We start from the raw sequence: 72,089 nt of genomic DNA, 5'->3' as shown, positions 1-72,089 counted from the left end.
TACAGGGCGGCAGACGAATTTTTTAGCCTTACCGACGAACAACCGATGTTGTTGCTGGGCCCACCGGTGGCATCCAGGACTGAGACCGACACGCAGACAGGTGCTGAGACTGAGACCGGCGCTGAGACTCAGACCGGCATCGAGACCGGCGCTGAGACTGAGACCGGTGCTGCCTCGGGGAGCGGAGCCGGTGTAGAACCGAAAGCAAAGAGGCAACGGATTCCTAACAAACTCAGGACTACTAGACTGGTGGTCACGGAGGTGGACGATGGCAATTTTGAGCCAAAGGCGCCCGAGGAAGCACGCGCGTGCTACGGCAATCAAATAGGCTGCATCGTACGGACAACCACCACCATCAATGATGAGAAACTACAGAAGATAGAAAATATGAGGAGCTCCCTCCTAAAGAAGTTTCACCAGATATTCTTGTTCCCGGGCCGGAATGAGAAGGACTATGAAGATCCGGACGAGGACCCGGTAATGAAGAAGATAAACAAACACGCCATGACCAAGTTTAGCGACGCGTTGGCCGCCTGGAAAACTCGAGTGAAAGCAAGGATCATCGACAAGAAGGAACCCTACTCCGAGATTGTAAAGGATAATCCGACAATCACGAAAGAGCAGTTTCAAATATTCAAGGAGGCTTGCGAGGCCTAAGCTGCCAAAAAAAAGTCTAAGTACATGAAGGGGCTTCAAGAGAGGAACATTGGGAGCCACCACCTCGGAAGCCGTGGTTACGGCGGAAAGAGGTCGAAATGGGCCAAGGAGGACGCGGAAGCCGCGAGTCTGGGCATCCCAGACCCCTTGGCGGATTTCACCGTCCCACAGGAGTGTGACGTCCTGAGGGCCCGGCACCGTTGGGACCCAGTGAAGAAGGTTTACGAGACAACACCAGTCATTACGGAGTTCATGAGACTGCTGGTAATTTTAGTTTCTGATCAATTCGACTGCACACGTTAGTCATATTTGTAAACGATCCTTGTGCCTTTTGCAGAGAGAGCAGCACCGGATTGCGGTCGAAAGCGACTCACCGTCTGAGGCATTGGTCAGGCCCAAGTGGGACACTCCATTCAACTGGGCGTTGAACATATTGAAACGACAATTGGTGGATACTCGACCGTCGTATGGACGCGTGCACGGTGTCGGAGACGGCGCCACGTGGAAGAAGTACTACCGTGAGACAAGAAGGTTGAGATTGCGGTTGAGAAGAAATCATCTCAGACAGTCGCAACAGCGGTAGCTGCCGCAAAACAGGTGGTCGCATATTTGTCTACTTCCTTGGTGAGGGGCGTTTTCACTTAGACAAGGCAAAATCCAGAAAAAAATGCAGAGGACTTTCCCCTTGCTGACTTCTTGGGAGCACCTGCTCCCGCACCGGCTCCCGCACCTGCTCCTGCACCGGCTCCCGCACCTGCTCCCGCACCGACTCCCGTACCGGACGTGCTCGGTGGTGCCTGTCTTTGGCTGAGCTCGACGCCCTCACGGTATCTGTCACACCGGGCCCCTTCAATATAAATGTATAATCTCCCGTTTTCGTTGCCTTTCGGATGTCTCACGTCGCAGACTTTTCTTTGTAGGCCGACGAAACCCCGTGCACCATATTGTACACCATCGGCGACCAGAAGGTGGACATGGGGAAGGCGACGATAATGGAGCCGAAGGAACCATTGTTCCACAGCCGGCCGATCCCCCCGAACGTCTTCAAGGTTTCCATGGCCAGTGTCAAACCGGGCCACGAGAATTTTCCTCCTCTAATACTAGTGGGGGATGACGACGAGACCCCGCGGCGGCTTGGTGATTGTTTCAATGGGTGGGTCCTATTGTGTCCAAAGAGTCTGCTTCGTCTGGAGGCAGCCGGGAGCACACCCACGAGCACGCAGCCTCAGGAAGGTATGAACATCAACACCCCACCTACCCAATTAGCGTCGGGTGTCGGGTTGGCTGATAGTGGACGGGGTAAGGAGGAGGCTCCATTAGTCGCTGATGACGTCGCCATGGATGAGGATGAGGATGACGATGGCGCTGAACAGTATGTCTATACTGGCGCCTCCTCAGGGTTTGAGCGTCATGAGTCGGTGCCTGAATTACCGTCTCAACGTATTATGGACGACCTTCCGGTAGTAGAGAAGTCTAGGAAGAGAGCGAGGAAAGGCAAAAAAGCTGATTCTATGATCCAGCCGCCTCAGCAGCCTCGGCTTCAGGACCGTATAAATATCCCCGATGCGGATAAATGGCATATCCCCAGTCAACCAATCCTACCTGCAATAGCGCTACGGGCCAGATTCGGCGATCTAAGGAGACTTCATGACGATGTGCTGCGGGTAGAGAAAGGCCTCATTGCCTCGAAAGATCTAGGATACCCACTCTACGTGGTTAACGTTCCACGGGAAATGTCGTACGTCGACAACTTCCCCACGGATAAGTTCTTCCTCCGATTCGATTACATATTCGGCATGTTTCACGTGAAGAAGCTGGATTTTACATTTGTCTGCCTTTATGCCTTGCACATGAACTACATCATCGGGGTTGAGCAGATATCTCATATCTGTGTCGCTGACCCGTACTACATACACGAGGGCTTCTTGGGAGTCTGCGCAAAGCACGGTGAATACGCGGGGGATTACATCGTCAGTTTCATGCTCTCCAATAAGGACAAGGAGGCGATTCTCGTTCCTTATCATCCCGTGTAAGTCATCCGCGCTGCTATCCTTCCTTCAGTTTCAATAATTCATTTGCACGGTGGAGGCTAATTAATTTGAGGTGTACTTATTTTGCGCAGCGGCGGGCGCGCCGTCCTCATCATCCTCTACCCCCAATTCTCCCACGCTCTTTACTTGGACTCGTCGAAGAACATTCACAAAAAGGATTACACCCACATCAAAGATGTTCTCGACAGTGCTATGTTTTACTACCAAGCAAGGGGTGGAGAGGTTAGGGACAAGAAGAGAAGGGGCGGCAGGGTCGCCTTCAGCCATAAGACCGACTTCTGCTGCATCCAGCAACCGAACGATTCTCTTAATGATGGATTCTATGTCCTACACCACATGCTGGAGTACAGACGGGATCACCAGAACCTTCGCATGTCACCTAGATCTGGCGATGCCCATATTCTGCAATGGGCAAAGGACATAGGAGATATCGAGGATCATCGACTTCGAGCTGAGTTCTATAACATCCAGCGCGAACTTGCCCAAATCATCATGAAGGAGGTCGTCGGAAAAACAGGGATGTTCTACGGAGAAGGACAAATGTCGCGGGAAGATGTCCGAACATGGATAGCCTCTCAGCGTCTCGACATGAAGCCTTTCACTAAGCTCGAGGACTATCTCCCTGACATGGATGGATGGCACGACATGGTGGAGTGATTGTCGATATATGACAATGTGTCCGTTTAGTCCATACTTTCTGTATGACAAAATTTTGAGTTATGCACGGTGAAACTTTATTTGTGATGTAATTAAACCGTCCTCCTCCTCGACTAGCGAAAATCACTCTAGTTAGGGCATTTTGGGTGCGATGAACTTTCTTATTTATGCTTATGATATGTTGTTTCTATTTTTGCCAAGTCTGTCTCTTTCTGTTGCTCAACTATATATGTTGCATATCATCGACTCATGTGACGATGCAGGTGCATAGATCATAGATGGCGAAGAAGTGCTATGCCAGGAGTATATATACGACAAGTGGCCAGAGTGTCAGGCCCAGGTGTACCGGTTTCCGGTTTCCGAGCGATAGGCAGTAGTTAGTTTAGGTTCACGCTAATGCGAAAGAGGGATACGAACTCATGTACTCAAAGTGATAGCTCTTCTCGCGTATATCATTGTTTAGATGGATGACAATGTATTTGCAAGTAATCGAGACTTGTATCGCTATTTTCGAGATGATGACGAGAGACCACTTTGTGTTGGATGATGATTATGATGATGACATGATTTGATGAGACTAATTGTATGTATATGCTATGATTACATTTGTATGTGTATGATATGCTAAATATTATTGTATAAAGCCTATTCAAATACAAAACAAATATGCAGGGAAAAAAACTAATAAAACTAGTAGTAGCGAGGGGGGAAATTTAGCAGTAGCGCCGCCTTACCAGTAGCGCTTCCCTGTAAACAACGCTGCAGATAATATCAGCAGCGCCCTTTTCTAAAGAGCGCTACAGCTATTCATGTATAGCAGTAGCGTGGGACAACAGGCACTACTGATATACGTTAGCTGTAGCGCCTTATTAGTAGCGCCGGTCCCCGCGCTACTGAGAGGCCCAAAACCCGCGCTGCTGCTAGGCATTTCCCTAGTAGTGATATATAGTCATATGTTGTTCTAAGTATTGAGTTGTAATCTTGAGTTGTAAGTAAATAAAAGTGTGATGATCTTCATTATTACAACATTGTCCCAGTGAGGAAAGGATGATGGAGACTATGATTCCCCCACAAGTCGGGATGAGACTTCGGACTTTAAAAAAAAGAAGAGGAAGGCCAAATAAAAAAATAAAGGCCAAAAAATGAGAGAAAAATAGAGAAGGGACAAAGCTACAATCCTTTTACCACACTTGTGCTTCAAAGTAGCACCATGATCTTCATGATAGAGAGTCTCCTATGTTGTCACTTTCATTTACTAGTGGGAATTTTCATTATAGAACTTAGCTTGTATATTCCAATGATGGGCTTCCTCAAAATGCCCTAGGTCTTCGTGAGCAAGCGAGTTGGATGCACACCCACTTAGTTTCTTTTGTTGAGCTTTCATATAGCTCTAGTGCATCCGTTGCATGGAAATCCCTACTCACTCACATTGATATCTATTAATGGGCATCTCCATAGCCCGTTGATACGCCTAGTTGATGTGAGACTATCTTCCTCCTTTTTTGTCTTCTCCACAACCACCATTCTATTCCACATAAAGTGCTATGTCCATGGCTCACGCTCATGTATTGCGTGAAAGTTGAAATTTTTTGAGATTACTAAAGTATGAAACAATTGCTTGGCTTGTCATCGGGGTTGTGCTTGATTAAATAATTTGTGTGATGAAGATAGAGCAACAGCCAGACAATATGATTTTGTAGGGATAACTTTCTTTAGCCATGTTATTTTGAGAAGACATGATTGCTTTGATTAGTATGCTTGAAGTATTACTATTTCTTATGTCAATATGAACTTTTATTTTGAATCATTTGGATCTGAACATTCATGCCACAATAAAGAAAATTACATTGAGAATTATGCTAGGTAGCATTCCACATCAAAAATTCTGTTTTTATCATTTACCTACTCGAGGACGAGCAGGAATTAAGCTTGGGGGTGCTTGATACGTCTCCAACGTATCTATAATTTCTGATTGTTCCATGCTATTATATTACCCGTTTTGGATGTTTATGGGCTTTACTTTACACTTTTATATCATTTTTGGGACTAACCTACTAACCGGAGGCCCAACCCGTATTGTTGTTTTTTTACCTATTTCAGTGTTTCGAAGAAAAGGAATATCAAACGGAGTCCAAACGGAATGAAACCTTCGGGAGCATGATTTTTGGAACGAACGTGATCCAGAGGATTTGGAGTGGAAGTCAAGCAACAGCCGAGACGACCACGAGGGTGGAGGGCGCCCCCCGCCCCTACTGGGCGTGCCCCCTATCTTGTGGGCCCCTCGGGCATCCACCGACCTACTTCTTCCTCCTATATATACCCACGTACCCCGAGAACATCAGAACAAACCACGTAAACCTAATTCTACCGCCACAACCTTCTGTATCTGCGAGATCCCATCTTGGAGCCTTCGCCGGCGCTCCGTCGGAGGGGGAATCGATCACGGAGGGTCTCTACATCATCTCCAAGGCCTCTCCGATGAGTTGTGAGTAGTTTACCACAGACCTTCGGGTCCATAGTTATTAGCTAGATGGCTTCTTCTCTCTCTTTGAGTCTCAATACCATGTTCTCCTCGATCTTCTTGGAGATCTATTCGAAGTAACTCTTTTTGCGGTGTGTTTGTCGAGATCCAATGAATTGTGGGTTTACGATCAAGTTTATCTATGAGAAATATTTCAATCTTCTCTGAATTCTTTTATGTGTGATTAAGTTATCTTTGCAAGTCTCTTTGAATTATCAGTTTGGTTTGGCCTACTAGATTGATCTTTCTTGCAATGGGAGAAGTGCTTAGCTTTGGGTTCAATCTTGCGATGTCCTTTCCTAGTGATAGCAGCGGCAGCAAGGCACGTATTGTATTGTTGCCATCGAGGATAAAAAGATGGGGTTTATATCATATTGCATGAGTTTATCCCTCTACATCATGTTATCTTTCTTAATGCGTTACTCTGTTCTTTATGAACTTAATACTCTAGATGCATGTTGGATAGCGGTCGAAGTGTGGAGTAATAGTAGTAGATGCAGGCAGGAGTCGGTCTACTTGTCACGGACGTGATGCCTATATACATGATCATGCCTAGATAATCTCATAATTATTCGCTTTTCTATCAATTGCTCGACAGTAATTAGTTCACCCACCGTAATACTTATGCTATCTTGAGAGAAGCCACTAGTGAAACCTATGGCCCCCGGGTCTATCTTTTATCATATAAGATTTCAATCTACTTTTATTTGCATCTTTACTTTTCCTATCTATATTATAAAATATCAAAAATATATTTATCTTATCATACTATCTCTATCAGATCTCACTTTCGCAAGTGGCCATGAAGGGATTGACAACCCCTTTATTGTGTTGGTTGGGAGTTCTTGTTTGTTTGTGTAGGTGCATGGGACTTTTGAGGAGCCTCCTACTGTATTGATATCTTGATTCTCAAAAACTGAGGGAAATACTTACGCTACTATTGATGCATCACCCTTTCCTCTTCAAGGAAAACCAACGCAAGCTCAAGACTTAGCAAACACCCATTTACATCCCAATGGTTTACAACCATAAGGACGATGAGTGATCTCTCATGTCCCATTAGCCAAGATGGAATCCATCTCGCTACGGACCGCATCCTTCCGGTAGTCAGCATCCAGAGATGCATAAGCTTCTGAAATGGAACTGGGAGTGTCATTATCCACGCGGTACACGAGGAAATCATCACCAAAAAACTTTGCAGTCCTTTGTCTCTTGCTCCTAACATGAGCTTCCTCGTCATCCTCCGTGGAACTCTCATCACTTTTATGTTCATAATATTCCATCGGAATGGCAGGATCAGGAGTCTCATCAGATTCCAGTCTAGAAGTGCTTTGCATATCTCTCATGGGGAAAATATCCTCAAAGAATGTAGCATCGCTAGACTCCATGATTGTACTGACCTTCACGTCTTGTACATCAGATTTTACCACTAGAAATCTATAGCCAACGCTATGCTTGGCATAGCCAAGAAAGACGCAATCCACAGTCTTTGGTCCCAAATTGCGCTTTTTGTTTATCGGCACATTGACTTTCGCCAAGCAGCCCCAAGTGCGTAAGTAAGAGAGTGTAGTTCTTTTCTTTTCCCATTGCTCATAGGGAGTAGTTTCATTATCCTTTGTGGGAACTTTATTCAGGACATGACATAATGTCAATACAGCCTCCCCCACCATGCCTTGGATAAACCCAATGTATCTAACATGGCGTTAACCAAATCAGTTAGAGTATATTTGTTTTGTTCGGCAACCCCGTTTGACTGGGGTGAGTAGGGAGGCGTCCTCTCATGAATAATACCATGTTTCGCACAGAATAAATCAAACTCATTAGAAAATTACTCTTCACCACGATCAGACCGGACTCGTTTTATTTTCTTCTCAAGTTGGTTCTTAACTTCAGCCTTATAGACTTTAAAGTAGTGTAGAGCCTCATCCTTAGTATTTAACAAATACACATAGCAGAATCTAATGGAATCATCAATCAGAGCCATGAAGTATTTCTTTCCACCTTTAGTCAACACACCATTCATCTCACAGAGATCTGAATGTATGAGCTCTAATGGTGCCAGGTGTCTCTCCTTCGCAAGGTTGTTAGGCTTACAAGGTTGCTTAGCTTGCACACACGCATGGCACTTAGAGCCTTTGGCTAAAGTGAAACTCGGGATTAAGTCCATCTTAGCTAGCCGCGTCATACAACTAAAATTTATGTGACAAAGACGTGAATGCCAAACCTCAAATTCATTCACATTAAAATGAATTTGGTTCACGACTTTATTACAGAAATCCTCCAGGGAAAGGCGGAACAAACCACCACAATCATATCCTTTTCCAACAAATAGTCCATACCGAGATACGACTACTTTGATAGACTCAAATACTAACTTAAACCCTTCTTTACATAGAAGGGAGCCACTAATGAGATTCTTCTTGATGGCGGGGACATGTTGCACGTTCTTCAGTTGCACGATCTTTCCCAAAGTAAACTTTAGATCTACCGTGCCAACACCATAAACAGAAGCATGCGAGCCATTCCCCATCAGCATGGAACAATCTAGTGCGGCCTGGTAAGAAGAAAACAAAGACACATCAGCACACACATGAATATTGGCCCAAGTGTCAACCCGCCAATCTGTGGAATGACAAACTGAAAGTATGGTAAACAGATTACCATACCAAGATGTCGTGTCATTGTTGCTCAGAGTGACATTGACAGACTTGGAGTCCTGTCCTAACTTCTTGTACTTGTTTGGGCACTTGTTTGCCCAGTGTTCCTCTGAACCACAAATAAAGTAGCCATCTCTCTTTTTGTCTTTCTTCTTACCCTTCTTCTTAAAGGTAGTATTCTGCTAGACATAGTTCTTTCCCTTGAACTTGTGGAAGTTCTTCTGCTCAACACTGAGATGAACGATGACATCCTCGATAGAGAATTCGTTTCTCATGTGCTTGAGAGAAGTAGCAAAGTTCATCCAGGAGGGAGTTTTGCAATAATGCAACCCGCGACAAATTTGTCCGGTAACTCACACTTTAGGAGCTCCAGCTCCTTAGCGATGCACTGTACCTCATGAGCCTGGTCCAATACAGAGCGGTTATCAACCATCCTGTAATCATGGAACTGCTCCATGGCATACAGTTCGCTCCCAGCATCGGTAGCGCTGAACTTAGCTTCGAGCGCATCCCACTAGTTTTTGGCAACGCGCGTATGGACATATGCGTCAACCAACTTGTCTCCGATCACAGTAAGAACGGCTCCCACAAAGATGGTGGTTGCCTCCCTAAACGCCTTTTCCTGTTCAGAAACAATCGTTTCTGTGGGAGACACATCACCAACCCAGAACACGCTCATTGCTGTGAGCCACAAGGTGGTCCTTGTCTGCCAACACTTAAAATGCATCCCAGTAAACTTTTCCTGTTTCATTGTCGCAGCAAATCCTTGAATCGGAAAGTGCCTAAAATAAGGTTTTTGGATTGTTAAAAATATTAGCACTTCTCCAATTAGACTAATCCACAAGTAAACAGTAAGCATGACAAACACGGTATGCATCTCATACCGATTATTCAGCATACTAGCACATACAGAGTATAGAAGCAAACCATCTATGAGCAGCACATATATGGCTAGCACAAGCACCAGTAAATGAGGGATGAACAGATCATACCCTCCGGTTGGCCAGGCCAACGCGGCGACGGCAGCAGCAGCCTTGGCTTCATTCGTGGCCTTCTTCTTGGCGGCGGCGTCGTTGGCCATGGTGTTGATGCAGGGGAAGTAGTGGAAGCAGAGGCGGACGAAGCTGGGGACGAATCGGGAGCAGTCGCGTTGAGACGCTCCCCAAAAACCTTATTGCCGTTCTCCCGGGTAGGATCTCGAACGACAGGGTTCCGGTGGCAGCTGCTCTCCTGACCAACCGTGCACGCGATCGCCGGGATGGGCTCGCCGGAAGCAGCACCGAGAGAGGAACAGTAGATGACGACTAGGGTTGTACGAAGGGAGTGAGTGAACTGAGTTAGGGCACTGGCCAGCGCTTTTTTATATAGGCTGTCGGGTAGATGGGCCTAGCCAGGCCCACGACCGAGTCCGCGAACAGCCCACGGTCCAACATCTCGAATAGTGGCGCTTCCGTAAGCGACTCATTAATTAATTAACAATTAATTAACCATTCCTAAGCGACAAAAATAAGCTTCGGCTCGGCTTATTCCCGCAACCCGCGGCGCGCGCACGGGTCGTGACAAGGCGAGGCGGGCGGCCGAGGAGGAGGAGCGCGTGTGTACAGCTCCTATTCCCAAGCTCCCAATAGCAAGTGATGGAGCAGCCCTTATAAAGAGGTATCACTCTTCTTACTATAGCAGTATGGTACTAAACTTCCCACACTTCCCGCCACTTGTCGTATACATGCATGGGCCTTAGGGATTAACCAAGGATTATTATCTTATATGGGTCTAAGCCCATCCATAATCCAACAATCTCCCACCAGATCTCGAGGCACATAAGTTTGTCAACTATTCCAACCAATGTTTGATATACCAGAATTTTCAGTGGAGACTGTTAAGTTGAACTTCCAACTAGAGCAATGAGATTAGACTTCTTCACAACTGAACAATGGACTATGCCTTGAATTATCAGTTTGATGTGTAGAAGTTTCCCCCATCGTCAGCTGATACTTGGCTGCCGAAGGCTAAACCCCACAGGTGAAGCTTATTAGTCATACTCCGTATCTTCTCATGAGCTTCCTAGAGATCACCCAATCTCATAAACTGTGACCAGCAGTCGGGCTCACATAGGTGTGTTCCTCCAAAGAATGCTCTGTAGGTTAGCATCTTGCTTACACAAGCTTTGGAACACATTAAGACAAAAGTCAGCCTGCCTTACAGAATTGAACGAGAACGCTCCCACCCCACCCCTAGGGAGCTTCAATCCCCGTAGAGAGTTAGAAGATTGATGATTATCACGTCAAACTCAAAAATGAAAATTCTCATTAATAGCTACCCCTAATAAATATCCAGTGTATTGTTTATGAATGACCCTTTGCAACAATGAAGAAACAATTTGATAGTTACACCTCACATCAGATATAATCAAAGGAAACCACTGAAGGAAACAAATTATGCCAAAAAATTGACTGTGTGTGCTATCTAGCAGCAGAAAGTTGAAGGATTATTACCGCGTACAATCAGCCAAAATCCATGTTGATTTTCTGATTTTAAGTTTTCTGATCAAGCAAAGTGTTTGACAGTTTACCTGATCGATTGGATATAGCAGCCAGTGGTATCTCATCGTCAGGTCTCTTCTCCGGTTCTCCCAATTAGCCTGGAATCGTGTGTGGCCGTTCTCCTCTTGGATCGGTGACTTGAGTGTTGAGACGACGCACACGAGTAGGCGAGAAAAGGAGATTAAGAATTCGGTCGCATCGCATGGCAGGGAGAGATTTCAGAGGGTGCGCCTATGTGCCGCCTGCTGCGATACCTAGGCACGGCTCGCCTGCAGGAGCCGGAACCGCGTCAGCCCAGTAACCAGGTGCCCCGCTTGGCTGGCGTCATGTGTGCTTTCTCGTTTTCTCTTCACTTTTTTTACTTTTGTATATATATAATTCAAAATATTGTGATATATACATATATATAATGAGATCGTGTGACAGTTTTGCAATCTGCCACAAGGTTGCCACATACATATTTCGTTCATTTAATAATTAAAGTACCTTGGATTAACTGAACTTCAACCATTAGTATTTGTCTATCATCTAATCTTCTAAGATTAGTATTTTCCTATCATCTATAATTCAGGTCACATAAAATTCATGTTTTAATAATCATTAGTATTTGTATGTCAACTATCTTGCAAAAAATGAACTTTAATTAATTAACTGAACTTTTCTACCCTGTTTAACCTACATCCCTATGTCAATGATCAACCATTTGATGAATGTTAGACTGGAGATTCTGGAGATTAGTACATGTCAATATCTGATTATAGTTCATTTTCCAAAGCTCTTTTAATTGGATAAGTCATTTGTGTGTCTAATTATGTAATGTTGGGTTCATACTACCATAACAATGAATTTATTGTAAGCAGTATATGTATGGTAGAATTGATCCTGACATTTCATTATAGAGCATAAAACATAGTCTGGGCTCTAATGCTTCATTTATTGGCCCTACTAGATTCAAACAAAATGTTAGGATTTGGGGCAGCTAACATGGTTTAGTATTCATGAGAAGAACATTGTATAATCATTTAATTTTGAATTTTACATCATCATAAATTTAAGTCATTTCTATTATAGAGCCTATTTGGAAAACAAAATTTTGGAATTGAATTAATAGCAGAACAATTTTAAGGCATATTACCCCCATAGCATGTTTACTATACTGATTCGAACTCGAAGCATGTAGGTGTTCTCAATGATCAAGTAACTATATGCCTCGATTTTGTTGAATAATTCATGGTCCATTAGCATGATTATATGTGATCATATGCATTAATACAAACATTGTGTTTAGAAAATGCAGCTTGGCGGACTATCGCAAAATGCGACAATTGCAATATCGTGTAGATAGAAGCTGATAACCACTCTTTGTGCTAACTACGCTCTGGCTAGGGTGTGTCTCACATATTTGATATTAGATACAATGTACTTTGTCATTAAGAATTTAAGTTATTCGGAAGTACAATGTATCACATATTGATTGCGTTGTGCATTGTTAGAAATTTGTGTGGATACTGTTTTCTTATCAACATAAATATATGTATCACATGTGAGGGGATTGCTTGTTTATTGTCTCTCACATTTTTATTGCATTGCATCATGTTTGCTTGAGAAAAGTAATTTTGCGGGTTGCAATTGATCATCATGAAACTATTTTCTAGTGTAATCCACTTTGAACAAGCTTCATCAGCGCTCGTATTTGAACAGTAAACAAAGCTAATATAGACCAAGATTTTGATTTCTTGGCATGTCGATCCTCTCTGATATCTCGGCGCAGCAAAGCGCGCTTTCACTTCAAGTATGTATTGATTTGATCTATTGCCTTTGTACACTTACGCTATATTGCAATTACTAATTCTTTCTTCCAATTTGATGCAAATTACATCACTTTTAGATGCACTTTAAGCGTTTATCGGTAACATTTCATTCATACGGATACTGGTTTCATGTCTATATATTATGAAGCCCCATGAATCTAGTTTCGCCCTGGGCCCCAAAATATCAGGACCAGCCCTGAAATTGGCACAGGCTCTCACGGTGGTCGTCATTCGGGTGGCCACCTAGGGGGATGTTTACGCCCCCGAAGGCGGGGAAGCGACAACATTGCCATGTGGGACATGCAACACAGGCATGTGGCTCCAACATGATCTATGCTAGCCTCACTTGACTGCTGGTGCTGACCGTAACTTTCACTCTCCATCAAACATGGCAGGTTCTGAAAGCTATTCCATGACCAATAGGTGTCGAGTCTTTTTTTCTCGAAACAGGCTTTCGCCCCACTTTATAGATGAAGCACCAACCAAACAAAGTACACGGCCAAATGATACAAGGTGGAGAGGCAGCCCTCTTACAAAGCAGATCCCGAGATAGTCGTATCACGCAGGACACTAATCTACCGAAGGATAACACAGGGGAGTCTAGATACAACGCCACGCTATGCCCTAGCACACCTAAGCTCCACGGCAACGCCCTCAGGAGGGAAGACGGCGCGAAGCCTCGCTGCTGTCGAGTCCAAAGTGGACATGATCTTTCGCTCGGAACCCTGGCACGGAGAGAAGATCCACAACGACGTCTTCAAGAAGAAAGTGGCGCCCACGAGCGTCATTGCCGTCAGCGCAAAAGCACGGAGCTTTCGCTCGGCAACTCCCGTGCCACACGAGGCCACCAGGGCAACCACGGCGATTCCAGACACCTAGATCTGGATCTGGGCGTCTCCCCAACGAAGGAGTGCGAGCCCAAGCCACCTGACGCTACCCCTCGTCACCCACACGACCAAGAGGAGAGCCACCACTGTCGCCATAGTGCCCGCCGGAGAGCCAACCATGCAGCCCACCATCCGGGGCCGCCACCCCGGCATCCATGTCCCGAGTCGCTGCCAACCGCCGACCTCACCACGCGCAGCCACGGTGGGAGGAACGGGAGGTGTCTCCTTTCGCTCCTAGCCCGGCATCAACCACCCACCCTGGGTGAGCGCCCCCACAGTATGGGGCATCCACACCTGTGTCCCCTGACAATCATCGTCGACTGTGGGGAGCATGGCCTAGTAGTTGCCGACGGCCACCGCCGAGCAAGTCCCTGCCCGGTCCAAGGTTGCACGCCACCACATCCATGGCCAGCACCGTCGGTCCGCCCGCAACATAGCAGCAACATGGGCGCCTACTCGGATCGATGCCACAATGAAGCAACAGGAAGAGGAGCACTAACGCGAGGGAAGACCAACGCGGACCAGGTCGGCTCTCGGACCCTGTAGTCCGATGAACGCCATCCACCACCACCGACCAGATTCAGACCCAAGGCCACCTGGAGGACTGGTTGATCCGTCCAGGACATCCGCGCGCGCCCCCCACACCAGCCCTCCCCCCCAAGAGCCAGCATCCAGGAGGCACACTGCCACCGGAACCACCAGATCCGGCGGGTAGGCCAACCGCGCGCCACCTCCCGGGTCAGGAGCTCTGCAGCCGCCATGCCACGCTCAGGAAGCAGAGCGCCAACGCGCAACCACCAATCGGACATGCCACCGCATCACGCTCCCGCGGCCGTGCCGCTGGGCCCCGCGGCCGCCCAGCGCCACCACCTGAGGTGCCACCCCACGCTGGTCTTCCACGGGCAGAGGAGGAGGAAGGGCCCCACCGCCGGCGCCATCCGGGCTTTGCCCGTCAGCGCTTGCCGGTGACAACAGGGAGGAGGAGAGGGAGGCGGGGCCGAGGGCCTGGCGGCTAGGGTTTCCCCACCAGCGCGGGCGGGTGCGTCGCGGGAGGGGGAGGGGATGATTGCTATCTGTCGATGCAATTACCGTTGAGTCTTTTTTCATGGAGATGTATGCAATGTACTATTTAAAGTGCTGCCATCAATGCAGCACAGAACCAGAACCAATTGCTAGCATAGCCATGGAGCCACCCTTGTCTTCCAAATTTTTTGCCCCTCTGACCATAATAATGATGGCGGCTACCTCCGTCGCACTTGTCTCGGCCGCCCATATGCAGCCATCGCTCAAAAAACAAGCAGGACCACTGCTTGCCTGGAAAGCCACTCTCAGCAACCAAAGCCAGGACTCCCTGCAATCATGGGGAAACTTGTCGTTAGCACCTTGTGGTTGGCGTGGAATCCGATGCGCTGCACCAACAACACGACGACGCGGGACGATGATCACCACTGTCTCTCTAACCAGTTGAAGGTAAGAGGGTCGCTGGAGTCCATGGACTTCTCGGCCTTGAGTACCTTGGCAACCCTCAACCTCTCGGACAACCAGCTCGCTGGGAGCATTCCTTCAAGCATAGAGCATATTAGAGGGCTCCATGCTCTACTTCTGCACGGTAATCAGATAAGAGGCTCAATTCCACCTGCTTTAGCAAACCTCACAAAACTCACAACCTTGCGTCTTTCCAATAATGAGATTGCAGGATCAGTTCCTTGAGAAATTGGGAATTTAGGGATGCTGAAAGGCCTCAATCTTAGTGTAAACAAACTTGAAGATTATATTCCAGCTAGTATAGGAAACTTGACACAGCTAAGAAGTCTTCATCTTCATAGTAACAAGTTCATCGGACCCATCCCTCGGGAAATAAGGAATTTCGTAAACCTGGAGGATTTGCAACTCGGATTGAACAAACTTACAGGATCCATACCAGCATACTTGGGAAATCTGAGTAAACTCACGACCTTGTATCTCTGGGGTAACGACTTGTCTGGCCACATTCCTCAAGAACTAGGTCATTTGATCAAGTTAGAGAACTTTGTGCTTGCTGAGAACAAACACACAGGCCACATCCCTCTACAACTAGGTTGTTTGATAATTTGTGCTTTCTGACAACAAACTAAAAGGCCACATCCCAAACAGCACAGGGAATTTGACCAAACTCACTATATTATACCTTCGTATTAACCAACTTTCTGGCCACATCCCTCAAGAGCTAGGTCATTTGAGAAACTTAGAGAACTTGGCGCTTTATAACAACAAACTAACAGGTCCCCTTCCAAACAATCTATGTAACTTGACCAAGCTCACTACATTATACCTTCATATTAACCAACTTTCTGGCTACATCCCTCAAGAGCTAGGTCGTTTGAGAAACTTAGAGAACTTGGTGCTTTATGACAACAAACTAATAGGTCCCCTTCCAAACAATCTATGTAACTTGACCAAACTCACTACATTATAGATTATACCTTCTTATTAACCAACTTTCTGGCCACATCCCTCAAGAGCTAGATCGTTTGATAAACATAGATATATTGGACCTTAGTTACAACACATTAATAGGTCCCATCCCAAATAGCATAGGGAATTTGACTAAGGCCACTTCCATAGCTTTTAGTTTCAACCAACTTTTTGGACACATTCCTCCAGAAATTGGCAAGTTAACGAGTTTGGCTAGCTTCCAAGGTTCTCATAACAATCTCTCTGGTAAATTGCCATCGGGTATTTGTGGGAGAGGCCAGCTGGAGAAGTTCAGCGTCAATGGCAACGACTTGGTTGGTCCCTTGCCTACAAGCTTGCTAAGCTACAGAAGCCTAGTGAGATTTCGCCTTGAGGGAGATATCTCCGAGATGGGAGTTCACCCGAATCTTGTCTATATTGACATCACTTCAAATAGACTATTTGGCCAACTTTCTGATGGCTGGGGAGAGTGCCGCAACCTTACCATGTTGCGTGCCTCAAACAACAATATCACTGGATTCATACCGCCAGGCATGGGGCAATTATCACTGTTGCGGATACTTGATGTTTCCTCAAATATACTTGAAGGACGAATTCCATCGGAAATTGTTTTTTTAGAAAGGGAGGAGGACCCCCGGCCTCTGCATCTGGATGATGCATGCAGTCATTTTATTAATTATTCACACAAGACCTTACAAAGTGATACAACTGTAAGACTGAAGCCACCGTCTAGGCAACAAACTGTCACTACTCCTATCCAATTGATGAAGGGATGCTGATAGTCTGGGCCTAATACAAAACAGACCTCACAGCCAAACCTAAACATGTAGGACCTGAGGTCCCAACCAGGACGTCTGCCGGGTATGGGCACCCACCAGTCCGGCGTGCTCCTCAACCAGGACGCCTACCGGGTATGAGGTCGTGATAACCCACAAGTATAGGGGATCGCAACAGTTTATGAGGGTAGAGTATTCAACCCAAATTTATTGATTCGACACAAAGGGAGCCAAAGAATATTCTCAAGTATTAGCAGTTGAGTTGTCAATTCAACCACACCTGGATGACTTAATATCTACTACAAAGTATTTAGTAGCAAAGTAGTATGGAAGTAATGGTAACAGTAGCATTTTTGTAGTAATGATAACAATGGCAACGATAAAGTAACTAAACAAAGATCAATATGTGAAAAGCTCGTAGGCATTGGATCAGTGATGGATAATTATTCGGATGCGATTCCTCATGCAATAGTTATAACATAGGGTGTGATACTTCTCCGTCGTATCTACTTTTCCAAACACTTTTGCCCTTGTTTTGGACTCTAACTTGCATGATTTGAATGGAACTAACTCGGACTGACGCTGTTTTCAGCAAAACTTCCATGGTGTTATTTTTGTGCAGAAATAAAAGTTCTTGGAATGACCTGAAAATCCACGGAGCAACTTTTTAGAATTAATAAAAAATACTGGCGAAAGAATTAGCGTCAGGGGGCCCACACCCTGTCCACGAGGGTGGGGGCGCGCCCCCTGCCTCGTGGCACCCATGGACGTCCACCGACCTCAACTCCAAATCAGAGAGAAAGTTTCATCGCGTTTTACGATACAGAGCCGCCGCCAAGCCCTGATCTCTCTCGGGAGGGCTGATCTGGAGTCCGTTCGGGGCTCCGGAGAGGGGGATTCGTCGCCGTCGTCATCATCAACCATCCTCAATCACCAATTTTATGATGCTCACCGTCGTGTGTGAGTAATTCCATCGTTGGCTTGCTGGACGGTGATGGGTTGGATGAGATTTACCATGTAATCAAGTTAGTTTTGTTAGGGTTTGATCCCTAGTATCTACTATGTTCTGAGATTGACGTTGCTATGACTTTGCTATGCTTAATGCTTGTCACTATGGCCCGAGTGCCATGATTTCAGATCTGAACCTATTATGTTTTCATGAATATATGTGAGTTCTTGATCCTATCTTGCAAGTCTATAGTCACCTATTATGTTTTATGATCCGACAACCCCGAAGTGACAATAATCGGGATACTTCTCGGTGATGACCGTAGTTTGAGGAGTTCATGTATTCACTATGTGTTAATGCTTTGGTCCGGTACTCTATTAAAAGGAGGCCTTAATATCCCTTAGTTTCCATTAGGACCCCGCTGCCACGGGAGGGTAGGACAAAAGATGTCATGCAAGTTCTTTTCCATAAGCATGTATGACTATATTTGGAATACATGCCTACATTACATTTATGAATTGGAGCTAGTTCTGTGTCACCCTATGTTATAACTATTACATGAGGAATCGCATCCGACGTAATTATCCATCACTGATCCAATGCCTACCAGCTTTTCATATATTGCTCTTTTCTTAGTTACTTTACCGTTACTTCCATACTGCTTTGCTACTAAATACTTTGTTGCAGATACTAAGTTATCCAGGTGTGGTTGAATTGACAACTCAACTGCTAATACCTGAGAATATTCTTTGGCTCCCCTTATGTCGAATCAATAAATTTGGGTTGAATACTCTACCCTCAAAAACTGTTGTGATCCCCTATACTTGTGGGTTATCAAGACTATTTTCTGGCACCGTTGCCGGGGAGCATAGCTCTATTCTTTGAGTCACTTGGGATTTATATCTGCTGGTCACTATGAGGAACTTGAAGGACCAAAGAACTAAGATTTTTCCCTCAACTACGAGGGAAGTTAAGGAACTGCCATCTAGCTCTGCACTTGATTCACCATCTGTTTTGAGTAAACTTGCGACACCTAAACCTGCTTCTGCTATGAATTCTGATATGTCGCATGTTATTGATGATGCCACTTCTACTATGCATGATACTTATGATGAAACTACTTCTATGCTTGAAACTTGGCATTAGGTGAATTTCTTGATGAACAACTTGTTAGGGTTAGAGAAAATGAAATTATTGAAACTGATATTATTGAAGATAGTGATGATGAAGGTTCTCCCCCCTAAATATGAATTGCCTATTGTTCCAGAGGGTTATGTTATGGACGAAGAAACTACTAGAGATATTCTTGCTTGCAATGATAGATCTGATCTTAAGAAGTTATTAGCTAAACTTAAGCAGAAATCTCTGAATGCTAGAATGAAATATGACCCTGCTTTTGCTACTTCACCTATCTTTGTTACTGATAAGGATTATGAATTCTCTGACGATCCTGAGATAATTACTTTGGTTGAATCTGATCTTTTGTATGGCTATGAATCTGAAACTGTTGTGGCACATCTTACTAAATTGAATGATATAGCCACCCTGTTCACAAATGATGAGAAATCTCGTTACTACTATATCCTTAACATATTTCCATTCTCATTAAAGGGTGATGCTAAAACTTGGTTTAATTCTCTTGATCCTGGTTGTGTGCGTAGTCCCCAGGATATGATTTATTACTTCTCTGCTAAATATTTCCTTGCTCATAAGAAACAAGCTGCCTTGAGGGAAATATACAATTTTGTGCAAATTGAAAAAGAGAGTCTCCCACAAGCTTGGGGGAGGCTTCTCCGATTACTTAATGCTTTGCTTGATCATCCTCTTAAGAAAAATAAAATACTTGATATCTTTTACAATGGACTAACCGATGCTTCCAAGGACCACTTGGATAGTTGTGCTGGTTGTGTTTTTAGGGAAAGAACAGTCAACCAAGCTGAATTGCTATTGAATAATATGTTGACTAATGAAAATAATTAGACACTTCCTGAGCTAACTCCTGAGCCAAATCCTAAACCAACTCCAAAGAAAAGGGGTGTTTTATTTCTCAGTCCCGAAGATATGGAAGAGGCAAAGAAATCTATGAAAGAGAAAGGTATTATAGCTGAAGATGTTAAGAATTTACCTCCTGTTGAAGAAATACATGGTCTTAATATACCACATATTGAAGAAACACATGGTCTTGATAACCCGACACAGGTAGTAAAGGTAAATTCTCTCTATAGATACGATAAAGTTGAAATCCCCTCTACTAAGTTTCCTAGCCAATGTTTAGATGAATTTGATGACTTTATGGTAGACAAGAAAATTTTAATGCTTATGTTGGTAGATAATTAAAGAGTAATTATTACATGATTGGACGCTTGAGTGATTATATGGCTAGAGTTAAAGGTGAACTTAAACTCATTAGTAAATATGCTTCTATGGTTACCACACAAGCAGAACAAGTACTTAAAGCTCAAAGTGAATTGCTCGATGAATTAAATAATAAACATGATTTTGCTGTTAGAGTGGCTACTAGAACTGGTAAAATGACTCAGGAACCTTTGTATCCTGAAGGCCACCCTAAGAGAATTGAGCAAGATTCTCAGAGAAATAATTTAGATGCACCTAGTCCTTCTAAAAAGAAGAAAAAAGAAAAATGATAGGACTTTGCATGCTTCTAGTGAACCTGTTGTAGACACACCTGGGAATCCCAATGATATTTCTATTTCTGATGCTGAAACACAATCAGGTGATGGACATGAACCTAGTGATAATGTTAATGATAATATTCATGTTGATGCTCAACCTAGCAATAATAATGATGTGGAGATTGAACCTGCTGTTGATCTTGATAACCCAGAATCAAAGAATCAACATTATGATAAGAGAGACTTTGTTGCTAGGAATCACGGTAAAGAAACAGAACCATGGGTTCAAAAACCCATGCCTTTTCCTCCTAAGCCATCCAAGAAAAAGGATGATGAGGATTTTGCGCGCTTTGCTGAAATGATCAGACCTGGCTTCTTATGTATGCGCTTAACTGATATGCTTAAAGTGAATCATTATGCTAAATACATGAAGGATATCATTACAAATAAAAAGAACGATACCGGAAGCTGAAATTTCCACCATGCTTGCTAATTACACTTTTAAAGGTGGAATACCTAAGAAACTTGGAGACCCAGGAGTACCAACTATACCATGCTCCATTAAAAGAAACTAAGTTAAAGCTGCTTTATGTGATCTTGGAGCTGGTGTTAGTGTTATGCCTCTTTCTTTATATTGTAGACTTGAATTGAATAAGTTGACACCTACTGAAATATCTTTGCAAATGGCTGACAAATCAACTGCTATACCTGTCGGTATTTGTGAGGATGTGCCTGTTGTGGTTGCAAACGTTACTATCCTAACGGACTTTGTTATTCTTGATATTCCCGAGGACGATAGTATGTCGATTATCCTTGGTAGACCCTTTTTGAATAGTGCAGGGGTTGTTATTGATTACAACAAAGGCAATATCATTTTTCATGTTAATGGTAATGAGCATAAGGTACACTTTCCGAGGAAACAACCTCAAGTTCACAGTATCAATTCTATTGGAAAAAAATCCAACTATTATTATTGGAGGTTTTGAATTTCCTATTCCTACTGTCATGAAGAAATATGATATTCTTATTATTGGGATGTTCATATCCCTGTTGAGGTAACCTAGTGTTATTCGAAATTTCTCCAGTTCCATGTTATTCAGAATGAGTTTGTTAACAAGACTTGATCAACCTTGTTAGTGGATTCCTTTTGATGATCATGAGATGGATGAAGTTAGAAGGCACAACCTTCTATACCCTCTTTTTACTTTCTGTTATTTAAAATAAATAAAGCAAAAATAGTATTTTCTGTCTGTTTTCTGAATTATCCATGCAATAAAAAATACCCCGAAAATAAAAGTTCTCCAAATGCCCTGCCAGTTTAGTATGATTTTTTCTGGAATATTTGAGAATATCTGGCACTGAGAACACAACAGGGGGAGCAAGCACCTGGCCACGAGGGTCCAGGGCGCCCCCCCTGCCTCGTGGGCCCACAATGGCCCCCCTCCACTTATTCCTGCACCCACACACTTCTTCTTCCTCCCAAAAAAATCACTATCCAGCTCAAGCACGAGTTCTAGCTCACTTTGCTGCCATTTTCGATCTCCTTGCTCAAAGCTCCATTCACAAAACTGCTTTGGGGGATTGTTCCTTGGTATGTGACTCCTTCAATGGTCCAATTAGTTTTTGTTCTAGCGCTTTATTCATTGCAAATTATTGCTGCCTAGGTGACCCAGTTCTTGAGCTTGCATGTCAAATTTATATGGTCCCAAGTAATTTTAATGCATGATATAGGCTCTAGGCACTTGTGGGAGTAGTTGCTATCAGTTTTGTTGAGTTTGATTCACTTCTATTTTAAGTTACTAAAAAATTCAAAAAAATTCAGGAAATGATTAAGAGATTTTTGAGGGGCTCTTCTAGCCAAGGCTCTAAGGATAAATAAGCCAAAGAAAATGAAAAGGCCAAGTATAATCTTCCTCGTGTGGCGAAAGTACAGCCGTGCGAATGGCCTTGTGATGATTTCTTGAGAGCAGCCGGGATTCATGATGACTTTTATTCTTTGGCTGATAATGCGGGCCTCACCGACTTCCTCCACGGCCAGGCTGAACAGTATCTCTTACTCACCAATACTTTCGTGCAAAATTTCTACTATTATCCTAAGAAATCACCTCCTTCAGTAGCTTTTCATTTATATGATGTGGCTAGGGAGATGTCATTACATGAATTTTGCACAGTTTGCAAGATACCTTTCGGGGGCAGCTTAGAGGAACCACATCGTAAAGATGTGGATGGATTTATTGATACTATTACCATAGGCGAATCGAGGAAGGTTTCCGATGCAAGAATTACTAGCATACATTTTCCTGTTTTACGCTACTTTGCCATATTTGCTAGTCGATGCTTAATTGGTCGCGGAAACTATGGAAACCTTAGTGTTCCTAATATTATTATTTTGTTCCATGCTTTATTTCGTGATAACTCTGTTAGTATGGTTGCTATTATTGCTAAACGATTTAGCCTGAACCATACAAAAGGCCCCATTTTTGGAGGTATCTATGTTGCACGTCTTGCTAAACATTTCAGGATACCTATTAGGCATTTTGAGAAAGAGGAAAAATTGTTGCCCCCTACCTTTCTAGATTATAAGAGCATGGTAGCGCATGAGTTTATTGTTAAAAATGATGATAAGATGCTTTTGTATAATCTGAGATTTCATAAGAAACACAGTGAGACTATTATCTTGCCTGCGCCCTCTTTGTTTGATTTAACTGCAGGCCCTTACCTCCTCTTGCCGGAGGCCGTCTATGCGCTCCGTGGCCAGACATCATCTCGAGAGCCTGAGCCGGAACCACCACTTGACCCTTATCGCCCATCATCTTATCAGTGGGATCTGGAGGAGATCGCCAGCCAATGGCAGTACGATGACACTCCTCAGTACACCGGGGAGAGTAGTCGCGATCCATGGCCATAGACCAACTTAGGCCAAGAGCCTAAGCCTGGGGGAGTACGTATTTCTCACCGACATTACATTCATGTTCACACACTCATTATAGTTGTCGGTGCTCATACTTTTTCATTGTACTATCCATGCTAGTTTAATTTCATTTTCTAGCTTTCTTCTTTTGTGCTTGATAAACCTTAAGAAAACCAAAAAAAAGTTAGTTTAATTTCCATGTTGTAGTAGTAGTAATTAAAAGAAAACCCAAAAAGATTTCTCGTTCTTCTTTTGCTTGTTGGGAGCTTTCCCGTGTAAATAGTTTTATTTCTTTTCTTTCCTTTGGGGGTCGAGAGGAGAAGACCATAATGAAAATGTTTAGTGGCTCTCATATGCATGATTGTCAATTTAACCAAGAGCCCATATTACCTTGTCTTCTCCCTTGAATTGAATGCTTACAGATTCCAGCTTAGTCCAATGCACGTGCACTATTATTATTATCCACACCGTTCGGTCGTGCGAATGAAAGGCAATAATGACGATATATGATGGACTGATTGATATGAGAGAAGCTGGTATGAACTCGACCTCTCTTGTTTTTGTAAATATGATTAGTTCATCGTTCCTGATTCAGCCTATTATGAATAAACATGTTTGAAATGACAATTACAAAATATAGTTGCTTATGCCATGTTTAATTAGCTAGGAGCTTATAATGGTTTACCTAGCGTGCCAACATGCTATTAAAATGGTTGTGATGTGGTATGATAGGGTGGTATCCTCCCTTGAATGAATTGGGTGACTCGACTTGGCACATGTTCACGCATGTAGTTGAAACAAATCAACATAGCCTTCACGATATTTATGTTCATGGTGGATTATATCCTACTCATGCTTGCACTCGGTGTTGATTAATTTTAATACATGTTCATGACTGTTGTCGCTCTCTCAGTTGATCGCTTCCCAGTCTCTTTCTAGCCTTCACATGTACTAAGCGGGAATACTGCTTGTGCATCCAAACTCCATAAACCCCAAAGTTATTCCATATGAGTCCATCATACCTTCCTATATGCGGTATCTACATGCCGTTCCAAGTAAATTTGTATGTGCCAAACTCCAAACCTTCAAATGAAATTCTGTTTTGTATGCTCGAGCAGCTCATATATCAACTAGGGCTATCTGTATCTTCCATGTTAGGCGGGTTATTCTCATGAGGAGTGGACTCCGCTCCTCATTCACGAGAAAATGGCTGGTCACCGGGATGCCCAGTCCCATGCTCAAATCAAATCAAAATAATTAAACAAAACTCCCCCAGGATTGTTGTTAGTTGGAGGCACCCATTGTTTCGGGCAAGCCATGGATTGATGCTTGTTGGTGATGGGGGAGTATAAACTTTACCATTCTGTTTGGGAACCGCCTATAATGTGTGTAACATGGAAGATATCGAGATCTCATAGTTGTTATGTTGACAGTGAAAGTATACCGCTCAAATTGTTATTTATCTCTATTTCAAAATCGAGCTCTGGCACCTCTACAAATCCCTGCTTCCCTCTGCGAAGGGCCTATGTATTTACTTTTATGTTGAGTCATGACCCTCTTATTAAAAAGCACCCGCTGCAGAGCACCGCTGTCATTTGCATGCATTACTATTAGTTTATATTGGGTATGACTATGACTGGATCTCTTTTACCATGAATTACAATGTTTAGTCAGTCCTTGATCTTTAAAGGTGCTCTGCATTTATGTTTTGTGGTCTCAGAAAGGGCTAGCGAGATACCATCTTGTTATCTCATAATATGATTGTTTTGAGAAAGTGTTGTCATCCGAGTTTTATTATTATTGCTTGCTAGTTGATTATGCCAATGATATGAGTAAACAGGAGACCTAATGTTATTGTGAATATGGTTACTTCATAATCTTTGCTGAAAACTTGAATGCTGGCTTTACATATTTACAACAACAAGAGCAAACAAAGTTTGTAAAAGTTTTTCTTTATCACTTTCAGTTTGTTAACTGAATTGCTTGAGGACAAGCAAAGGTTTAATCTTGGGGGAGTTGATACGTCTCTGTCGTATCTACTTTTCCAAATACTTTTGCCCTTGTTTTGGACTCTAACTTACATGATTTGAATGGAACTAACCCGGACTGACGCTGTTTTCAGCAGAACTGCCATGGTGTTATTTTTGTGAAGAAATATAAGTTCTCGGAATGACCTGAAAATCCACGGAGCAAATTTTCAGAATTAATTAAAACATACTGGTGAAAGAATTAGTGTCAGTGGGCCCACACCCTATCCATGAGGGTGGGGGCGCGCCCCCTCCCCTAAGGCGCGTCCCTTGCCTCGTGGCCCCCCTGGACGTCCACCGACCTCAACTCCAACTCCATATATTTGCTTTCGCGGAGAAAAAAATCAGAGAGAAAGTCTCATCATGTTTTACGATACGAAGCCGCCGCCAAGCCCTAATCTCTCTCGGGAGGGCTGATCTGGAGTCCGTTCGGGGCTCCGGAGAGGAAGATTTGTTGCCGTCATCATCGTCAACCATCCTCCATCACCAATTTCATGATGCTCACCGTCGTGCGTGAGTAATTCCATCGTAGGCTTGCTGGACGGTGATGGGTTGGATGAGATTTACCATGTAATCAAGTTCGTTTTGTTAGGGTTTGATCCCTAGTATCCACTATGTTTTGAGATTGATGTTGCTATGACTTTGCTATGCTTAATGCTTGTCACTAGGGCCCGAGTGCCATGATTTCAGATCTGAACCTATTATGTTTTCATGAATATATGTGAGTTCTTGATCCTATCTTGCAAGTCTATAGTCACCTATTATGTGTTATGATCTGACAACCCCGAAGCGACAATAATCGGGATACTTCTCGGTGATGACCGTAGTTTGAGGAGTTCATATATTCACTATGTGTTAATGCTTTGGTCCAGTACTCTATTAAAAGGAGGCCTTAATATCCCTTAGTTTCCATTAGGACCCCGCTGCCACGGGAGGGTAGGACAAAAGATGTCATGCAAAAGTTCTTTTCCATAACCATGTATGACTATATTCGGAATACATGCCTACATTACATTAATGAATTGGAGCTAGTTCTGTGTCACCCTATGTTATAACTATTGCATGAAGAATCACATCCGACATAATTATCCATCACTGATCCGACATAATTATCCATCACTGATCCAATCGCATCCGACACAGAACTAGCTCCAATTCATCAATGTAATGTAGGCATGTATTCCGAATATAGTCATACGTGCTTATGGAAAAGAACTTGCATGACATCTTTTGTCTTACCCTCCCGTGGCAGCGGGGTCCTATTGGAAACTAAGGGATATCAAGGCCTCCTTTTAATAGAGTACCGGACCATAGCATTAACACTTAGTGAATACATGAACTCCTCAAACTACGGTCATCACCGGGAGTGGTCCCGATTATTGTCACTTCGGGGTTGCCGGATCATAACACATAGTAGGTGACTATTGACTTGCAAGATAGGATCATGAACTCACATATATTCATGAAAACATAATAGGTTCAGATCTGAAATCATGGCACTCGGGCCCAAGTGACAAGCATTAAGCATAGCAAAGTCACAGCAACATCAATCTCAGAACATATAGTGGATACTAGGGATCAAACCCTAACAAAACTAACTCAGTTACATGGTAAATCTCATCCAACCCATCACCGTCTAGCAAGCCTACGATGGTATTACTCACGCACGGTGGTGAGCATCATGAAATTGGTGATGGACGATGGTTGATGATGACGACAGCGACGGATTCCCCTCTTCGGAGCCCGAACGGACTCCAGATCGGCCCTCCCGAGAGAGTTTAGGGCTTGGCGGCGGCTCCATATCGTAAAACGCGATGAATCCTTCTCCCTTATTTTTTTTCTCCCCGAACATGAATATATGGAGTTGGAGTTCAGGTCGGTAGAGCTCCAAGGGGCCCGTGATGCAGGGGGCGCACCCATGGGGTAGGGAACGCCCCCACCCTCGTGGACAGGGTGTGGTCCCCCTGGCCTTGATTCTTTCGCCAATATTTTTTATTAATTCCAAAAATAACTTCCGTGGAGTTTCAGGTCATTCCGAGAACTTTTATTTTTGCACAAAAATAACACATGGCAGTTCTGCTGAAAGCAGCGTCAGTCCAGGTTAGTTCCATCCAAATCATGCAAGTTAGAGTCCAAAACAAGGGCAAAAATGTTTGGAAAAGTAGATACGATGGAGACGTATCAACTCTCCCAAGCTTAAACCTTTGCTTGTCCTCAAGCAATTCAGCTGATAAACTGAAAGTGATAAAGAAAAACTTTTACAAACTCCGTTTGCTCTTGTTGTTGCAAATATGTAAAGCCAACATTCAAGTTTTCAGCAAAGATTGAACTAACCACATTCACAATAACACTTAGGTCTCATGTTTACTCATATCAATGGCATAATCAACTAGTGAGCAATAATTATAAATCTCGGATGACAACACTTTCTCAAAACAATCATAATATGATATAACAAGATGGTATCTTGCTAGCCCTTTCTAAGACCGCAAAACTTAAATGCATAGCACCCCTGAAGATCAAGCACTACTAGGGAAAACCCTAGTAGTAGCGCGGGTTTTGAGGCTATCAGCAGCGCGGGAAGCCGCACTACTACTACGGCGCTACAGCTAACTATTAGTAGTAGTGCGGTCCGCACCTGCGCTACTACTGTTGACTATATCAACAGCGCTTATCTGGAACGCGCTACTGTTAGTTAGTTGTAGCGGTTTCCTAGCCCCTCACTACTGCTATATCTTTCATCACCCCCCTCCCCCCGCTTCCTGCCCCGTTTCGGTTTTAATAAACTGCAATTTCCAGATACTAGGTACTACTAGATATCAATTTCATAAAGCATTATAGGTACTAGGTAGTACTCCCTCCGTTCCAAATTACTCGTCGTGGTTTTAGTTCAAACCACAACGAGTAATTTGGAACGAAGGGAGTACTAGATAATAATTTCATGTATAGTCAACATGCATCCTCAAGTAGTACAAGGTCATATCGACGACGATCATCATATGTAGTTCTAGATGATATCGACGACGATCATCATATGTAGTTCTAGATGATATCAACGACGATCATCATATGTAGTTCTAGATGATATAACCACACACACACACATATGTAGTTCTAGATGATATCAAAGACGATCATCATCCTCAAGCCTGGGCGGTTGGTGTTCCTGATAGTAATTAGGATGGCCTGTCCAACACAAAGATTCTTGCCATCGAGGAATTTCTTCCACCCAACCGAGTTTAAGTGTGTGCGACCGTCCGTGTCCACACGGTAAGTACAGGTTGTGACGGAGCCCCTTGCGGTAAGGCGTAGTTCAGCTGAGCCTTCTTCATCAGGCTTGATACCATAACTCACAGATAGGCTCTTTGCCAATTTCTGAATAAGAAAAACATATCAATTAATAAATAGCCTCGCACATACTCTTGCAAATAAGTATATATGGATTATTTACACTATTAATAGTTACTTAGATTCTACACTAATAAGCATATGATCGAACTCTACACTAAAGCATATCATCGACTAGATTCCACACAACATATAATTGGACTCTACACTAAGCATACAATCGGATAATTTGCATTTGTAAGTATAACATACCATATCATGTCGATCGACCATGGTACTTGTCAGGCGGGTCACGAATGGCACCCCGACAAAGTCAGCACATGGCGGAATTATGTCCCATAGGTTGCACACTTCCTCCTCGCTCAGCCTCATTCTTTGAGCTACAATGGCTTCATGAAGTGGGTCCTCATCATCTTCATCGAGTGGGTCCTCATTATCTTCATCATCTTCGTCATCTTCATCATCTTCTACCAGGTTGATATAAATGACAACCAGCTTGGGTCTTTCTGCTCTGAAGGAGAAGCTGATCAACTCACCACTAGTAAGACGCATGCGGGCGAGGAAACGGGCCCGTCCATCTCCTCCAATCTGCGAAATATTTCGTCCTTTCTCGACCTTCATAGTGTACGGCCCCCCAGGAGCCTCAAATGTCATAGTGTCTCCTTTCAGCATGTTGAATTTCAACCTCACATTGCATGGGACGATCTGTGTAAAAAAAGAAAAATGACACAATGCAGTAATGCCAACACTAAAAATAAAATAGTTGTTACATTTCATATAATCTCTTACCGCCGCATGATGAAAACTCGGCTGGAAGTAGATGCCGAACAGCTTGCCAATTGCAAGGTTGCTAGGGCACCTTGACTTGCACAATCGACATGGTGGTGGTGGTGGTGGCGCCATTTTCCTAAACCAATATGCAGAGTGCCAAATCTTCATAGCTATCTTCAGAGCTATCAACTAGCATACTAAATCAACTAAATCAAAATGTTCTGTAAATCAACTAAATCAACTAGCCTATTAAATCAACTTGCCTACTAAATCAACTAAATCAAAAAGTTCTATAAATCAACTAAATCAACTAGCCTGCTAGATCAACTTGCCTACTAAATCAACAAAATCAAAATGTTCTAAATCAACTAAATCAACTAGCCTACTAAATCAACTAAATCATATGAACTAAATCAAAATGTTGCATATGAACTAGCCTACTAAATCAAAATGTAGTAGGGAGGAGGGGTTGTGGATGGAGGAGGGAGGAGGGAGAAGGAGGGGCGACTGGAGGAGGGAGGAGAGAGTAGGATGGAGGAGGAAGGGCAGAGCGAGGAGGGGCCGACCGGCGGCGAGTCGAGGGAGGACAGAGGAGGAGGGCGGTACCGAGTCCAGCAAGGAGGAGGAGGTGACGGCGGCGTAGAGGGAGGAGGGGTAGGTGACGGCGGCCGCGGGGGAGGACCGGCGCGGGGGAGTTGAGGGGGAGGTCGCGAGTGAGTGTGAGTGTGAGTGTAGATAGGATAGAGGAGAGCGTGGGTGGTGGAGGTAGCTAGTTTTAGCAGTAGCGCGGTATTGGTAAATGCGCTACTGCTAAACTACCTAGCAGTAGCGCCCTTCTAATTAACACGTTGCTGCTATAACTAGCTTTGCGGCGGGGTCGTGGAAATAGTAGTAGTAGCATGGCTCAGTGGAGGCGCGCTACTGCTACTTTTATTTCAACAGCATGTTCTGGTGGAGCGCGCTACTGATAAATTGCAGCAGCGCCTTATTTTAAAACTCGTTGCTGGTAAGATCCTGTGTATAGGCTTTTCCCTAGTAGTGAAGGACTGACTAGACATTGTAATTCATGGTAAAAGAGATCCAGTCATACTCAATATAAATTAATAGTAATGGATGCAAATGACAGCGTTGCTCTCCAACTGGTGTTTTTTTAATAAGAGGATGATGACTCAACATAAAAGTAAATAGATAGGCCCTTCGCAGAGGGAAGCAGGGATTTGTAGAGCTGCCAGAGCTCGATTTTGAAATAGAGATAAATAATATTTTGAGCGGTATATTTTCATTGTCAATATAACAACCAAGAGATCTCAATATCTTCCATGCTACACACTGCCTCCTAATTCTTCAAGATTGAACTGCCCCCCCCCCCTCCCCCCCCCATCGAAAATTGGTGATCTATCAGTATTGTTCAATCTGAGCCTTGGTAATAACTTGCTTCAAGGAAGTATTCCAAAAGTAACTGGAACGATGAAAGAATTGGAGTATCTGGATTTATGATCAAACAACTTGAGTGGGTCGATACACGGGTCAATTGAGCATTGCTCCAAGTTTCGCACTCTAAAGTTAAGCCATAATCACCTCAATGGCAGCATTCCTATTGAACTAGGGATGTTGGTAAACCTACAAGATTTGTTTGATCTAAGTGACAATTCATTCGAAGGAAAGATACTGAGTCATCTAGGTAGCCTGAGCATGGTCGAGAACTTGAATCTTTCACACAATGCATTGAACGGCAGCATTCCGTCATCATTTCAGAGCCTAGTCAGCCTCTTATCCATGGATGTGTCATACAACAAACTGGAAGGGCCGGTTCCACAAAGTGTGTTCTTTGAAGATGCTCCAACTGAATGGTTTTTGCACAATAATCAACTATGTGGTGTAGTTAAAGGTTTGCCCTCTTGTGAAATTACTCAAAGTCGTGGACAACATAAGAATTACAAAGTTATTTTACTAGCTATAATTCCTGCCACTATTGTTGTTGTGCTTATTGTTAGAGTTATATTGATGATGGCCTTTGGCCTTTTGTATTCTTGCCTTTTGGCATCCTCATGTACATCATATATATGGTGGCTTTGGCCTCCTAATAATACAAGTTGCATATTCATGACATGGTATTAGAGCTCTAGATTTTTCTTTCGCACGTCTGCTACTCCTACCGCAGACGCCTCTTCTCCCACCCACCCCGTTTCATCCAATCCTAGCGGTGCCCTCGTCATCCTTGTGTTCGCGGGTGTCTCAATTTGGAGGCATCGCACCGTGCGTCTTCTTATCCAGCAGCAGGTGCACGCCCTGGCCAGGGGTTGTCTGCATCCGCCGCTGCAGGCCAGCAGCCGATCTTTGCCGCCAGCCACTGGATTCCTCCATCTCCAGTGCCTGGACGAAGATGCCCACCCATCTTGTCCGCTTCGCGATCTGCTACCTGCCTTTCCAGATCGAGCAGCTCGGGTCACCGCCCAAAATCGGCCGCGTCGGCCGGCCACCGGTTCCAGGTGCCATCCGCGTACGTGTCCGGCCGGTTACGCCTCAGATCGGCCATGCTAGATCGGCCACCGGCCACTTCTCACACCTGTGTGTGTTAACTACGGGGCTGAATCGATCCACCTGCATGTGTGTTGTGTGTGTGTGCATACGGGCTACTCCCTGCACGGCCCGTGAATTGCTTTGGGCTGCTGGTGAGCAGACGGCTACTCTGCGAGTTGGTCTGCTTCTGTTTGCCTGACTTGAAGTCTGTGGTGACAAAAAAAAGAGAAAAAAAAGCAAAAAAAGTGGTACAATGTGTTCGTCGGGTACCCCTCTCCCGCGCTGCCCATGTTTTTCTTCAGTATTCCATACATTGATCCCGTCTCGCACATGCGCCTTTCCTCGGGGCTTGGTACTCGCCCGTTTGGAGGTGGTGGTTGTCGCTCTACTCCGACACCTTTTGCGACTTCCACCGGTGCTGCTGGTCGCTCTACATTGACTCCTTCGACAGCTATAGCACCTCTTGTAGCTGCTTCTCTGCATGGTGTTGGTCATTCTTCAGCGACTCTTCCCACGATTTCTGCAACTGATGATTCTCGCCCTATGTCGACTGCTCCCGCAGCTTCTGCACGCGGTGGTGAGCGCTCTATGTTGACTCCCCCAATGGCTTTCACATGCGGCTCTACGTCGACTTTCTACTCACAGCCGACTCTCCACGCGGCTTCCACGGGAGGTGGCGACTGCTCATCGTCGACATGTGTTTCTACCTCAACCTCTCTCGCGCGTGTCCCTATCTGCCCGTGAGGTTGTGCAGCTGCGATGCCTACTTGATGCTTGGGATTCTTCGCCGACAGGTTCTGCAGTTTCCGTGGTTGACTCTTCTGGCACTGAGAAACCACCACCTACTCTTCTAGGTACATCCTCATGGATTCTTGATACTGGAGCTTCCTTTCATATGACTTATGATTCTTCCACTTGACCTCTGTTCGACCTGTCGAGTCTCCTGTTCGTGTTCTTACATCTGATGGCACTCCCCTCCCTGTAGCCAGTCGAGGCACTCTTAGCACTTCTTCATTTTATGTTCCCTCTGTCGCTCATGTTCCTCGACTTACCATACAGCTCATATCTGGTGGTCAAATTGTTGACTCTAGTTGTAGGGTCATTCTCGACTTTGATTCATGTTCTGTTCAGGATCGTCGCACGGGCGCTCTACTTGGTGCTGGCCCTCGATGTTCTGATGGTCTTTGTGAGCTTGAATGGCTTCGTATTCCCTCTGCTGCCACATGTGCTAGTCTCGCAACCAGGGCCGATCCATACATATGCGGGGCCCTGGGGCGAGACGACAAAATGGGGCCCTCGTGGGTAGATAAAAATTCAGAATATATTGTATTTCAAAAGCATTTGCATAATTCAATATCATTCAATAATTCAAGTCTTTGAGCTAAGTAAGAAGCCAAATATACTTCTGAACACTTTTAAGTTCTTCGAAGAACTACTATTTGTATAAAAATGTCAATTGAACCTTTATGGGATTCTACCAGGTCATCTCTCAGTTTTTTTCTATTCCTTTTCTCACTTATAAACATTTTTTAGAAGACATGTAACCAAATAATGAAATAATTGTAGAAAAACAGTCAATACAGGGAACAAAAACACCTGAATATGGGCATATGGCTTGATGTCGAATTGTCAATGCAGCTTCCTAGATCTGCAAGGCTGCAACACTGATTCCCCATCCCCCCTTCTCATCCCTGGATCCAATGAAGCTTTGAAGAACAGGCCAGCAGAAGAGCAGGAACTAGGAAGAGAAGAATTGGAGATGTCAGATGGAGCAATCAGAGGCGTAGAGGCGGGCTATTTAACAATGAATGAAAAAAGTACTTGATTAGGCGAAGGAGGGAGACTTACCATCTCAGATGCGGTGATGCCTCAAACGTCTACTTGATGGGGAACATTGAGGATGCAAACATAGATGATTGGGGGAAGGGAATAGCACCATCGATCTCCATTAATGTATACACGGGTGAGGCACATCGAATTTGGAAGTGCATGGGAGCGGCGGCGCCGTTCTCTGAGATTGGAGAATTCGGGGAAGGAGCCGAGGCGGCGAGGAGACTGGAGGAGATCGATGGAGTGCTCCAGTTCGGTCCGTGAGTGCTAGCTACGTGGTGGGCTTGGGCTTTCTTTTATTTCCTCTTAATTTTTTCTAGACCTAAAGAAGATACTACCTGGGCCGGGGCCCCTACATCCCAGGGGCCCAGGGCGGTCGCCCCGTTGCCCCGGCCTATGGGCCGACCCTGCTCGCAACCCCTGTTGTTGCATCTACCAGCTCTTTTCAGCAGTGGCATCTGCTCCGTTTGTTTGGTTGTGTCTGCTATGTTTTGCTTGCCCCTCATGAGCGCACCAAATTGACCGCTCAGTCTGTTGAGTGTGTCTTTCTTGGATACAGTGATGAGCATAAGGGCTATCAGTGTTGGGATCTTGTCGGTCGCCGGATGCGTTTTTCCCGGGATGTGACCTTTGATGAATCTCGTCCCTTCTACCCGCGTCCATCCTCCTCGGCTTTTTCTATGGAGGACATCTCTTTTCTTACTTTCCCAGATACACCTCCCTCTGTGCCCAGTATTCCTACTCCTCATCCTGCTGTTGCAGATCGGACGCCGTCCTCTCCTATGATTTCTTCTACTCACTCGTCGCATGATTCTCCACCTTCATCGCCGATAGCTTCCCCTTTTCCACCTTCATCATCGATACATTCCCCGTCTCCACCTCAAGTGATTCCACCTCTTCCGTCCTTTCCTTTTCATTATACTCGTCGTTCACGTGTTGTGAATGAGTCTGCCGATGTGCCCTCTACTTCTGTTGTGTCGTCTTCCTCCTCTCACCCGAATTATGGTCTTTGTTCTCGGCCTTGTCCGCCCCCTGACCGATATTCTCCTTCTCGTTATGGTCTTTCGGCCGTTCTTGAGCCGACTTCTTATCGAGATGCTATTGTTCATCTTGAATGGCAGTTCGCGATGGCAGAGGAGATTGCTGCCCTTGAGCGCAATGGCACGTGGGACCTGGTTTCTCTTCCCCCCGTGTTCGTCCCATCACTTGTAAGTGGGTCTATAAGATTAAGACTCGCTCTGATGGTTCTCTTGAGCGTTATAAAGCTCGTCTTATGGCTCGTGGCTTTCAGCAGGAGCATGGTCGTGATTACGATGAGACTTTTGCTCCTATGGCCCATATGACCACTGTCCGCATACTTATCACTGTGGCCTCTGTTTGCCATTGGTCCGTGTCTCAGCTTGATGTTAAGAATGCCTTCTTTAATGGTGAGTTGTGTGAGGAAGCTTATATGCAGCCACCACCTGGGTATTCAGTTCCTGATGGCATGGTTTGTCGTCTTCGTCGCTCTCTATATGGCCTTAAGCAAGCCCCCTGCACTTGGTTTGAGCGTTTTGCCTCTGTGGTCACTACAGCTGGTTTTTCGCCCAGTGCTCATGATCTAGCGTTGTTTGTCCACCTTTCTGTTCGTGGTCACACTCTTCTTCTTCTATATGTTGATGACATGATCATGACTGGCGATAATTCTGAGTACATTGCCTTCGTCAAGGCCCATCTCAGTGAGCAGTTTCTTATGTCTGATCTTGGTCCCCTTTGTTACTTTCTTGGGATTGAGGTTTCCTCCTCCTCTAATGGCTTTTCTATTTCCCAAGAAAAGTATATCCAGGGTCTTCTTGCTCGTGCGACTCTTAGTGACGAGCGCACTGCTGAGACTCATATGGAGCTCAATGTTAACCTTCGTGCTTATGATGGTGAGCTCTTGTCTGATCCGACGTGTTATCGTCATCTTGTTGGGAGTCTTGTCTCTCTTGCTGTCACTCATCCGGATATCTCCTATCCGGTCCATATTCTGATCCAGTTTGTTTCCGCTCCCACTTCAGTTCACTATAGTCACCTTCTTCGTGTTCTACGATATCTTCGTGGCACGATCTCTCATCGTCTCTTTTTTCCTCGTACCAACTCGTTATAGCTCCAGGGCTATTCAGATGCTACGTGGACCAGTGATCCTTCGGATCGCCGTTCACTTTCTGCTTATTGTGTTTTTCTTGGTAGTTCTCTCATTGCCTAGAAGACGAAGGAACAAACTGTAGTTTCTCGTTCGAGTGCAGAGGCCGAGTTGAGAGCTATGGCTCTTATGACGACAGAGGTGACTTGGTTACGATGACTACTGGAGGATTTTGGTGTTTCTGTTACTACACCTACCACCCTCTTGTCCAATAGTACAGGTGCTATCAGTATTGTGCGGGACCTTGTGAAGCATGAGCTTACCAAGCATATTTAGTGTTGATGCTTATTATGTGCGCGCTGCTGTGCAGGATCATGTTATTGCTCTTCAGTATGTGCCTTCCGAGTTACAGCTAGCGGACTTCTTCACGAAGGCACAGACTAGAGCACACAACATAGATTTCACCTCTCCAAACTCAGTGTTGTCGAGCCACCATGAGTTTGAAGGGGGGGGTGTTAGAGTTATATTGATGATGGCCTTTGGCCTTTTGTATTCTTGCCTTTTGGCATCCTCATGTACATCATATATATGGTGGCTTTGACCTCCTAGTAATACAAGTTGCATATTCATGACACTTATCACCACAGTAGTAACAATATTGAGATATAAAAGGAAGAAATATAGCACATGAAGTGGTAATGGCTTGCAGCAAACAAAGTTGTTCGTCATCTGGAACATTGATGGACAAGATCTGTACAAGAAAATTGTTGACGCCACAAAGAATTTCGGTGATAGTCACTGCATTGGAACTGGAGATAGTGGGTCGATGTATAGAGCTCAGTTACCTAGTGGTGAAATATTTGTGGTGAAGAAGATCCATCTGATGGAAGATGATGAGTCATTTGATCATGAAATAGATGCATTGATCCATATTTAGCATCGAAACATTGTGAAGTTATTTGGCTACTGTTCTGCAACTCAGGGAAGATTTCTGGTGTATGAATACATGGACAGAAGAAGCTTAGCATAATCTTTAAAGAATAGGGAAACTATAGCTGATTTGGATTGGATAAGAAGGTTAAATATTATCAATGATGTTTCTCATGCTTTATCTTAAATGCATCATGATTGCTTTGCACCGATAGTCCATAGAGACATATCAAGCAACAACATTTTGCTTGATCTGGAATTCAGAGCATGCATCTCTGATTTTGGTATAGCCAAAGTACTATATGCGGATGATTCAAACTGCACAAGGCTTGCCAGGACAAAAGGGTATCTTGCCCTAGGTAAATTATATCCTTTTCTGTTAGATCTGTGTGTTGTTATGTTTTCTTTCTCTCCCGACCAAATTTTAAAATTTTATATTTATTTTGCTGAGGATGCCAAGAAGTAATTTGTACAAATATCCTAATTTCTTGTTTAATCTGTTATCCTATCATAGTTTTGTTTGCCAACCACACTTTGTTTGTCTCTACTCTCTAGTCTGTACAATCTACAATGGCAACAGTTATTGAGCGAACTTCTTTAGCAGTTGGGTAATACTCCCTCCGTTCCTAAATATAAGTCTTTATAGAGATATCACTATGGACCACATACGGACGTATATAGATGCATTTTAAGTGCAGATTCATTCATTTAGCTCCGTATGTAGTCTATAGTAAAATTTGTACAAAGACTTATATTTAGGAACGGAGGGAGTACTACCTTTGTTGTGTGATCCTCTAGATTCAGTATGTTGAAGTGTCAGAGAAATCTAACTGTTGAATATTGGTGTGGCAGAGCTTGCATAATTGTTCGCACACGAACACGTCACGTGTACCCTCAACGCCGGGGGTGATGCACCGCAGCTCACCTCTAAGGAGACCCGTCGGAAGCGCGGTATGCAAGGCAATCCGGTGGGCTCTTTTGTAGACCCGAAACCCCACACGCCCGGAGGGACCCCGTCAGGGCGCGCGCGGTTATGAGATGCCCTAGGTCGACCTGATCGCCCCCAGGGCCTCGAGGTTCGCCGCCTTGCAACAAGAAGAACATGCGAAGAACGAGGAAGAAGAAGAACAAGGGAGAAGGAAAAAGTAAAGGTAAAAAGTGCAAATAGATTTGTTCGATTGTGTGTTGTTCAATCGCCCGTCACCTCTTATCTATATAAGAGGCGGATGGACTTCCCGTACAAGAAAAGGACTTGCCTTGCCGTCCAAATTATCAAAATCTGGCCAAACTCGGGCTTCTCACGACCTTCGGCCCGGATGTCCGGCTCTAGGCCCGGATGATCCGGCCTAGCCCAGTTTTCTGACAGCAGCTCACTGTTTGGGCTCTAAAATTCACATACGACCTCGGATTTGGGCGAGTTTTATATCGAAATCAACCGCCTCGACGAGATGCACAACTTTCATGTTGAACACTTTTCGATCTGAGGACGTCTTGAGGAAGTTTCAGGCTGTTTTATAACATCTGCAGCAGAAAAAACTGCCCGGATGTCGGACTTTTACCCGGACTGTCCGGCCTCCATCCGGATCATCCGGGATTGGACCCAGATCATCCGGCTTCAGCGTCAACCTTCTGGCGTCTTTGTACTTCAATTAACCGGATGATCCGGACCCCGGCCCGGATGATCCGGCCAAACATTGCTGCAGCGCACGATTTTGCCTGTAACTTTTGCATATGACCTCGGATGGGGACGATTTTTATATTAAAATCGTCAGTTTCGACGATACGAAGAACTTTGCAATTGTAAGTTTTTCCATTCAAGGCCATCCTAATTAGGTTTCATGCTATTCTTTAATCTGGTGTCAATACGCGCATCTCTAAGATTGGCATAACTTTTGCATCCGAGCTTCGTTTTAGACCATCGCTATATTTATTCGATCGGCTTGAAGAGAGCCATCCAGTGGTGACATGAACTCATAATTTTAACATCATCTCATTATAGCCTCAAGTCACCCTTTGCGATCATGCCATTTTCGAGCGTCAACACGTGCCCCCCTGTTTTTTTGGCAAAGCTAGCGTGCCGAAAAATAACTTGTACCGTGTTGGTTCTAAGGACGATGTCAACACTCCATCGACCACTTTGCACGTGCTTAGGGCAATAAATATATATCGGCTCTTATTTGTTTGAATCCTTGATGCAAACTTTGGTGAAACCTTCTCAACTTCATTAATAATCCAATGATAAATTTCCATAGATATATCTCAAGGTCATCCTCGGAACCATATTATTCACCCTTTTATTAGGATTTTGCAGATAATCAACAATAAAATTTCTCCAATCCTTACTTTCGCCTGCATAAGAAAAATTCATTAGTGGCCGAAGCGGTGGACTTCGTTTCGGCCTTACCTATTCTGACGAAACTAAGCATCGACTATTGATAGAAATACAATGCAACATGAGTAACATAGTAGCCAAATGCTTTGCTATGCCAACTCTTTTGAATTGTCATGTCTAGATGTGGGAATAATTTCAAAGCAACCCAAGGAGGATAGACATCTAGACGTGCCTCAAGATAAATTATAAGTGATTCGTCAAAACATTGGTAACCCTTGGATATTTGTTGCACTACTCATAACAAATCACCGGAAGCCGAAATATGTATAGCACCTATGGCAACCAAAAGCACCAAACTGAATAAAATTTCATATTCGAATGTGATTATTGTGCAAAAATATTTTAAGTGGCATGAGGCTTGTTTTGCTCTCCTATTGAACTAAGGACGATGTTAGGGTACCACACCGACCATGCTTTGACATATTCTTAGGGCGATAGATAAATATCAGCCATTACCATGAGGTCCATATAGAATTCACCCACCAAAGTATGTATAGCCGAAATAAACAAATGAAATAGCAATAAAATATTTCGGCCCCTTTGTATTAGCAACAAAATTGTTACTAACCAAATGTATAGTGATTTGGTAATACCCTCTCATGATATAGAAAATTATGTTGCAACCATGGATTAAAATAAGCCCATTGAGGGTTACCAATCATACCTGATGACGAATTCCATGGCATAGGTGTTAATGGCATAGTTGAAGAATATGGATAATGTGTAGACCGAAGATGCTGAAACCTTCGTCTTGGTCCTTCATAGTTTTCACTTTTTTCCTTCGTCACCTTTGCCGCACTTCTTGTAATGGAAGCTTGCACATAATTCTTATTTTGAGCACTTCCTTTGGGAACCCATGCCATATTCCTTTCCTCAAGTTCTTGTGCACTAAGTTTTTGTAATTTCTTCTTTTGCCAATATGATAAGCCAAGTGGGCACCCCGGCTGCGATTTTGTTTGAAGCAATGTCAATTCTTGTTTTACCTTGTGCACTCTCAACTTCTTTTCTTCAGATTTGGCACTTTGACTCTCAATAATTGGTTGCTTCATCTCATTGTTTTGAGTAGCCAACGTCAACACTTTCATTGGCTCTTTCTCATTTGAGATCAAATCTGAAGTAGCACTCTTACGACCATCTCTTTTAACGCGGTAAACTTGTTTGACCACCTCTTTCTTCTTCCTTGAGCTCCAGACCGATTCCTTATGATTGAAACGTTCTTTAACATGTCATTGCTGAAATGTTGATCTTCTTGGAGTTGCATAACATTGGTGAGATGGTCTAAAATAAGATGGAGAATGTGCCCTTGTATCATACCTGTCCCATGATGGATATGGATCTACATGAGCATAGGGAGGCATCCACGGCATTGGCATTGGCGGCCTAAAAGATATGAATATGTTGCATAAAAATTCTCACTTTGCCAATACCGATCCTCATATTTGCGCCTTGGGGGTGATCGTAGTTTCTTTGCATGATTCGACTGATGAGTATTCTCTTCACTCTTCTTTTGATATTTATTCAATAGTTCAGTGAAGGTGATTTTTGATCTCTTACACTTGCGCCTATTTCGGCCTTTGTTCTCTTTCAGTTCACTTTCATTGAACATTGGATTTGCTTGCTGCCCCCCAGTCCTTGGCGTCTTCATTGTAGCTTCGACAGAATTCTCGGCCTCAAGATGGTGTTCATTATGCTCTTCAGCAACTTCTCTTCTTGAAAGCTTGATCCCGTCACCTGCAGTTTTTACCTTCTTTTTAAATGGATCGGCTTGAAGCAGCCGATGCATAAACTTTTTCCCATCAGGACCAATCGGGATAGACTGGTCATCTCTTGGTGTCTCAACAAATTTCAATCGTCATTTATCAATGGCCAATTTAACTATTTGACGAAACATATTGCAATCCTCAAAATTATGTTTGAACGAATGATGCAACCTACAATACATTCGTCCTTGAATTGATGGCTTGACATGGTGATCAAGAATTCTTATGTAATTATTTTTCAGCAACAAATCAAATATTTGATCACACATGCTTGAATTGAAGGTAAACTTCTTATTTTCTAGCTGATCTTGCTGTGATAACGGCTTTGGAGTTAAGCAAACGAATGATTCAGATTTTGTATCACCCCATTCGGCTATGAATTTTATTTTGCATTCTCTTACCGATGTCATTGGATAAGAACCTATACTTGCATCGGTTTGCTCAGTAGATTTTAACCTTGGCTTTAAATTTCTGAAACGAAAATAGTTAGAACATACATGTCTCAGTTGAGACCAAGTGTAAGCCAAGTAAGAAATAAGCAAATCTACACCATTAGATATGAACTTTAGATAAAGCAATGGGGAAAGCCTTGGCTGCAATAATTTTTCGCTATCGGTCTTTCTGAATGGTGTAATGTATTGACTGATATACTTTGTGACAATCTGATTGCTAACAAATGAATTACCCTTCTTCATTGGTCTCTCAATATTTCTTATGAATTTTTTTCTAATATATGCATCAACAACTAAGTCATGACCAAATCTGAAAACAGGTAAATTAATTGCTAGACAGACCTCTTCAAATATGTTGGGAGAGCGTGATGGTGGTGTGATTTGAAGAATATCTTGCTCCGCCTTCTGATAGCTCCCCAACGCCTTGTCATAATTTTTTTCTTGATTTCGTGCATCATTAGTTTGAAGATATTTGTCCACCAAACTTTCTTCGGCTACTTGTTCTTGTTCTTGAAGCTCGTCAATTTCTATGGCACGAAACTCATAGGGCAGGAAGTAGGTTCCGTTAACGTCAGAAAAATCAAGTATGGCTGTCTTGCTATACTTTCCATGCCCTTTCTCAACAATGTTTGCCTCTTTGGATTTGATGGATTCGGAATATATACTACTTGATTCGGCTTTTTCAACCGAAGCACTTTTAGTTTCCGAATCATCATTCTTTTCACCAGTTATATCAATTGGCAAGACTTCTTTTCTTTGAGCTAATTCCCTATCAATTCTCTCTTGGCGAAGTACTTGCACCCTATCGCGCAAAGCTTTAACTCCCCTCTCAATTTCAGCCCGCTCTAGATTAGTTTGCCCCCAATGCTTTTAGGATCTTTCGGCAATGAAGTATTAGTGTTACCGAAATTTTGCAATTGTGTAGGGGGTGTATAATATGCTGCGGTACTAGGTGGAGGTGTATGCACTTCTGTATAACCATATGCTCTCTCACCAATACTACCAATTGATGAAGTTTCATCCTCCTGCAAAACTCTAGCCTTTATTGCAGCATAATCAGGAAACAAACCCTTTTCATATTGTTCAAGGCAAAGAGCACTAATTCTCTTGTTTTGTGTCAAGCTCTTTTTTAATGCAGCCACAACCGCTTTTGGAAGGGATTGCTCCGCAATACTTTCAGATTCTTTCGGCAATGATTCGTGAGAGTTGTCAAAATTCTTGAATTGCGTAGAGTATGCATTATATGCTACAGTATTTGATGACAGCACATGTGTTCCTGTAAAATTTTCACTTATTCCGCTATGACCATGAAGACGCGGGCCGAATTATGAACATCTACAGTTGCATACGGTGCTGAAAAATTACTAACATGAGGTGTAGCATATGATGGTAGAGAGTAACTGGCCGAATAACTAGTAGTAGCATGGCCAATTCTCCCATCCATCGGTAAGGTTGGATTCACATATTGCAAATTAGTTGCCGATGAATAAAAAGGTGAAACACTTTCTTGTATGCTATTAGAAATTTTAACATGAGGTCTTTCAAATTGATTAACCAAACCCATCATGTTGTTCATCGGCATATGGATTTGTGGGGTTGCCGATGCATGAGAGTTTGGATACATATGGTGTACGTTGCTAAAATCATAAGAATTTGAAGCATGAAGATTGTTTTGCATCGGCCCTTGCGCATAATTAGATGCATGATTCATAAAACTAGGGCTAGCCGATATAGTATGCTCATTAGATGATCTAGCAACAACATATGCATTATTTGCATCTACATATGTGAATTGGGTATTCATATTACCTTTGTAGATTGCAAACCCTAGATGACAATCTCTTCGTACCAAGAACAGGCCGAAGACCATTCAAAGCTTCGTCCCCAGCGGAGTCGCCAAAAAGTGTGTTCGCACACGAGCACGTCACGTGTACCCTCGACACCGGGGGTGATGCGCCGCAGCTCACGTCGAAGAAGACTCGCCGGAAGCGCGGTACACAAGGCAATCCGGTGGGCTCTTTTGTAGACCCGAAACCCCACACGCCCGGGAGGGACCCCGTCAGGGCGCGCGGCGGCTATGGGCTGCCCTAGGTCGACCTGATCGCCCCTAGGGCCTCGAGGTTTGCCGCCCTGCAACAATAAGAACAGGCGAAGAACGAGGAAGAAGAAGAAAAAGGGAGAAGGAAAAGTAAAGGTAAAAAATGTAGATAGATTTGTTCGATTATGTGTTGTTCAATCGGCCGTCACCTCTTATCTATATAAGAGGAGGGTGGATTTTCCGTACAAGAAAAGGACTTGCCTTACCGTCCAAATCATCAAAATCTGGCCAAACTCGGACTTCTCACGACCTCCGGCCCGGATGTCCGGCTCTAGGCCCGGATGATCCGGCCTAGCCCAATTTTCTGACAGCAGCTCACTGTTTGGGCTCTAAAATCCACATACGACCTTGGATTTGGGCAAGATTTATATCAAAATCAACCGCCTCGATGAGACACACAACTTTCATGTTGAACACGTTTCGATCTGAGGTCATCTTGAGGGAGTTTAGGGCTGTTTTCTAACATCGGCAGCAGAAAAAAACTGCCCGGACGTCCGGACTTTTACCCGGACTGTCCGGCCTCCATCCGATTCATCCGGTATTGGACTCAGATCATCCGGATTCAGCGCCAACCTTCTGGTGTCTTTGTACTTCAATTACCCGGATGATCCGGACCCCGGCCCGGATGATCCGGCCAAACATTGCTGCAGCGCACGGTTTTGCCTGTAACTTTTGAATATGACCTCGGATGGGGACGATTTTTATATCAAAATCGTCCGTTTCGACGAGTCAAAGAACTTTGAAATTGTAACTTTTTCCATCCGAGGCCATCTTAATTAGGTTTCGCGCCATTCTTCAATCTGGTGTCAATACGAGCATCTCTAAGATTGGCATAACTTTTGCATCCGAGCTTCGTTTTGGACCATCTCTATATTTATTTCAAGCGGCTTGAAGAGAGCCATCCAGTGGTGACATGAACTCATAATTTAAACATCATCTCATTATAGCCTCAAGTCATCCTTTGCAATCATGCCATTTTCGAGTGTCAATAATAATCAACAAGGGTGACAGAGAAATGTGACGTCTATATTTTTGGGGTGCTCACGCTCGAGTTGTTCATGGGACACCATCCAGGTGATTTTCTTTCATCCATGGCCGATAAGAGTACATCACTCAAGGATTTGTTGGACATCCGGATCCCACTCCCAGCGGCTGAAGTCGCAAGCAAAGTATTCAAAGTGATCGCGTTTGCTGCTCGGTGCATAGAACCAAATCCATCACGCCGTCCAACAATGCAACAAGCAATCAAGGTGTTCACTGCTGCTGGAGGACCTGATAATCATGTCGATTATCTGCACACTGGCATTGTTATCCCTGCCTGCTGGTCGTGAATGTTCTTAGCAAATTGATGTTTTTTGCGTCGATTAGACACTGTTTGTAATAAATCATTGATACGACAGTTTGTTTTCGCATTAGCTTCACCCATCAACTATTTATGTTGGTTGTAAGAGATGGAGAGTGACCACTGTTACTAGCTAGTAGCTACCTTTAAATTTTTGCATAGCAGGGCCCCTGCTAGTCTTCAAAGTAATACTAATGTTCCATTTGCATCCTCTGTTGGAGGATGTAGGAGCCCATTCAAGTGGTGATTTCATATGCTTGTGTTATATTGGCGTGCTGATCTTCTTTAGATACTTTACTGTTGTCGTTTAAAAATGCTAAATATTATCCTTCACCTGTTACAGGGGAGGGGATATAAATGGTATAAAGCTGTAGCATCAGAATGCTTGTAACAAGGAAAGCTACTTTTAGCAGGACAAAATGTGGATTACTGTTTTTTCCTTCTGAAAAGAGGCAAAGCAGCCCCCAAGCCCCCTTCAACTACTTCTATTTTTGAAAAACACAGTACGGACGCACACTCACTTCTATGAACGCACTCATCCTAAATTGATTTGCAGGTTCTGAACAATTGCTAGAAAAGCACTCTGCTTCCAGTTGACTAGTTAGGCATAATATATATTGTATTATCCATCAGAAGTGATCTCAGCTTGATTAATTGTGCTTGTGTAGCTCACCTCTCATCCTTAACTGATTTTCCTGGTAACTTGATGGTTTTAGAAATGGTGGAGGATGCTTTGTTTTCTGTTGATGTTACATGGTATCTGAGAATGATTGCCTTTTTTATATGTAACAGGAAGGAGAAATCCAAACTCCAGGATAAGGAAACAAGTCTGAAGAAAGCAGCTGCCAAAGTCAAGAATGTTGGACGACAAGAAGCTTGGAGGAGGCTTGAGCCGATTTAGAAAAAAGTTATAGAGTAAAACATCTTATATTTGTGAACGGAGGGAGTACTAATTAATTTTATTATATCCAAAGAGCCTGCAGATTTATTTATGGCTTGGTTGATATGTGATTCAGATGCAGCACTACCAAATTGTGACATAAATTTTCAATTGTAAAGATCATTCGATTTACTTACCTCGGCTCATATGGCCAACTACAAGAATATACAGACATTTTGGAGAATGAAAAAGGCAAAGCTGGTCAGTCTATTTGATTGAGCTGCTACGTACAGTACATGAGATGAGAGAGACCATCCACTCTACGGGGAAACCCATATGTCGCACCACACAAGTATCACACAATCCATATCCTTCTTCCTACACTTGCTCACTGAGAAGAATGTGTATGCATACAATGCGACTGAAGTGTGCATGCACACAGTAAAAAAACCTGTATATGCAGGAACAACCTAAACACAGTAAAAACACAACATTACTAGGTGTTGCAGGAACCGACAAGAAAACAGATCACTAGGTTGGCACAAGTGTGTATGCATACACAGTAAAAGTTCTGCAATTGGCAGCAATCCAAACACAACATTCTACTCCCTCCGTTCCTAAATGTAAGTCTTTGTAGAGATTTTACTATGAACTACATACGGATGTATATAGATGCATTTTAAGTGTGGATTCACTCATTTTGCTCCGTTTGTAGTCCATCCAGTGGAATCTCTACAAGGACTTACATTTAGGAACGGAGGGAGTATTAATCTGTCTCCGCATCTTGTACTCTGTAAGGTGGCAACAATCTAAACACCGATGGACAAGTTCTCCGAGAAACATTGATGTGATTTTTCAGGGATGCGAAAGCTGATGATAACATGCAGATCATGATAAAAAGTAAAAATAATGACCTAAAGCAGTGGCATCTTGGATGCATTTCAATCACTGGTCTGAGATCTCAAGGAATCAAAAAACATTATGCCTTCTATCTAAGAGGTTAACTCAGCACATCACACACAGCGATAATGATGGCAGCAAGTATAGGACAGCAGCTTTTAAACCTCGATCTATGAAATTCATGCATTCTTGTCAAAACAAAGTATGTAGAATGCAAATAAGGAGCAGGCAGAAGTATGTAGGCATGGAACATATAGGTATCTTACACTTACAGTACCACCCAAAAGACGACTCCACGCACAAAAGGATAATATAAGTCAAATCTCTCCCCTTTCTAGATCAAACACACAAAGCACACAGGGAAACCCGCCAACGAAGTTAATCGACAATAGCCAGCTTATGTCTCGGTCCCGTCGAGTGGCTGCTGGGCTTAAGCCTGAAGGTGAGAGAACCTGAGTACACTCCGATCTAGCAGAAGTAGGCAGCAGCTCATCATGTCACAAAACTAGACATTGAGAAGTAGAGTCTGTTTCGTCAAACCGGTGGGACAGGAGGCCGCCTAGAGTCCGCAGGAAGCACTAAAACTCTCATCAAGAGCCAGAATATCACTGTCGCGAGCGTCACGGCGAATACTCTGACCAATAGAAACCACAGCCAGGTTCAGGATATCCTGCGTCTGTCTCTGCATCTGCTCAAGGATAGCCGTCTGGCGATCAATCTGTCTCGGCAGCATGGGAGGAACGTCATAGGTATGACCAGCCAAGCCTCCTGCCTCTGCGATATGACCACCCGACCCTCCTGCCTCTGCGTGGTGAGCTCCCTGCTGGCCAAATCTGAACTCATCAGGAACTGGGGGTGGGCCACAGGCGGAGCTCCCGGTAGGGCGAGGCGGGGCGCCCGCCCTACCTTGATTTTGCGCAAAACGATCTGTACAAGTACGCATACGCCGTTGCTTTCACATGGAGATCTGGTTCTATACGCGGCACCGTCGTTAGAAAAAGTAAGAACGAAGAAAAACGAGTGGGCCTAATCGCTCATCAGATTCTATCCACGTTATTTGGGCCCATGAGTTCCTAAGCGATCAAGCCCATCCCAGTCGATCGCAAGCACCAGTACACCACGCTTTCTCTCTTTCTCAAATTGTCTCAAAAAAAATATCTCTTTCTCAAAAAAACAAAACACGCTCTCTGTTTTCCTAAAAATAACCACGATATATCTAGAAAAAGTACACCATGCCATCACATGGAGGGCTATAAATTTCAACATTTTCATGTTATGAATTATTATGATGTAAATTTTCAGAGAATAGCTTCGCAATCTTTGATAGCATTAAATTTTCATTATCCATATGTTTCGGACTTATTTAAATATGCTTGCATTTCCGTTGTATTTGAATTAGTTTAAAATCATGTAAATTATGGATGTATTATTATTGCGTAAAAGCTATGATATTGCATCAAATCATTTATTTGCCTTTAGAGTTCGCCCCACCTTAAAAACATTTCGTCCTCCGCCACTGGGGGTGGCGCTATATGGCCAGGATCTGTGTCAGCTTCCCCATTAGTGGTGTCCCCAAGAGCTTGCTCCTGTATGCTCGGGATAAGTGTTTGGTCCAACTCTACATGCTCATCATCATCAAATCCAGCTTCCATCTGGGCTGGAAGTGACCTGGTCCCGAGCCTCCTGTTGTCATCGGGCTTCAGAGCCTTGTACGACTTGTCATGCTGATTTTCCCTATTCTTGATCCTCCTCTTGTCATCGGGCCTCGGAGCTTTGTATGGCTTGAGGTGCTGATCGAAAGCCCTTTTCATGCCATCCTCAAGCCACCCTTTCTTGTCAAACAAGCGAATGAGATACGGGGCGTAGGGCAGCCGACGTCTGATTGTCAGAATGGTGTCCTGCATCTCTCCAATCATCAAATCTACTATGTCTACAGGCTGTGCTGACCTCAACAAGTGCAGAAGCCAAATCTCAACTGTAGTTAGGGACTCACGGCCTCCAACTCTAGGACGGATCGACATCCTCACAACTGTGTTTACAACAGCTGTTTCATGGTTCAACTGATTTTGATCCTTCCAGAACTCCATCACGGCATCAGGATTGATGTAAAGGTGGCGAATGTCTTCTACAGGTGGCAAGTGAACTTCATCACTGTTTCCATTGGGGTATGCCAAGGTGTGCACTCGGGCACCACCGCAAGACAGGCCAAGACACCCGGCGAAATCATCCCTGGACAACTCACGCTGTTGGTTCCCAAACATGAACTTGATCCTCGATCGATCTGGGTGAATCCATAGTGTGGCGTAGAACTGACGAATGTGCGAGTCAGCCCAGCTGAGGTCCTGCCTCTCTAACAGCTTGTCAAGCCCCGGAGTAGCTGCAAAGTATCCACAAACATCAACATCTGCGCCAACACTCTGGTTGACTGACGGCCAATCGATCCACCTCATATCGCTGGCCTGTGACTTGAGAGCAAGGTACAAGTCCTTCTGCACAACTGTCCAGAACCGGCTACTTGTCAGGCGACGATCATGTCTCTGAGGTGGGAACCACTCTGTCTCCGTGACAAGCCTGAGCTTCTTCATCTTCTTCAGATTGTATTTGGAGTAGTCCACATCAGCCCGCAGACTCGGGAGAGTAGGGTGCCGACGAGAGGCGGTGGCTGAAAAGGCAGTTGCACTAGTGGGTGAAGATGCCTTTGATTTAGACTCAGCTCTAGTTGTCCTCTTCCCTTCCATTTTATTTTTATCCATGTCCACAAGCACAAGCACAAGCACACTCACAGTACCAGGCAGATGATGATTACACAAAGGGAAGCACCCTTTGTCTCCAACAAGCAGAAGCCATCACCTTGTTAAGAAGCACAACCCACGGCCCAGACGCTGACAATCTCAAACAACCAACCGAAACAAACACAGCTTCACACACAGCTGCGACCACTGCTCCTTGGTCCCTCCTTCAATCAACCTGAACACAAGCCACAGCGTACAGAGTAATTAATTAAGCCAGCGACGTGTTAATTGTTCAAGCTACTCCGTTCGTCCTTATATACAATAATACACCAACCTTTATGCCATCAAATTAGTAGCATTAGATTCATGGTATAACATATTTTCATTATATACCTATTTGGTGTCACAAACATTGATATATATTTGCACAAACTCGGTCAAACTCCTCCAGCGAAGTTGAAAGTACACTCGAACGGAGGGAGTAGCTAGCTAGGGTTTCGGTTGTTGCCAAAAAATTGTGGAGAGTGAGCAAGTAGCAAGGGACGGGGGCGAACCTAGCAAGCACGACCCGGCCCAAGGAGAGTGAATCAAACCCCGCACCCCGCGGGAAGGAGCGCAAACGCGACGGCGCTGGAGCCCACGAGGACCCACTGAACCATCGGCGGCGGCGCAACTGACGTCGCAGGAAGGCGCTGCGGCGGCTGGGTACCTTGCTGGAGATGATCGGCGACGGCGGGGAGCCCTGCGGCGAGCGGGGGCGGCGGAGCGCGTCGCAGGCGAGCGGCGGCGGCGTCTCCTCTGCTTCCAGGAGAAATAAAAGCAAGGGCGCGTTTTGAAATTGGGCCAACAGAGAAAGACAAAACCACGACCACGATAGAAGCTCAGCTCAGCTCAGCTCAGCTTTAATTAACTGAGTGGGGTCCCATTTTTACCCCTCCACGCCTCGTTTCCTTAGCCGCGCCCGCCACTTCGAACCGAAGAGAGAGAGAGAGAGAGAGAGAGATTGGGGGCGGCGAGCAGGTGGACGAGTTCGTCCCTCCCCGCGTTCTCCCTCCGCCCATCGCGCTCGCCCGCAGCCTCTTCGCCGGTAGCGTTCGTCTTCCCCGCACCCGCATTGTACTTTCCCGTCGCATTTCGTGGGGTTCCGACGGGCGGCGTGTGGGTGCTTAATCGGAGGGGAATCAAGGGGGGGTTCGTCGGCGACTCGATTGCGATTGGTGATTGGCGATTCTTCTTGCCGTTTGTTGTTGGTTTTTATCGGAGTTCGAATGAGTTGTCAGAGGGACGGGGATTGGGGGTGCTTGTGGATTGTCGTACGATTTGCGACCAGGGTTAGGGTTTAGGGGTGGGAGGCCGGCGATTACGATTTTTCTACATGCGTTTATTCAAATTCGTTTCCATTTTTTGGGCGTGGAATTAAGGTTCACTCAGATATATAATATATGCATTTTTTTAAAATTGTGAAATGCACATCCGATCCTAGTCTGTTTAGATGTGCTCTTGACTGTAGGCTGAGAACTCTTTGTAGTATATATCTTTCGGTTCGGCGATATAGGATATCGTTGTCGCCGCCTCCTAATTTTGACATGTCACCAGCTCTCTGGTTTTCTTCATTCTTACATTCGGTTTGGTGCTTGTGCAGAATGGTGGGCGGTCTCGGCGGATCTCTCTGCCGTACTCCGGCGAGGGCTCCTGAGGCGGAACAAGCCCGTGACGGCAAGACTGTTCCCGAACTCGTCCATGTCGTCACCAAGGACTCCACCATGGCATCCTCCCGGCCTCCTCTGCTCGCCGTCCATACACCGGCAGCACGGTTGAAGAGGAAGCTGGAGTGGCCCGTGGAGACGCCGAGGCTCCCGTCCCGGAGACGGTTCGCACCACGTGGCGAGGAGACGCCGTCGCGGGTGAGCCCAGCCCCCCGTGGCGCGATTGCCGCCACTCCTCGTGGGCATCGGGCTAAGACTGCCTATGGGGGGTCTGTGCAGCGGAAACCAACTAAAAGCGCGAGGAAGCCGGCGTGCATCGTACAGAGGAGTGGTGGTGCCCGGGGGCTTGAGTTGGGGTTCTCGATGGTGGGGAGGTGTCTGCCGGCAATAGTGGTAAATTCCGCGGAGGTGCCGCATTATGAGCTCCAGGAGGACCCCTCGTTCTGGATGGAGAACAACGTGCAGGTACGCCCTACCGCTGAATTCTTTTTGCTGCTACCTAGCACCTAGTGCAATTGTATTGATTGGTTGGGGAGTATGACAGAGCAAGTGCATATCGTTTACTCATTCATCACAATTAACCATAATTCATTTACCTCATCTAGTATACTAAATAACAATGTTTGATTTGGAAAGTTCTCCTGTTATTGTGTACTATCCAAGACATGCGTTCTTTGATATTTTTTCCCTTTCTGTTTCCATTTATAACTGGCAAGTGTGTATTTTAGTTCTGAATTTGAGTCAGCGCATGTGTTGGAGAGTCGGCTTTGCTATACGAATTCTTTACATTTGTGGTTTAATATCCAGGTTGTTATCCGTGTCCGTCCTTTAAACGACACAGAGAAAAATCTTCATGGTCACAGTCGGTGTTTGAAACAAGAAAGTGCGCAGAGCATCACATGGATTGGACAGCCAGAAACTCGCTTCACATTCGACCACGTTGCTTGTGAGTCAGTGAATCAGGTCAGCTTCAAAACAATCTGGTTCATGCTCTTGTGCTAATCCTTGGACTGTGATCAAATCTTGAATTTGCAGGAAGTGCTTTTTCTAGTTGCTGGTTTACCAATGGTGGAGAACTGTATGGCTGGATACAACAGCTGTGTATTTGCTTATGGGCAGGTATATTGTTATAACCTTAATTTTTCTTACTTATAATGTAAAGTTATATTCATGCGGTTAAACATTAAGTTGTTTGCAGACTGGAAGTGGGAAGACAGACACAATGCTTGGCGAAATCAGTGAGTTGGGAGTGAAGCCTGGTCCAGAATGTGGCATGACACCACGTATTTTTGAGTTCTTGATTGCGAGAATCAGAGCGGTAATTTTTCTTCCTCTGTTGATTGATAACACAAGGCTTGTTGCTGACAACATTGTGATGTGTCTTATACTGCTATGGATTCCAAATCTGTTATGTGTGAATCCTGAGATTGCAGGAAGAAGAGAGCAGGAGGGATGAGAACCTTAAGTACAACTGCGAGTGTTCTTTCCTGGAGATTTACAATGAACAAATTACAGATCTTCTTGACCCTTCATCCACAAATCTTCAAGTATGCTTTCTTGCTGTTGCTAAGTGTATGATCTAGTAGTGCGATGTACTAAGCATGAAACTTGATGTGCAGCTCCGAGAAGATACGAGGGTTGGTGTCTATGTTGAAAATGTGACTAAACGTGAAGTTACGTGCGTCAGTGACATCATAACACTTTTGATGCAGGTAAATACGTTTTTTCTAGGATTTTCTTCTTCTTGCAAGTATCCTATGATGACTGTCTGTGTGCATATGCCTGAAACCTACTGCAGGGTTCTGCGAATAGGAAAGTCTCTATGACGCATATGAATCATGCAAGTAGCCGCTCCCACAGTGTTCTCACATGCACTATTGAGAGTAGGTGGGAGAAGGATTCCATATCTAACACACGGTTTGCACGATTGAATATAGTTGATCTCGCCGGGTCTGAAAGGTAGATCTATATTCTCACTTGCCTCACAATTTATCTGGCCGGGTCTGAAATCCCAATCCGTTGATATATGCATTTAAAACAGGCAAACGTCATCTGGTGCTGAAGGTGAGAGGCTGAAGGAAGCTTCTAATATCAACAAATCATTATCAACACTCAGGTTCGTGATTAACACTCAAAATCGCAAAACATATTTTAATATGAAAAAGGATTATTTACGCTTTTATTCAGTCATGGCTACTTTCCTGGATTGTGAATTTCAGCCATGTGATAATGAGTTTAGTTGATCTTACACATGGAAAGAAAAGGCATGTTCCTTACAGGGACTCAAGATTGACGTTTCTTCTCCAGGTAAGAACCTCGAGATACCAATACCATGCTATTGTTTTACTTGTTGCTGTTTTCCCTTGATGTCTAGCCAGTGTCATTCTACTCCCTTTGCTTATAGGATTCACTTGGTGGAAACTCCAAGACATTGATCATTGCAAACGTCAGCCCTTCATTGTGGTAATGAACTCTGTGACTTTGATCCAAACTGAAGAAAGCATGAGATCTTGTTTGGGATGCTCATACAACTTCTTGTGTGTTCATGTAGTTCAAGTAATGGAACACTCAGTACTCTCAAGTTTGCTCAGCGTGCAAGGCTCATTCAGAACAATGTATGTATTTCATTCTTAAGTCAGTTTCTTTTGTTACAAATATATCGTAGGTTACCATCACTTGAAATTTCTGTTCTCTTCAAATCTGAAGGCGGTTGTCAATGAAGATGCTATAGGGGATGTGCATGCTTTGCAAGATCAGATACATGTCCTGAAGGTTATGTCTGCAGAATTTTAGTCCTACTTTCGTTCTGTATAACAGTGCTGTAAACTGAAAGATCATTTTATCAGGAGGAGCTTGCTGTCATCAACCTTGAACATGTGCCTCGAACACATGGAGCCCTTGAAACTGAAGAGCAGCGCAAAGCTGAGGTTGTTTGTCATCTATGTAAGGACAGGGAATCTGCCATTTGTGAATTGCAGATGCTGCGGTCTCAATTTACCAAGCTTCTGCAAGAAAAGGAAAATGCGGAAGAATGCCATCTCTGGAGTCAAAGAACTATTAAAGATTTAAGTTCTGAGGTCCTTGAATTGAAGTCAGAAATAATTGACAAAGAGAAGGGCTATGAAGCTAGAATGAAAGAATTGGAGATAGATATGCAAGAAAAGGATTGTGATGCCACAACATCACTTATTTTATGGCATAAAGAGAAAGAGGTAACGTCTTGAAAGGCCATTAGGCTTCCATTGAAGTTCTCATTGCATAATTCGTTTTGTGTCCTCCTGAACAAATTAAACAGTTCGACTTGTAAATTAGCATATATTCACAGTAGATTCGTTTCTATTTCCAGTAAGGATTTTACTAGATTTTTTATACAAGTAGGTAAAGCGGGGCGAAAGCCTTTTTCGGTTAAAATGGTTTTAATGTGTAAAGTAATAGGTAGTAGGAGAGTGCTTTATGGTGCTCTATGGATTTTTGCAGAAATCTGTCCTTCTTTAGGTTATGCAACATACTGACATTGCCTCATACAAAAGTTTATTATTGCCAGGTTTATTCTTCAAAAAAAATTGTTTTATATTTTAGACATGGAACAAAATTATCAAAGAACTCAAAAGAACCTATGGCGTAATTTAGCATCATCTGCTGAATATCCCTGAGTCCTAACCATCTTCTGGCGAATGATAAATAGTGAACTCTGTGAAATTTCATGTGGTTGGATCAATTCACCACTGTATTGGCTCTGCAAGACATGATGGAATTTGATGTGGTTGGATCAATGCATTTGTTAATTTATTTTGGCATACAAGCAACAGAGAGCATGTATTCGAGGATAAATTGTTATGTTTAATAATTCAGTTTGTTGATTTGGTCGATCATTATTTCTTGTTTTCAAATGTGATAATTCTTTCAGGTACTTGAATTTGAGCTCTCAGAGGCAAAATGTCTTGCACAACAGAAATCAACTGAGGCATCAATTCTTTTTGCCAAGTTTCAAGAGGCACAGGCAACTATAGCTGATGCAGACTCTACAGTCAAGGCACTTGAATTTGAGCTCGCAGAGGCAAAATGTCTTGCACTACAGAAATCAGTTGAGGCATCAATTCTTTTAGCCAAGTTTCAAGAAGCACAGGCAACTATAGCTGATGCAGACTCTACAGTCAAGGCACTGGTGGAATTGAATGAAAATGCAAAACATCAAGCAGAGAAGTACAAGCAAAAGGAATCTTCATTTACTATTGAAAAGGATGACTTGCTAAGTGAGGTCAGTAGTTTGAAGATGCTGCTGGATGTGAAGGAACTAACTTACCTGGATATGGAAAATAAATTTGGATCAAGCCTGCTTGAAGCAAATGAGGTAGCTCTTGAACTGGAAGATGGCATCAGACACCTGAAGAATTCGCTAGCGGAGAACCTTGAGTTTGTTTTGTCTGATATTGAATGGATGAAGTCAAAACTTCAGCAGTTTGCAGAGTTGGCAAGAGCTTGGTTGGAGGAGAATTGGTTAGAGATAATTGGAAAAGATTATGCTGTTTCTGTGTTACACCTCTGCCATATGGGGATTTTGTCGGCGAGAATTACTGGGCTGCATGCAGAAAATGGTCTCCTTCAGCGTGGGATCCGCGAATCTGATTCTTCGATATCTATGCTGCGCGAGCACAATGATAAAGCAAAGAATGAACTGGAAATGTGTAGTGTTCTCAAAAGAAAGTTACTACTCGACATCAACAGCAGGTTTTGTTGTATTGCCAAGAAGGAACAAGAAGCAACTGAACTGAGCTCAAGATTGGATTCTTTCGGGAAGAAAGTTATGCATTTGCAAGCACAAGAAAAAGCAATGTTGGCACGGTCAGGTTCCATGTATAATGAGCTATCCGTTTTGACTGAAGAGATTGATGCTACCAACAGGAGTTCTTTGGCAGCTCAATCCAAAGAAAAAGAAGAGCTGCATAACCAGTTGGACAAAGCTTTGTTTCTCAATAGAATGTTAAAGGACACGATGCTTAAGGTTGTGAGTCTGCCTGAAGTACACACTGGTATACCTGCAAATGATATTAACGGGTGCAATGAATTTGAGTTGTGCAGTTGGCTTGTAAACTACCACCACGAGTCGGTTATGATCAATACAATTAAAAATGATATTGAATCTTTTGTTTTTGCTTCAGAATTGGAGCAACACAAGGTACAACTGCAAAAACAGAACCTTATGTTTACTGAAGTACTTGAACGGATGAAGACAGAAGTAACTTTGTGGAGAGTTGACCAGGATTTGGGCAGTGTTGCAATTTATGATTTACATGAGGAGAACAGTAATATAATGATTCATTTGAAGAACCTGAAGCGGGACAAGGATGAAGTTATGGAAAGCCTACTTGCAATGAGCAAGGAAAACCCAAAACTTAGTTATGTAATTGACTCCTTAGAGTCCAACATCAGATCCTTGCAAACAGATCGAGATGGAAAAGCCAAAGCTCTTATGGAGTTGCAATGCTCCCATGCAGCCTTATGTAAAGAGCTTGAGTTGAAAGCCAAGGTCATTAAACTCGGAATTTCAATTGAAAATGCTTTGAAGTCAGAGAATGATTCACTGAGACATGAAATGCTACATATTCTGCGCAAGGACAGCAGGATGGTTGATTTGGTTTCTAATATTGATATGGAGAAGTTATCTGTCTCCATTCAAGCATGTTTGGAACAAATTACTGCTCAAGTACAAATGTACATCGATGAACAATCAACCATGATGATGAAGTTGTCCAATGACTTAAACTTGGTTCAATTGTCTGTTGAGGAATTGAGCACCCATAATTCCTCTTTACAGTCTGAACTAGCTAGGAAAGATGAATTGGCAAAGGGCTTGTCATTTGATCTTAGCATACTACAGGAGTCAGCATCTGTTGCAAAAGGTCAAGCAGATCAACTTGTTGCGTTGGCTGAAGCAATTAAATCATTAGAACCTGAGGTTGCTTCTAAATCACATGATCTTGATAATCTTGTTTCTGGAAGCCAACCACTAGAAGCTCAAATCATGAAGAGTAATGAAAAGATTTCGGTGCTAGAGGAGCAACTAGCAAGTACAGTTGGTGAACTAAATGCAGTTTCTGTGGAGAACACTGAATTGAGATCTCAGCTCAACCATATTGAACGGATCAGTTACTCTAGGAAAGAGGAGTTGGCCCATAGAAGTAATTCCACTGAAAGAATGGAAGAAGGGTTGATTGAGCTGAGAAATTTACTTGATGAAAGGAACAACTTATTTCAAAACTTGCAAAATGACTTCTCCAAGCTTTCCTACGAGAAACAATACTGTGACTCTCAGGTGCTTATGTTGAGAGAGAAGCTGGAGATTGCTCAGGCAGTGGCCGAAAAAAATGAAGCAATTGCTATGGATGCTCGACAGGTGCGTATCTCTTAATACTGCTTGCATTAATTTCCTTGTATAACCCTTCTGTTGTACTTCTACAGATAGCGGATGAAAGGAAGACATATGCTGAAAAGAAGGATGAAGAAGTAAAACTATTGGAGAGGTCAGTTGATGATCTTGGAACTGATGTATGTGCTGTGGAGAACCTGGTGAGCTGTCTACTTCTACTTCAGTGTTGATTTATTGTTACTTACTGCTGTAACTTTTCTTAACAATAACAGTGGTTATTTCCCTTAAGGTGCGCGACATCAAGAAGGAAGCAGAACGACAAAGAATGCAGAGAGAAGAATTAGAGGTGGAGCTGCAGAAAGTCAGGCAACAAATGTCAGCTGTACCATCCTCTGGGGAAGCAGGGAGTTCTGTGGAAGATAAAAGGATTGATTTGACTGACTCATTCAGGTGCATGGATTCAAATTTGTTACCAATTCCAATGTTGTAAGGTTAACCTTTGCCTTAACTTTCTCCTGCAGACACTCAAGAAATGTACATAATGAGAATGAACTTGATGAGCAGCAGGGGAATAATCACCAAAGCATCGAGCTTCCTGATAAAAGGGTTACAAAAATCTCAAGGTCAAAAACTGAGCTTGACATGCACTGTACACAGCAACCCATGTCTAATGAAGATCCCAGAGTGCAACATCTTATGGAAAAACTGAAAAGAAAGCAAGCTGCAATTCGGAAGGCGCGCAACTACAAAAATCCCTCACCAGACTATAGCTGGGTCAACAGCTTGGGGTAGCTGGGTCAAAATCAGGACAATTTTTTTGTCTAGCAGGATGATGTTGAATGGCAGCAGCGTCTTGAAAGTAGATGGAGTATAGCTTTGTCGTTGTACTTATGATTGTGCTAACTTGATTGATGGTGAAAACCTAACTTGAAAATTGAGTTAAATATAATGCAATGTTGGGTTACGGAAAATGAAAGAATTTTACTTATTGCAAATGCATTTTGATTTAATATCTCCAGTGCAGAGACAAACTTACCATGCTTTATGCGCTTCATTGTGCCTGTTGAAAAAACAAATCTCTGAAAGATTCTAACCTGATTATGCCTGACTGCCTGGCTGGTTCAGTCCTGATAAGTGACTGCTCATGCCCTATTCTGCTCACTGAATTTGACAGCAATGCAGGAGAATCTTCCCTATCTGTGGTATTCGCTCCAGGTCAAGTCCTACTTCTTTTGTGTACTGTGAGTTTATTTCCCATAAATGTACATCGAGTGTTAAATGTGAGTAGGGCACCTTGTCATAAAGGGACAAAACTTGAACTTGACATAAATATGTGGGTAGGGTATCTGAACATTACCGAAAAAGGCTTTCGCCCCGCTTTATAAATAAAGCAACCACCAAGCACAAAGTACCAAGGTCACAACAAAACGCACCACACACGCACACAAAGCCACCGCGGCCCGGTCCAACACACACACACACACACACACAGAGACCAACAGACCTAAGTCCAGCTGTGGGCACAACACAACAAGCCCAACACAGGAACACGACGAAATAACACATAAACGGCAGGGCGGTGGCGATGGCGAGAAGACAACGATCTAATCTGGTTCCGGTGGTGGTGGGGGAAGCGATGGGGCCATCCGGCGAGCCATCGTGCGAAGCTGGGAGATGATGGATGTGATGGCGTCTCTCTTCCTGGGGCGGCTAAGCGGCCGCCAAAGCTGCAAGTAACCAGACCATTTGAACAAAGCGTCAGTAGCATGACGAAGAGGAATGCGCTGAATCACAAGTTTATTCCTAACAGTCCACAGCGTCCAGGCAAGCACCCCAATGGCCAGCCACCTAATGTGGTGTACCGCGGATGGGATTGCCTGGAGGTCGGCGAAGAGAGCGGGGAAATTGTTGTGGTCCCAGCTTCCACCCACTATCTCGCGGAAACAGCTCCATAGGAACTGCGCGGACACGCAGGTGAAGAAGATATGGTTCGAGTCCTCTTCCGGCCCGCAGAGCGGGCATCGCCCATCACCAGGGCCATTGCGTTTCAGGACCTCCATGTCGAACGGGAGGCGACCGCGAATCCATTGCCACAAGAAGATCCTAATTTTCAGGGGAAGGCGAATCTCCCAGATGGAGGAGAGCGCCTCATGGCCAGGCGAGGGGGCGATGGCCTGGTAAAGAGATTTGGTTGAGAATTGTCCAGAAGGCTCCAGTCGCCAACTGGAACGGTCATCTTCGGTCGTAAGATCAGGCTCGTGCAAGGCAATGCAGTCGAGCAGCTCCTGCCAGTCGGCGGTCTCGGCCGGGCCAAAAGGTCTCCGAAACGCGAGTTGCCCCAAGTCAATAAGGGTTGCCGCGACAGAGATCTGCGGGGCAACCGCTATGGAGAACATGTCGGGAAAGTGGGCCGCGAGGGGCAAGTCGCCAGTCCATCTATCGAACCAGAACAGTGTGGCAGTGCCGGATCCGACCTCAGTCGAGGTCCCGATCCAGAGGACCGGAAGGAGCTGAATGACGGATTGCCAGAACTGGGAGCCCCCAGATCGCTGGCAGAAAGCAAGAGGTTGGCCACGGAGGTATTTCTGCTGAATGATGCGAAGCCACAGTCCACCATCTCCGTTGGCAATCCGCCAAAGCCACCGAGTCAGGAGGGCAATGTTCATGCGTTTGGATGACATGATCCTGAGACCGCCCTGGTCGCGAGGCTTGCAGATCTCTGACCACCTAACCATGTGGTACTTCTGCTTATCACCCTCACCGGCCCAGAAGAAGCGCCCCTGGACTGTGGCGATCTCATGATGAAGAGTCTCCGGAAGGCCGTAGAAGCTCATGATGAACAAGAGTCGGCTGGAGAGGGACGAGTTAATAAGCACCATACGGGCTGCTTTCGAGAGCCACCGACCCTGTCAGGGCTCGATATGGTGCTGAAGCTTCCCCACTGTGGGGCGCAGGTCGGCCACCGTGAGCCTAGAGTCACTAATGGGTATCCCCAGATACGTCGTGGGGAAGCTCCCAAGCTGGCAGTTAAGCCGATCCGCAATGCTCTGGCGGTCGTCTTGGGAGTATTCCAAGACCATCACCTCGCTCTTGTCGAAGTTGACCCTAAGGCCAGACATCTGCTGGAAGCACAGCAGAAGGAACTTGAGGTTCGAAATATCGCTCGCCGAGCCTTCCACCATGATGATGGTGTCATCCGCATATTGGAGAAGGGAGATCCCGTTCCCTCCAACAAGATGTGGGACTATACCCTTAATGTGGCCCGCAGCCTTGGCCTTATCAAGGATGGCAGCCAGAGCATCGGCCACTATGTTAAACAGGAACGGGGCGAAGGGGTCGCCCTGGTGTACCCCACAGAAAGTGGGGAAGAATGGGCCGATCTCCCCATTAATGTTCACCGCGGTCCGACCCAAGGATACCATCTGCATCACCCTGGTCACCCAACGATCGTCAAAACCCTTACGGAGAAGACATTCCCGAAGGAAAGACCAGCTAACCGTGTCATAGACCTTGTGGAAGTCCAGTTTCAGGAAGACTGCCTTGAGGTGTTTGATGTGAACCTCATGGAGTGCGTCAAGGATATAACGGCCATGGATGAAGGCCGACTGATCAGGGTGAGTGATCTGGTCGGCAATAGGGGCCACCCTAATGGCGTACCCCTTCGCGAGGATGCGGAAGATGATGTTAATCACTGTAATCGGTCAGAATTGGCGGATATCCAAGGCCCCGGTCACTTTGGGGATGAGGGTGATTACGCCAAAGTTGAGTCGGGCGAGGTCGATGTACCCGACCAAGAACTCATCAAATAGGGCCATCACCTCAGGTTTGATCACCTCCCAGAAAGTCTGGAAGAACTTCACTGGGAGCCCATCTGGACCGGGAGCTGAGGATGGATTCATGCCCTTAATTGCCGCCCAAACTTCTGCCTCAGAGAACGGTGCCGTGAGGGCCGCGTTGTCCACATGCGGAACGCAACTGTGGGCAGGCCAAATGTCTTGCGCAAGGGCAAGACCTCCCCGAGGGGAGGCAGAGAATATGTCTCTATAGAAGCCGTCAACATGAGCCCGGATGTCCTCGGGCCGCTGCAGGAGGGTCGCTCCGTCCCAAAGGAGAGGGATGGAGTTCCGGCGTCGGCGGGCGTTAGCGATGGCCTGAAAGTAGGCGGTATTGGCGTCCCCTTTGAGGACCCAATTCTGAGTACCCCGCAAACGCTAGTAGGCTTCCTCGTCTGTGTAGATGACCGTGAGCTGGTCTTCCAAGTCGTATCTAAGCATCCATTCATCGGCAGAGAGTCCAGCGGCATCAGCCTGCAGGTCGAGAGCCTGGATGTCTGCAAGGAGGACTTTTTTCCGCTCCCGGATGTCCCGGCCAACGTTTGCACCCCAAACCTTCATGAATTGCCGTGACCGCTTGGCGCAGAAGTGCCAGTTGTCAACGGCCGACAGGGATCAATGGGGGGCCTCACACGCCTCGCGCTACCGTGCGCCCACCACGGCGGAAAACCCAGGCTGGCACAGCCAAAAGGTTTCGAAGCAGAATCGGGGCGGTAGGGGAGGATGCTCATTCTCCGAAGAGAGGAGTAGGGGGACGTGATCTGAGCCAATCCGCGTAATTTCCCGGAGCGAAGCTAGGGGGCAACGAATGTCCCACTCAGGGAAGGCGAAGACCCTATCGAGAACGGAGCGAGTCGGCTCCACTTGTCGGTTTGTCCAAGTGAACCTGGCCCCGACTCGATCGAGCTCGCGAAGGCCCATGTCAGCAATGCAGTCATTGAACATCTGCGTCCGAGGGAAGTTCACCAAATTATTGCTCTTGTCTTTCTCTGAACGGATGAGGTTGAAATCACCTCCTACCACAACCGGTAGCTGGGCGGACGCCACCTTCGTGCGGAGCTCACCGAGGAAGGTCTCTGAGTGGCGGTGGTCGGCTGGGCCATAAACCGCAATGATTTCCCATTTGAAGTTTAGGGCCCGCTCGAAGATCTTCATGCTCACGAAGAACTCACCCCGATCCATGCTACCCACGTCAAAGGTGGCATCCTTCACCCCTAGGAGGATGCCACCCGAGTGGCCCGTACTCCCACTAGAAGGGAGCCCGTACCTGAACATTTGATACTCTGATTCCGAGCTCTGTTGCTGTCTTTGCTATCCAGTTGTCAGTTGCACCACAAGATACTCTGACAATCTCCTACGACACTCTAGTTATTAGACTTTACTGAAAGCAGAGAATGATTATAACATATGTCAGTAGATTCCTTGTGCTCAGAAACCAAAAGTTGTCGGTCTTATTATGTCATGCTTTCATCTGCAAATTTGAGTGACTTTTTGAATGGGGTACGTCTGTACAGTCAGTATGGTATACTGTTCATGCAAGGATGTATGGCCTGGGCCTTGGGCTTGGGTACCTCAATGGCATTGTGGCCACTTCCTTACATAAGCATTGGCTCGTGGAGCTTCTTAGCAAAGGTAAGAGGCTTCTTGTCTTTCTACCTTTTGGACTTTCAGATCATGCAGTGGCCGGCATTGCTGAGTGCATGGCTGTCTTCTTATTAGTGCCCTAAAAGATGGCTCTTGTATGGGATATTTGTGATACATGTTGTATTTGGTATTGTAAATGTGCTTCCTGAGAAGAGTATAGGATTGAATGGCAGTACTCTTACAAAAGTGGCTCTAATTCTTTCAAATACTTGTAACTTTCTGTCTCCATTCTTTGAACTATTTGCCTAAAACAACATGATTGATGCCAGATGCTGGTACCACCGGCAATGCTATTTGTTTCTTTCTAGCCCAGCCTTGCATTGCCCCTACACATTCAGTTGGCCCTTGTTCTTCTTTTGGGAGAAAAGGGCTTCACCTGCCACAGAATCACCCACAGCCCTAAGTATGGCTGCCCCAGAATCAACCATACATTCCCTATCAACCTTCTTTGCATCCGAAAAAGGAGAAAGTTTGATAGAAGTATTTTTTTTAGACCCTTATCTACCATTCTTAAGAAGTTACTCCCCACCACAAGGCATTCTCTTAACATGCAAATGGTCCAACTCAGCATGCCATGTCATCAGATACCAACCAATCAACCATTCTTAAGAAGTTGCTCCCCACTACAAGGCATTCTCTTAACATGCAAATGGTCCAACTCAGCATGCCATGTCATCAGATACCAACCAATCAAAAGTTTACAACTATCTCTCTCCCTGACCAGTTTCTCTCCCGTCCCAGTCGTACTTCCCCACAATATTAAAGTGCATATGTCACGACACACATTCAGTTACTAGCGTTGATTCCCCTCTCATATTAAAGTGCAAATGAAGCATCAGTTGTTTCCGCTTCAGTTCCATTTCAGCTGGTTGTTTCTTTTCGTTTCCAAGTGTAATAGCTGAACCCACCTTCCCCTTTCGAACTTTTCACCTACCTACAACCCTGAAGGCCAACCATAGCTCCCTTAGAAACAAAAAGACTGACTTTCCCTACGGCGTGACGGCAACAGACGATCTCCATGTGAAGTGCGCTCCTCCCACAAGACTGCCTGTCTTCTTCGCCTTTGACGCTTCTTGGGGTGTTGGACTCCTGCCGGGACGCAGTTCCGTTGCCGCCCATCGTGGAGGAGCACAACCAAATCGACATGCGCTCCTCCTCCGGTAATCGAGCTGGTCCGCCTCATGACCGACGACTCTCTGTATGTTGGGACACTGATGCGAGCTGGGCATCATTCCATCGCCTGCAACCTGAAATCCATATGGTGGAGGAAGAAGCAACTGATGAGGCCTCTACCTGCGCATCGTAGGTCCGCTCCGCGACCGTTGTGGGCTCTGAGGAGCGGCGAGGAGTCCCGCTCGATCAGTAAAGGCATCTTCCCCAGGATTTCACCTTCTGGCCAAATCAGCTTATCAGGTGGGCACCGCTGCACTTCCGTTCACATCTGATTTGGCTCTTTGTCCGGCTGCAGGTCAACACCTTTGACTATCCCCCGGTGGAGATGTTCTACTCTTTGTTTTGTGGGGAGGTGGCGATATTCTACTGCATAATTGTTATCGTTTTTTGGCCAACTGACCTCCTGCAGCTTGGGAGCAAGCCAACCATGCTGGTTCGAATGGCCTGTAATTTTTTTCCTTCAGGGCTCCCAAGCCAATGTCAGTAATGACATCTAATGGTTGCTTCTTGATTCCTGATACTAGATTTATTATGGGAACCTGTCTATCATATAGCTATATATTAATCTATCTCATCAGAATGTGCCTTGAGGACGGTCTATTTTAATTATTTATATGATGAAGAGTGTGTTCCTACAAACAACAATATCAAGAGGGTCACAGTGAGACATTGACACATTGCTCCAATGTATCTCCGGCTGCATTTGATGAGATTTTCAATGACATGCTGGTTTTTTGTAGAGAAGTGACATGCTGAAATAAAATGAGTGTTGGTCTTATCTAACAAACTGACTTCTATAGGGCACTCTTGATTGCCTTTACAGGAAATATGTTTTTTTTCAATCAAGAAAGCTCCCATTGATTTATTTATTTGTTCCTACATGATGTACCAAGAAGGTTAGCAAACAATATCAGAGTGCGTATAGCTGATGAAGTCAAGCTAGAAGTGCCAAATAGTAAAACATATAACCTTCGGGTTTCCAAGGAAGGGAATGACCTAGTCTTTCAATCTGGATGGGAAACGTTTGCCAGTGCTTATGAACTTGAACAATGTGACATCTTGTTATTTGAGTACAGTGGGAGCTCCAGATTTGATGTTCGAATATTCGATCAAAGTTGTTGTGAGAAAGAGTTGTCATGTGTTACCATGAACAACACTTCTTGTGTCAATGAAAGGGACATGTCTCAGAATAATCATATGCAATCAGCAAGAAATGAAAGGTCAACAACAATGCTCTTATATTTCTTTACAGAGAGAGTAATATTCTTGCCTATAATTTTATAAATTAGTAAAGTTAATGTTTTTTCTTAGTGTTATGTGATGCATACTAGCTCGTCTACCTTTGTGCAACATATGTATACGCGTGTGCACAACACTTGCATGTGTGAAATCGGATCTAAAGTTTCTCTAACAATTTCATCTCAACTAACATGGTAGATCTGGTAACATGAGGAGCAAATGTCACACAACATGCAAGGGGTGTTCTGTATTTCACTATTGGCAGCATATGGATAAAATGCATTTCTTCATGGTTAAGATGGATGCCAATGATTCAGAAAATGGAGTGGTAAGACATTGTCAATTACATGTTTTTTGTGTGCAAATATACAATTTCTATAGTTTTTTAGCTTGTTATTTTTGGGAACGAACTGATCCAACAATTCTGTAAATTTCATGCCAAAGTTGGGGGTTTCAAAACCATTCTCTCAATATACTTAACTGAAAAATTAAATTATTGCATGAAGCATGTCTGAGTAATCAAAGTTCTATGTTCAGAACTTTAACATGCTTTCTCTTGATTTTCTAGCAAAGTTAGCAGCACTAAGCTATTTTATGTATACAAAAGAAAAGGAGATTGCACAGGAGGGAACTATGTACCTGTTTACTTGGAGGGGGATGAGATTTCAAACCAGAACCTCAAGAACCACGATCTTGTGGTGAAGTCTACATATGGTTATGGAATGTTCATGGCTTTAGGATAGCTGAATACGCATGAAGACAAACTGACAATTGGATAGTTGTTGATCCAAATAAAAGAAATATTTCAGAAGCTATGTGCCATCCTGAAGAACAGAATGTACTTTAATCTCATATGACAAACTAAATTTGTAGGCTTCTCTTGATTGCCTTTATAGTGACTGCCTTAGCTCACAAGTAAAACATATTCCTATCTCATTATTCCTGTAGACCATACCAAAAAAGTTCACAAACAATGTAAGAGGGCAGATATCTGAAGAAATCAAGCTAGAAGTGCCAGATGGCCAAACTTGTTAGCCGCCCAATGCAGTAACTCTCATGCAATGCCCTTCTGAAGCCCAGATCGGTGATCCAGCCATCTACATACAAAGATTACAACCTTAGATGATTCCTGTCTTTTCTGTTGAGTTTTGTGTGCTAAAGTTTTCAAGTTTTGAGTGAGATCACGATGGATGAAGGAATAAGGAGTGGAAAGAGCCTAAGCTTAGGGATGCCCGAGGCACTCCAAGGTAATATTCAAGGACACCCAATCATCTAAGCTTGGGGATGCCCCCAAAGGCATCCCCTCTTTCTTCTACCAACTATCGGTAATATTACTTCGAGCTATACTTTTATTCATCACATGATATAAGTTTTGCTTGGAGCGTCATGAATTATATCATTCTTTGCTTTGTTTGCTTTTTAGTTTGCCAAAATAAAAAAAATCCAATGTTTTTTTGCATGGTAGATAATTTGATGCATGAGGCGCACTCCAAATTTCAAATCATTTGAACATATGAGTAGCTCTCAGCAAAAAAACAAATTAAGTCAAAGCAGTACACGAACAATAAACTTTTTTACGGAACCCAATTTTTTTTGCCGAGAGCTACTCAGATGTCCAAATGATATGAAATTTGGAGTTAACTTCACACACCAAATTATCTACCATGCCAAAATAATTTGATTTTTTTAGTTTTTCTAGATTTTTTTGAATTTTTCTTCAGCGTTGGCGCAGATGAGCCTAGGCACCGAATCGTTGCTCTCTAATTCTTTCAAATATTTTGTGGATACTACATACAATCCTACTTGAGTACCTGAAAATGATTTTTGCCAATTGTTTGGACCAAATTATAACACACTTGTACAATTTTGAATTATTTTCTTCAAATGTCATGAAATTCATATAATCAATGGAATATAGCAAAAAAACTTCAAAAATTCAAAATCTTTTGGCAATATGGTCTACTTTGTGTGAAAATTGGATAAGTGAACTTTTGCATCTTATTTGTGCTACTTGCTTCACACATACGAAAAACCTCTTTTGGCACTTGAAAAATATAAAAAAAAATTCAACAAAATGTCATATTTACCATTTTTCTGGAAAGTAGTACACATAAAGGGACTCCATGCAAAAGGATTGTATTTTTTGAATTTGTTTCCATTTTCATTCACTTTTTGCAAAAATGGGGTCAACATTATCAGCATGGCTATTCATAGAAAGGGGTTGAGTCTTTTCAAATTTTTTGTGAATACTGCATATAATCCTACCTAAGTACCTTAAAATGATTTCCCCCACTTTTGTAACCAAACTATGACACACGTGTAGTTCAATTTTGAATTACTTTTGGTAAATGTCCAGAAATTCGTATAAATCAATGGAATATAGCAAAAAGGCTCAAAAACTCAAAATCTTTTGATAGTAGGCCTCCAATATGGTCCATTTCATGTGAAAAATGCCAAAAAAAATCAATTTTGAATCTTATTTTTGGTACCCGCTTCACGAAAACACCAATTTTGGCACTTGAAAAATGATTTTTTTTACTTTATACCAAAATTTTGGAATCTCCCTTTGGCATGGCAAGCCCCATTTTTGTGCCAAATATCGTCACCTTATATGGAAATATGGCATGGATATAGCCATGATCTTGGTCATTTGGATTGAAAGCCATGAACCTTCATAGGTGGTAGTCCATTTTCTAAACATTATTTAAAAATAACCATTGTATTCCTAGTTTATCATTTTTCCTTGAAAGTAGTACACATAAAAAGACTCTATGCAAAAGGATTGCATTTCTTGAATATTTTTTCTTTTTCTTTCATTTTTTTATTCAAAATGGGGTCAACATTGTCAGCATGGATATTCATAGAAAGGGGATGAATGTCTCAACTATTTTTTGTGAATACCGCATATAATCCTACCAAAGTACCTTAAAATTATTTTTTCCACTTTTTGTAACTCAACTATGACACACTTGTAGTTCAATTTTGAATTACTTTTAGTAAATGTCCAGAAATACATTTAATCAATGGAATATAGCAAAAAAGCTCAAAAACTTAAAATCTTCCGGCAGTAGGCCTATAATATTGTCCATTTCATGTGAAAATTGCAAAAGTTCAATTCTCAATCTTTTATGTTGTACTTGCTTCACAAAAAACAATATTTTTGGCACTTGAAAAATGATTTATTTACTTTTATAACAAAATTTCATAATCACCCTTTAGCAATCTTATTTGGCATGGTAAGGCCCATTTTTGTGACAAATATTGTCACCTTATATGGAAATATGACATGGATATAGCCATGATCTGGGTCATTTGGCTTGAAAGTCATGAACCTTCATAGATGATAGTCCATTTTGTGAACACTTATTTTAAATAATCATTGTATTCCTAGTTTATCATTTTTCCTGGAAAGTAGTACACATAAAAGGACTCCATGCAAAAGGTTTGCATTTTTTTGGAATCTTTTTCATTTTTCGACATTGTCATCATGGCTATTCATAGAAAGGGGTTGAATCTTTCAACTTTTTTTGTGAATACTGCATATAATCCTACCTAAGTACCTTAAAAGGATTTTTCCACTTTTTATAACCAAACTATGACACACTTGAAGTTCAATTTTGAATTACTTTTGGTAAATGTCCAGAAATTCATTTAGTCGATGGAATATAGCAAAAAGGCTCAAAAACTCAAAATATTTCGGTAGTAAGCCTCCAATATGGTCCATTTCAAGTGAAAATTGCAAAAGTACAATTTTCAATCTTATTTGTGGTACTTGGTTCACAAAAAAACCATTTTTGGCACTTGAAAAATGATTTATTTACTTTTATAACAAAAATTTGGAATCACCCTTTGGCATGGCAAGCCCCATGTTTGTGACAAATATCGTCACCTTATATGGAGATATGATATAGATATGGTCCATTTCTTGTGAAATTTGCAAAATTTCAAATTTCAATCTTATTTTTAGATTATGGCGGCCGAAGTCGAGGACGAAGTGGTCAATTCGGTTTTACACTACATCAAAGCACATACGACTCACGAGGATGGAAGAGGATGGTGAGGCGGCCTCAGAGGTGCTCTCAATTTGTTGGGGTGGTTGGAGACGAGCGCACGACTCCGACCTAGCCGACGCTAGGGTTCCACCAGGAGGAGATAGCAGACAGGGAGATGGAGCGTGCGAGAAAGGGCGAGAGAGAGAAGAGCGAGGAGGGCGTCCTTGACGTGGGAGTCTGCAGGCTGCCTCCAGCCACTGAGCCACCTTCGCCATGTCCAGTGGCCACCGGCATGGACAGAGAGATAGGGAGCTTTTTTCATCTGATTTCCCCTTGCACTATTGGTCCCACATGTAATATATATATATATATAGAGAGAGAGAGAGAGAGAGAGGAGGACGATGTGATTTGGTGCCCAAGCTCAGCTGCACCCGTGATGAGCAGGAAATTTAGAAAAACTAGTAGAATAATCCAAAAAATTCTGATTTTTTGGCATGGAAGATAATTTGGTGAGTGTGGTCCGCTCCAAATTTCAGGTCATTTGGACATGTGAGGAGCTCTCGGCAAACAAGACAAATTTGCAGTCTGACAAGGTGATTCGGTGCCCAATCTCAGCTGCACCCATGGTGAGCAGAAAATTCACAAAAATAGTAGAGAAATTCAAAAACTTCCAATTTTTTGCATGGAAGATAATTTTGTGCATGGGGTGCGCTCCAAATTTCAAATCATTTGGACATGCGACTAGATCTCGACAAAAAAAAGAGACAAATTTGGAGTCTGTGAAAAAGTTTTCTGTTCATGTATTTTTCTTACCAAATTTGTCTTTTTTTCTAAGATAAACTCATGTGTCCAAATGATGTGAAATTTGGTGTGCACCTCACACACTAAACTGTCTTCCATGCAAAAATATTTGGATTTTTCTGATTTTTTTGGTATTTGTTTTGAACTTTCTCCTCCCAGGGTGCAGATGAGCTTAGGCTAAAAAAATGGATATTCAGAGAGAGGAGTGGGTTTGTTTTTTTAGCAAGGGCCCATTGACATGTAAACATTTTAAGCGGCCCCATGTGTCGACATTTTTCATGGTCCCACTCGTCATGAACTCGTCCATCTAATGGTCAACATGATTGACCCAACGAAAATGCTCCATTTGGCCTTTTGTGAGCAGGTGGTGGAGTTGGGAGGGGAAAAAGAAGCAAAGTTAGTTGGCTTGGACAAAACTGAGAACCAGGGCACCAAAATAGAAATCTATCTTTCACAAACCTTCCAACAAATTTTACATGCACTTTATTTTTACTTTATTATCTACCACATTATCTTTTATTTGTCTTGTGCAACTAGCAAGACTAGCAAGGTTGATACCCTTGTTAGCACTATTCGGGACACAAGTGAAGTTTTATTTGTGTTGCAGAAATTATGCTTCTTGTTGCAGTGGATTGATACCTTGATTTCTCAGCAAGGGAAATCTTTCTACTTACTACAAACTCCTGCTCTTAGGAGTGCAACTAGCTGTTAGGCTATATACCTAGCAGTGACCAGTTCCTAAAAGTGCAAAAAATTCCCATAATGTATTTTGGTAATTGATGTCAACATATCTCAAGGGACTAAGATTTTACTAGATTTAGCTTATTTTTGGAAAGTTCCCTTAGGTTGCAACAAAGGAGATGTAAGGTGACACCCATACATTATCATGAAGACAAGTGTTGGAAAGCCAAGGACTTCTCCTTTTCATTTTAGTGATCCAGATCACACTAGGAATGCAGATACAATCAAAAGGGGAATGGGGTTGCTAAGCTGAGTATCTTTCTTTTAGTGATTAAAGATCAAACTCCAGTGCCCTCAAAAGCTTTCATTTTATCCACTCTATCTATCTAAATTCACACCTCAGATCTGCTAAGACCTTCCAGTCAGAACCGCCAACCAGTTCATCCAGATATAGCCATTGCAAAACCTACCTATTAGGAGCTGCCAAGTACTTGAAACCACCAAAGCGTCTGGAGTTTCTGTCTTGTAATTGTTGAAACCATTTGCTCCGAATTTTTGAAGCGGTTACAAAGAGTATGACAAAGATGTGGTAATCTCCTCAGAGCCTCCGAATGCTACCGATGACCTGCAAGTGCACATGGGTGTTCTAGCACTTTCTTGATAAGTGAAGATCGAACCCACAGGGAGCAAATACAAAGGAATTACAAACCCAGCAACTACGCTATCACTTACGCAATTACGTACGCACCCAAACCGTAGTTTGGAAATAGCCTATTAGAGTAGGTTGCTAGGAAGACAAATAAAAGGGTTGAAGGCAGAAAAATAAAGAGACTAAGCTAAGGGAAATAGTGCTTGAGTAGTAAACGTTCTTGAGAAAATTAGAGTCATCACTACAAGTATGATACTAATAACACATGATAGACATGGATCTCTAACTGTATCACTAATCCACTTGTATATGATCTTGCGTGGCAGGAACCAATAAAGTACGCATCCGCCCTCCGGTTACCGTGTACACTCGTGCCACCACCATGCTTTCCCACTCCGGTTATCAAAACGATGG

The 72,089-nt window shown here is 43.9% G+C and overlaps 2 protein-coding genes and 1 pseudogene across 3 annotated transcripts; 2 read left to right on the top strand and 1 right to left on the bottom strand.

Moving 5' to 3' along the window:
- Positions 1-15,140: 15,140 nt before the first annotated feature.
- LOC119309165 lies at positions 15,141-45,067 on the top strand (annotated as a pseudogene).
- A 3,266-nt stretch (positions 45,068-48,333) lies between these two features.
- LOC119309164 lies at positions 48,334-49,802 on the bottom strand. The gene has a single exon (XM_037585213.1). The coding sequence runs from the start codon at positions 49,609-49,611 to the stop codon at positions 48,334-48,336; it is 1,278 nt and encodes a 425-aa protein (XP_037441110.1). The 5' UTR covers positions 49,612-49,802.
- Positions 49,803-50,593: 791 nt separating this feature from the next.
- LOC119307578 (kinesin-like protein KIN-12F) lies at positions 50,594-58,634 on the top strand. 2 transcript variants are annotated; one of them, XM_037583657.1, is made up of 18 exons: positions 50,594-50,677; positions 51,233-51,761; positions 52,104-52,259; positions 52,332-52,415; positions 52,495-52,614; positions 52,730-52,843; positions 52,916-53,008; positions 53,095-53,255; positions 53,338-53,412; positions 53,516-53,603; positions 53,701-53,759; positions 53,848-53,911; positions 54,003-54,068; positions 54,143-54,508; positions 55,204-57,690; positions 57,756-57,863; positions 57,953-58,113; positions 58,185-58,634. In XM_037583657.1, exons 2-18 carry the CDS (start codon positions 51,234-51,236, stop codon positions 58,453-58,455), a joined length of 5,001 nt encoding a protein of 1,666 aa, XP_037439554.1. In that variant the 5' UTR covers positions 50,594-50,677; position 51,233; the 3' UTR covers positions 58,456-58,634. The 2 variants fall into 2 exon arrangements, with proteins under 2 accessions (XP_037439554.1, XP_037439555.1); XM_037583658.1 differs by lacking the exons at positions 50,594-50,677; positions 51,233-51,761 and having other exon boundaries at positions 52,127-52,242.
- Positions 58,635-72,089: the final 13,455 nt, after the last annotated feature.

Source organism: Triticum dicoccoides, chromosome 5B, assembly GCF_002162155.2.
Source record: "Triticum dicoccoides isolate Atlit2015 ecotype Zavitan chromosome 5B, WEW_v2.0, whole genome shotgun sequence".
Classification (NCBI taxonomy): domain Eukaryota; kingdom Viridiplantae; phylum Streptophyta; class Magnoliopsida; order Poales; family Poaceae; genus Triticum; species Triticum dicoccoides.
The sequence above is the reverse complement of the archived record's forward strand: the minus strand, read 5'-3'. Positions and strand labels throughout refer to the sequence as shown.

Coding starts and splice junctions, on each gene's coding strand:
- LOC119309164 (XM_037585213.1), bottom strand. CDS start 49,611: ATGGATAAAAATAAAATGGAAGGGAAGAGGACAACTAGAGCTGAGTCT.
- LOC119307578 (XM_037583657.1), top strand. CDS start 51,234: ATGGTGGGCGGTCTCGGCGGATCTCTCTGCCGTACTCCGGCGAGGGCT. Junction 53,009..53,094: donor TCATAACACTTTTGATGCAG/GTAAATACGTTT, acceptor AACCTACTGCAG/GGTTCTGCGAATAGGAAAGT. Junction 57,691..57,755: donor TTGCTATGGATGCTCGACAG/GTGCGTATCTCT, acceptor GTACTTCTACAG/ATAGCGGATGAAAGGAAGAC.